The sequence below is a fragment of the Anabrus simplex genome, chromosome 1, assembly GCF_040414725.1.
Source record: "Anabrus simplex isolate iqAnaSimp1 chromosome 1, ASM4041472v1, whole genome shotgun sequence".
NCBI lineage: Eukaryota > Metazoa > Arthropoda > Insecta > Orthoptera > Tettigoniidae > Anabrus > Anabrus simplex.
This window is the reverse complement of record NC_090265.1, coordinates 812,799,128-812,871,216: the sequence shown is the minus strand read 5'-3', so window position 1 is coordinate 812,871,216 and position 72,089 is coordinate 812,799,128. Positions and strand designations below refer to the sequence as shown.

Below are 72,089 nucleotides of genomic sequence, written 5' to 3'. Positions count from 1 at the left end.
CTTGTTTCACAAATAGTAAAATCCTCCCAGTATTAATTACTGCATTAATGGGGTGAAAGTTCCTTATGAGGATCACTGTAAGTACCTAGGTATTAATATAAGGAAAGATCTTCATTGGGGTAATCACATGAATAGGATTGTAAATAAAGGATACAGATCTCTGCACATGTTTATGAGGGTGTTTAGGGGTTGTAGTAAGAATGTAAAGGAGAGAGCATATAAGTCTCTCGAATGACACCAAATAGAGTGTGATTCTAGTGCATGGGACCCTCACCAGGATTATTTGATTCAAGAACTGGAAAAAATCCAAAGAAAAGCAGCTGGATTTGTTCTGGGTGAATTCTGACAAAAGAATATTGTTACAAAATGTTGCAAAGCAGCTGCTCGACTACTCTAAGTGGTATGTTCCGTGCTGTCATTGGAGAGATGGCGTGGGATGACATTAGTGGATGAATGAGTTGGAGTGGTGTCTTTAAAAGTAGGAAAGATCACAATATGAAGTTTAAGTTGGAATTCAAGAGGACCAAACTGGGGAAAATATTCATTTATAAGAAGGGGAGTTTGGGACTGGAATAAGTTACCAAGGGAGATGTTCAATAAATTTCCAAATTCTTTGAAATCTTTCTTGTTTGTTGTCAAACTCTCCACTCAGTAACTTGTTGAAGTATTTCTTCATTTTATCTCTGATTCCATCCTCTGTTATCACCAAATTACCATAATCTGTTTCCAGTTCATGGAGATTTCCATATTCACTCCTTATGCCCCTTACTACTTTATGTAGTAGCTTCATGTTTCTTAGGCAGTTTTCCTCTATACTGGTAGTAAATTCATCCCAACACTTTCTCTTTTCTCCCTGTATGTCATTTTATAGCTAGCTCCTTGTTTTGGCATTCCTGTGCTACATGATCTATTTTAGCTTCATTCTGTACATTGTCCGTTTTCTGATTTTCACCATTTAATTTCCTTCTCAGCATATTTCCTTCTTTTACTGCTCTCTTTACCCTCTCAGTGCACCATGGTGTTTCCTTCTCTCTCTGTACAGCACTTGTCTTCCTGTACATTTTTTCAGCTTATGATAGAAGAGTTAGTGGCTGCCTGGACAAGGCAGTGAAGGTGTACTCGGTTCACCCAGAAGGACATGGGTTTGATTCCCCTTCAGGAAGTCGAGAAATTTAAGAATTAAGATTTCCACTTCCAGAGGTACACATGGCCCTGAGGTTCACTCAGCTTACACCTAAAATGAGAACCAGATTAATTCCTGGGAGAAAAAGTGACCAGGCATAGAGCTAACCAATCTACTCACCAAGTGCCGAAGTTACTGATAGTGGAAGCCTTTGCCTTCCACCCCTCCAGGGGCCTTCATGGCCTGTAGGATATGACTTTGCTTTGATATAAGAATTCCCTCGAATACAGTAGATTCCATTCACCTCTACACTTTCTTTTGTGGGTAATTTCATTGTTATTCTTTCTCGGTACCTCTTCTGTGTGAAAATTTATTTTTTTCCCTTCTAACTGGCTTTATGTGTAATGTAATGAGTCGTCTAAGTGTGAGATTATATTTCCCAAACCAGTGTGATATTGCTAGTAGAGCCGGAAATCGAACACGGAACAACCGGAGGGGAGCTACCATAACAAACCCTGACTCAGGTGGCGATCTTATAGTGGTAAAAAAACTACCGGGCTAGATAGCTGCAGTCGCTTAAGTGCGGTCAGTATCCGGTATTCGGGAGATAGTGGGATCGAACCCCAATGTCGGGAGCCCTGAATATGGTTTTCCGTGGTTTCCCATTTTCACACAGGGCAAATGCTGGGGCTATACATTAATTAAGGCCACGGCCGCTTCCTTTCCACTCCAAGCCCTTTCCTGGCCCATCGTCGCCATAAGACCTATCTGTATCGGTGCGACGTTAAACAACTTGCAAAAAAGGTGGAATCTCTGTATTGCGTCAGTGCGAAAGAATTCAGTTTATTCAATGATATTTTGTTAACGCAAGGTCCGGTTCCTTGGCTGAGTGGTCAGAGTAGTAGCCTTCAGTTCTGAGGTCTCTGGGTTCGATTCCTGACCGAGTCGGGGATTTTAAACTCCTTGTAATAAATTCCTCTAGCTCGGAGAGGGTATTTGTGTTCGTCGTATTACGCATCTTCGTTTAAATACAATACATCATACTGCGTCCGCCTTTGTGGTGTAGTGGTTAGTGTGATTAGCTGCCACCCCCGGAGGCCCGGTTCGATTCCAGGCTCTGTCACGAAATTTGAAAAGTGGTATGAGGGCTGGAACGGGGTCCACTCAGCCTCGGGAGACCAACTGAGTAAAGGTGCGTTCGATTCCCATCTCAGCCATCCCGGAAGTGGTTTTCCGTGGTTTCCCACTTCTCCTCCAGGCAAATGCCGGGATGGTACCTAACTTAAGGCCACGGCCGCTTCCTTCCCTCTTCCTTGTCTATCCCTTCCAATCTTCCCATCCCCCACCAAGGCCCTTGTTCAGCATAGCAGGTGAGGCCGCCTGGGCGAGGTACTGGTCATCCTCCCCATTTGTATCCCCCGACCCAATGTCTCACGCTCCAGAACACTGCCTGTGAGGCGGTAGAGGTGGGATCCCTCGCTGAGTCCGAGGGAAAACCGACCCTGGAGGGTAAGCAGATTACAAACGAACATCATACTGCAAACTACCACAGAAATACGCAGCAGTGAATACATCCATCTATGGCCTACGAAGATATGACAATCGCGTTGTTTTTTCCTTGCTTTTCATTTTACGCATAGATCCATCATTTTCGGGCTTCTTCTTAGCCACCCTTCTGCTGAAATCCTTGGTCATTTTCTGGGAGGATCCACAACCCACTTAAACTCGCTCTGTCGTGAACTTAATACTGTCTAACAGCTGCCTCTGTGGATCGGTTGGTAGAGTGTCGGCCTCCGGCTCCCAAGATAGCAGGTTCAAACCCGGCAGAGGTAGTCGGGTTTTTGAACGTTGAAATTGACGAGCAGACAGCCAGATGGCGTCAAATTGAAATGTCTACACACGGTAGCTGAGGCCATACGATTATTATTATCATTATTCCTATCTAATATTTGCCCGTCTCGTGTACTGGTGCAGCTCCTTAATCCAAACAGCTAAGCCATGTTGAGTATTAATACAAAGTAATTCTGACTACGTCTGATCTTAGAGGATCGAATTAAGAAAGACAAGACCACGTACATGGCGTTCGTAAGTCTAGAAAAGGCATTCGATAATGTTGATTGGACCAAGCTATTTCAGATTTTGAAGGTTATAGGGATCAGGTATCGGGAACGAAGAATTGTCTACAATCTGTATGAAAATCAGTCTTCAGTGAGAAGAATTGAGGGCTTCGAAAGAGAAGCAGCAATCCAGAAAGGAGTAAGGCAAGGTTGCAGTCTGTCCCCACCCTCCTTTTCAATGTTTACATAGAACTGGCAGTAAAGGAAATCAAAGAGGGACTTGGAAAGGGAATCACAATCCAAGGAGAGGAATTGAAAACCTTGAGATTTGCCGATGATATTGTTATTTAATCTGAGAGTGCAGAAGATCTCGAGAAGTTGCTGAATGATATGGACGAAGCCTTGGGTAAGGAGTCATCATCATCATCATCTGCTTACCCTCCAGGTTCGGTTTTTCCCTCGGACTTAGCGAGGGATCCCACCTCTACCGCCTCAAGGGCAGTGTCCTGGAGCTTCAGACTCTTGGTCGGGGGATACAACTGGGGTGTATGACCAGTACCTCGCCCAGGCGGCCTCACCTGCTATGCTGAACAGGGGCCTTGTGGAGGGATGGGAAGATTGGAAGGGATAGGCAAGGAAGAGGAAAGGAAGCGGCCGTGGCCTTAAGTTAGGTACCATCCCGGCATTCGCCTGGAGGAGAAGTGGGAAACCACGGAAAACCACTTCCAGGATGGCTGAGATGGGAATCGAACCCACCTCTACTCATTTGACCTCCCGAGGCTGAGTGGACCCCGTTCCAGCCCTCGTACCACTTTTCAAATTTCGTGGCAGAGCCGGGAATCGAACCCGGGCCTCCGGGGGTGGCAGCTAATCACGCTATGGGTAAGGAGTACAAGATGAAAATAAATAAGTCCAAAACAAAAGTAACGGAGTGCAGTCGGACGAAGGCAGGTGATGCAGGAAATATTAGATTAGGAAATGAAGTCTTAAAGGAAGTAGATGAATATTGTTACTTGGGTAGTAAAATAACTATGGCAGAATTAAGGAGAACATACAATGTAGACTTGCACAATCAAGGAAGAGCTTTCTTAAGAAAAGAAATGTGCCCACTTCAAGCATTGATGTACGAATTAGAAAGATGTTTCTGAAGACTTTCATCTGGAGCGTGACATTGTATGTTAGTGAAACATAGACGATAACCAGCTCAGAAAGAAAGAGAATAGAAGCTTTTGGAATGTGGTGTTACAGAAGAATGCTGAAGGTGAGATGGATAGATCGAATCTCGAATGAAGAGAAATTGAATCGAATTGGTGAGGGAAGGTCGATTAGGTTACATTTGACCATTTTCTTTGCTATTGGCTTTATGTCGCACCGACACAGATATGTCTTATGGAGACGATGGGACAGAAAAGGGCTAGGACTAGGAAGGAAGCGGCCATGGCCTTAATTAAGGTACAGCCTCGGCATTTGCCTGGTGTGAAAATGGGAAACCACGGAAAACCATCTTCAGGGCTGCCGACAGTGGGGTTCAAACCTACTATCTCCCGAATACTGGATACTGGCCGCACTTAAGCGACTGCAGCTATCGAGCTCGGTCAGTTGGTTTTTGAAGGAAGTGCAGGTGGTAAGAACGGTAGGGGTAGACCAAGGTATGAATACAAAAAGCAGATTAGAGCAGATGTAGGATGCGATAGTTACGTAGAAATGACAAGGTTAGCACAGGATAGGTTGGCATTGAGAGCTGCATCAAACCAGTCTCTGGAATGACGACTCTAACAACAACAGGTAATACAACAATAAAACCTTCCTTTTTTCATACTAACAGAAATCCCTCCGATTGTTCATTTTTCCTCTTCCTCACAAATTTTCATTCTGCTTAAAAGTTTCTGTTGCATAGAGCACTCGAGCTTCACTACCGTGCTATAGTGACTGTACTTTTCCTAATAGGAGAGATTTTAACTTGAAGGTGAGACAGAGCCTGAATGCTGTCTACGCTTTCCTTGCTTTTGCCTCAGTGGCAGATTTCTCGTCAAACTTTCACTTAATTACTTGAATTTGTCAGTCCTAAAAATCAATCGCATATTGAGGGTTCATTTACTGAACTGGATTTGATCTGTTCAGGTTCATTAATTCTACTTCCTCAAATGAGATTTGCATATCTGCTCTCTCAGCTATCGTTTTGAGTAGGCTTGTCTCTACATGCCTGGTTGCAATTATTATAATTATTATTTGTTACAATGGCTTTTGCCGGTGCGATAATGGGAGCAAAACAGTCAACGAACTTCACTGCTGCTATGGTGGGGTTTAAACCCACTACTCTCGAATGCAAGCTTTACTAGTATACGTCCTGTAACGCATTCCTTTTTCGCTTGTCTGGTTATATATATTGGTATCGATTTGAACCTCTATGGACTGTGTGTGTTAAGTACCTATTTCATTTCCTTGTCGAGACATTGTTATTCTCCCGGCTTTGATATCCTCCCCTCCATCATTCGGATTTTGATTCCATCTTAATGCCTTGGTACCTCTCTAACAACCGTGTCTAAATTCGACCCTGCCATTAATTTTACGTTCAGGGATACCGATCTGTCTCAGATCCTTTTCACATTCCTGGAACCACCTCGGCCTTGCTGACGTTGCTTTCATGAAATTCCATATCATTCTTCTTCTTCTTTTTTCCGATGAGGCCTGCTAAGGACCACGTGCCAATTTCAATTCAGTTCTTCTTACTTTGTTGTTTTCTCTTCCGCTCCTTCCAATATTCTTTCATCCTTTCACTATGCTGTTTCCTTCTGTCCTCGGATCACTTCGCACCAGGCTTCTTGTTCAATCTTCCTTGGAATCCTTCCATACTTCCTACGCTCTTTCTAAAAATGTCTCTATCCATATTTTCTTTTTCTTATATTATTTCTTTCTAAATCTTTCTTTACTTCTTGAATCCAGCTAGTTGTTGCCTTTTTGTCCCAAAGGTAGTTGATAATCCTTTTTGTTAATCTGGAATCATCCATTCTGTAAATATGTCCGAAAAATTGCAATCTCCTTTCTCTTATGGTTTCTGTTATGTTTTCTATGTTCCTGTATATTTAATCATTAGATCTTAATTTCCATACTTCTGTTGTTTTCACAGGGCCTAAGACTTTTCTCATGATTCTCCTTTCTAGTACCTCAAGTGTATCTAATCTATAGTTTAGTACCAGGCATTCACTTGCATATAAACATTCCGGTTTCACCACTGTAGTGCAGTGCCTTATTTTAATATTTTTAGACACCTTTTCTTATAAAAATTCTTTGTGATACCATATGCTCTTTCCATCTTGTGTACCCTTTCTTCTACTGCAGATTTTTCTAAACCATTTTCTTGAATTATTTCTCCCAGATATTTGAGTTTCGTTACTCTTTCCACTGGACCAATATCTGTTGCCAAAAATTTTGGAGCATTCTTGATGTTTGTAATACATTTGTAATAAATTATTATTATTATTATTATTATTATTATTATTATTATTATTATTATTATTATTATTATTATTATTATTATTATTATTATTATTATTATGGGGAGGAGGAAAGTTGTGTTATGGAAACTACGCTTGAGGAAGTGGAAAAGGTGGTAAATAAACTTCATTGTCATAAAGCAGCAGGAATAGACGAAATTAGGCCTGAAATGGTGAAGTATAGTAGAAAGGCAGGGATGAAATGGCTTCATAGAGTAGTGAGATTAGCATGGAGTGGTGGTAAGGTACCTTCAGATTGAACAAAAGCAGAAATCCCACCTATCTAGAACCAAGGGAACAGGAAGGATTGCAACAACTATCGAGGTATCTCATTGATTAGTACACCCGGCAAAGTGTTCACTGGCATCTTGGAAGGGAAGGTGCGATCAGTGTAGAGAGGAAGTTGGATGAAAACCAGTGTGGTTTGAGACCACAGAGAGGTTGTCAGGATCAGATTTTCAGTATGAGCCAGGTAAATGAAAAATGCTACGAGAGGAATAGACAGTTCTGTTTATGCTTCGTAGATCTAGAGAAAGCATATGACATGGTACCGAAGGAAAAGATGTTCGCCATACTGGGGGACTATGGGATTAAGGGTAGATTATTAAAATAGATCAAAGTCATGTATGTTGACAATTGGGCTGCATTGAGAATTGATGGTAGAATGAGTTCTTGGTTCAGGGTACCGTACTTACAGGGGATATAATTTCTTGATGGATGCAGTACTTTTGTATCCGTCTCTTGGCACAGGCCAGAGCAAAGTGTTAGTTTCCACTGAAGTCCCAGTCTCATCCATGGCTGTGACAATTTGGAAGCTGCTGGGGTATGGGTGGTACTGAGTAATGACATTCTGAGCACAACCAGTGCATCTGAGTGTCATGAAAGGTGTTGCTTATAGGGTCAGTCGTGCTGCAGTGGCACATTCTGGTTCAGTGAGGAAAGCAATGACAAACTACCTCACTCCTCATCTTGCCTAGTACGCCTCATTTGGGCTCTGCCATTGGTTTTTGCGGTTTCCCTATAACTACATAGCCTTTGGTGGTGCTATTTGAGGATCCAACCAGCCTCTGGGCTGATGACCTAACAGACAGACAGGGGTTAGACAAAGCTGTAATATTTCACCTTTGTTGTTCGTAGTTTACATGGATCATCTGCTGAAAGGTATAAAGCGACAAGGAGGGATTCAGTTAGGTGGAAATGTAGTAAGCAGTCTGGCCTATGCTGACGACTTGGTCTTAATGGCCGATTGTGCTGAAAGCCTGCAGTCTAATATCTTGGGACTTGAAAATAGGCGCAATGAGTATGGTATGAAAATTAGCCTTTCGAAGACTAAATTGATGTCAGTAGGTATGAAATCCAAGATAATTTAACGTCAGATTTGTGATACAAAGTTGGAACAGGTCGATAATTTCAAGTATTTAGGATGTGTGTTCTCCCAGGATGGTAATATAGTAAGTGATATTGAATCAAGGTGTAGTAAAGCTAATGCCGTGAGCTCGCAGTTGCGATCAGCAGTATTCTGTAAGAAGCAAGTCAGGTCCCGGACGAAGCTATCTTTACATCGGTCTATTTTCAGACCAACTTTGCTTTACGGGAGCGAAAGCTGGATGGACTCAGGATATCTTATTCATAAGTTAGAAGTAACAGACTTGAAAGTAGCGAGAATGAGTGTTGGTACACATATGTGGAAATAATAGCAGGAGAGTGCTCGGAATGATGAGATAAAGGCTAAGTTAGGAATGAACTCGATGGATGAAGCTGTACGCATAAACCAGCCTCGGTGTTGGGGGCTTATGAGGCGATTGTAGGAGGATAGGTTACCTAGGAGAATAATGGACTCTGTTGTGGAGGGTAAGAGACGTAGGGGGGGGGGGACCAAGACGACGATGGCTAGACTCAGTTTCTGACGATATAAAGATAAGATTTATAGAAGTAAATGAGGCCACAACACTAGTTGCAAATAGAGAATTGTGGCGACGTTTAGCAAATTTACAGAGGCTTGCTGAACGCTGAAAGGCATAACGGTCTATAATGATGTATGTATGTATGTATGCATGTATGTATGTTATTATTATTATTATTATTATTATTATTATTATTATTATCATCATCATTATCTGTTTACCCTCCAGGTTCGGTTTTTCCCTCGGACTCAGCGAGAGATCCCACCTCTACCGCCTCAAGGGCAGTGTCCTGGAGCTTCAGACTCTTGGTCGGGGGATACAACTGGGGAGAATGACCAGTACCTCGCCCAGGCGGCCTCACCTGCTATGCTGAACAGGGGCCTTGTGGAGGGATGGGAAGATTGGAAGGGATAGGCAAGGAAGAGGGAAGGAAGCGGCCGTGGCCTTAAGTTAGGTACCATCCCGGCATTCGCCTGGAGGAGAAGTGGGAAACCACGGAAAACCACTTCCAGGATGGCTGAGGTGGGAATCGAACCCACCTCTACTCAGTTGACCTCCCGAGGCTGAGTGGACCCCATTCCAGCCCTCGTACCACTTTTCAAAAATTTCGTGGCAGAGCCGGGAATCGAACCCGGGCCTCCAGGGGTGGCAGCTAATCACGCTAACCACTACACCACAGAGGCGGACATTATTATTATTATTATTATTATTATTATTATTATTATTATTATTATTATTATTATTATTATTATTATTATTATTATTATTATTATTATTAAGCTAGCTTGTAGAATTAAATGATTTCTTGATATCGTGATCGTACTTACGGGACTTCAAGTTTTACGCGTAATATAAATTACAGGATGACTTTGATAAGAAACCAATTATAGTGTAACTAGATTACCATGCCATCCACAATCTCTCTTTTCCTCAAATCGAGAAGGAAGTTGCGTCTATGTTTAGGTGCCCCTCCCGGTACTTACATAGACTTGAAGCGGAGATACATGGAAAGCTACTTCTAGAACAGTCGAAAATGGAATGTAATCACTAATCACCCATCTGTTATGAATGTGTCGCTTGAGGTATCCCGTTACGGTCTCCTCAAATCAGTGTTGAAATCACGGGAAAGCTATGGACTGAACAAGCGTACGTCACAAGAAACTTCTACCTTATCCCCTTGGCCACATTGGCGGTTCATTGTTAGATTGTTTAAATAATTTTGATGCGTTTAATTGCTCTCTCTCTAAGGAATGGATTTTTCTATACTGTAGAGATGGCATTCTTCGAACTTAGAACTGCAGTAGATATTCAGGTCACTGAAGCACTCAGAACTAGGATTTAAGATTTGAAGGTAAGGTTTTTTGTGTCGTGGTTTAACGTCCCACTAACACAGCGACGTTTGTCGGGTGACCCATGGATAGGAAAGGGCTAGAATTGGGAATGTAATGGCCGTGGCCTTACTTAAATTACACTTCCAGCATTTGCCTACAGTTACCTCAAAAACCAATTGCACGAGTCCTGTGTGTCTTAAGATGTGTCCTATCATTCTATCTCTTCTTCTGCTCAAATTTAGCCAAATAAATCTCCTCTCACAAATTTGATTCAGTGTCCCTTCATTCGTGATTCGATCTATCCATCTCACCATCAATATTCTTCTGTAACACCACATTTCGAAAGCTTCTATTTTCTTTCTTTCTGAGCTGGTTATCGTCCCTGTTTCACTACCATACAATGTCACGCTCCAGATGAAAGTCTTCAGAAACATCTTTCTAATTCCTACATCAATGCTTGAAGTGAGAACATTTCTTTTCTTAAGAAAGGCCTTCTTAGCTTGTTCTTCTTTTTCTTTTCTTCTTCCCCTTCTTCAACTATTTACCCTCCATGTTCGGTTTTTCCCTCGGACTCAGCGTGGGATCCCACCTCTACCGCCTCAAGGGCAGTGTCCTGGATCTTTAGATTCTGGGTCGGGGATACAACTGGGGAGAATGACCAGTACCTCGCCTAGGCAGCCTCACCTGCTATGCTGAACAGGGGCCTTGTGGGGGGATGGGAAAATTGGAAGGGGAAGACAAGGAAGAGGGAATGAAGCGGCCGTGGCCTTAAGTTAGGTACCATCCCGGCATTTGCCTGGAGGAAAAGTGGGAAACCACGGAAAACCATTTCGAGGAAGGTTGAGGTGGGAATCGAATCAACCTCTACTCAGTTGACCTCCCGAGGCTGAGTGGACCCAGTTCCAGCCCTCGTACCACCTTCCAGATTTCGTGGCAGAGCCGGGAATCGAATCCGAGCCTCAGGGGATGGCAGCTAATCACACTAACCACAACACCACAGAGGCGGACCTTTGCTTGATCTAGTCTGCATTTTGTGTCGTCTTTACTTCTGCCATCGTAAGTTATGTTACTACTCAAGTAACAATATTCATCTACTTCCTTTAAGACTTCATTTCTTAACCTAATATTTCCTGCATCACCTGACTTCGTTAGACTGCACTCCATTACTTTTGTTTTGGACTCTTTTTTTTGCTAGTGGCATTACGTCGCACCGACACAGATAGGTCTTATGGCGACGGTGGGATAGGAAAGGCTTAGGAGTTCGAAGAAAGCGGCCGTGGCCTTACTTAAGGTACAGCCCCAGAATTTGCCTGGTGTGAAAATGGGAAACCACGGAAAACCATCTTCAAGGGTGCCGACAGTGGGATTCGAATCCACTATTTCCCTGACGCAAGCTCACAGCTGCGCGCTCCTAACCGCACGGCCAACTCGCCCGGTCTTACTTATTTTCATCTTGTACTCCTTACTCAGACTCTGTCCATACCATTCAGCAATTTCTTCAGATCTTTTGCAGTCTCAGATAAAATAACATACTGGGCAAGTTGGCCGTGCTGTTAGAGGCGCGCGGCTGTGAGCTTGCATCCGGGAGATAGTGGATTCGAATCCCACTTTCGGCAGCCCTGAAGATGGTTTTCCGTTGTTTCCTATTTTTACACCAGGCAAATTCTGGGGCTGTACCTTAATTAAGGCCACGGCCGCTTCCATCCCACTCCCGTGGCTTTCCTATCCCATCGTCGTCATAAGACCTATCTGTGTCGGTGCGACGTAAAGCCACTAGCAAAAAAAAAAAAAGATAAAATAACAGTATCATCAGCTACCCGCCTCTGTGGTGTAGTGGTTAGCGTGATTAGCTGGCACCCCCGGAGGTCCGGGTTCGATTCCCGGCTCTGCCACGAAAACTTGAAAAGTGGTACGAGGGCTGGAACGGGGTCCACTCAGCCTCGGGAGGTCAACTGAGTAGAGGTGGGTTCGATTCCCACCTCAGCCATCCTGGAAGTGGTTTTCCGTGGTTTCCCACTTCTCCTCCAGGCGAATGCCGGGATGGTACCTAACTTAAGGCCACGGCCGCTTCCTTCCCTCTTCCTTGCCTATCCCATCCGATCTTCCCATCCCTCCACAAGACCCCTGTTCAGCATAGCAGGTGAGACCACCTGGCCGAGGTACTGGTCATGCTCCCCAGTTGTATCCCACGACCAAGAGTCTGAAGCTCCAGGACACTGCCCTTGAGGCGGTAGAGGTGGGATCCCTCGCTGAGTCCGAGGGAAAAACCTAACCTGGAGGGTAAACAGATGATGATGATGATGATGATAATCATCATCAGCTACAAGATGAAAATAAATAAGTCCAAAACAGAAGTAATGGAGTGCAGTCAAACGAAGGCAGGTAATGCAGGAAATATTAGGTTAGGAAATGAAGTCTTAAAGAAGGAAGTAGATGTATTGTCACTTGGGTAGTAAAATTACTAATGTTGGCAGAAGTAAGGAGGACATAGAATACAGGCTAGCGAAAGCAAGGAAGGCCTTTCTTAAGAAAAGGAATTTGCTCACCTCGAACATTGATATGGTATTAGAAAGATGTTTTTGAAGACTTGAGCGTGGCTTTGTATGGAAATGAAACATGGACGAAAACTAGATCAGAAAGAATAGAAGCATTTGAAATGTGATGTTTCAGAAGAATGCTGAAGGTGAGATGGATAGATCGAATCACGAATGAAGTGATAATCGAATTGGTGTTAGGAGATCGATTTCGATAAATTTGAGCAGAAGTAGAATGATAGGACACATCTTAAGACACACAGGGCTCGTGCAGTTGGTTTTTGAGGGAACTGTAGGGAACGGTAGAAACGGTAGGGGTAGACCAAGGTATGAACATGACAAGCAGATTAGAGCAGATGTAGGATGCGACAGTTACGCAGAAATGAAAAATTCACACAGGATAGGATGGCATAGAGAGCTCCATCAATCCAGTCTGTGGACTGATTACTTAAACAACAACACGTATAACAACATTCTGCCAAAAATCGAATGGCACTTATCCTGTCTCATACATCTTACACACTAAATGGAATAATCTTGCCATGCTGGTTTCACCTAAGGCAGTCGGTAATTCAGAGGGACTGTCATTAATTCCAGCTGCCTTGTTCCTATTTAGGTCACTCACAGCTCTGTCAAATTCTGATCTCAAAACTGGGTCTCCCACTTCATCAGCATCCACAGCCTTTTCTTGTTCTAGAAACTTATCATCGTACGTCTTTACCTTGATAAAACTGTTGGATATGCTCCTGTGATCTTTGTGCCTTATCTTCTCTACCTAGAAGGCGTTTTCCATTTGGGCTCTTAATATTCATACACCTACTGTAGCTTTCCTTTCTCCGAAAGTTTCCTTGATTTTCCGCTATGCAGCATTTACCTTTCCTAGGACTGTATATACAACACTGTATGTACTACACTGCATATACAACAGTGCATATACAACATTGTATATACAACACTGTATATATAATACACAGGGAGTAACAATAACGTACGGCCAAACTTTCAGGGCACATTCCTCACACTTAGAAGAAGATAGAGACTTTTCCCAGGCCAAGGAAGTTGACCAGGAAAAGAAGAGCATTCATGAAGGATGCATCGCATATCTGAGTGATAGAGACAACAATCGCCCAGAAAACTGCTCCGTGGTGGGTCTTTTTTGGAAGCAGAGGCAGTGTACCTAAGAATACATGGGAAATCTTGCAAAAGCTTAGAATCCGATACTGGAAAAAAATTGTAGTGGACATTTTAAAAGATTCAGTGACTATTTTAAGTCATCACTTATACTACTCCAAAATGATGAATCGTTTAGTGATTATCATCGTCTAAATTGTAAAAATTCAGGACTTTTGGGGCCATTCACGGTTTGTGAACAGATATATTTTGAAAATATTACTACTATATGGACATGGATCTGGAAATGCTTTATTTCCACGATAGAACTTATTTTCTACAACCCTACATAGTCATGGGATACACACAAGAAAAGAATGTAACAGTATAACACCTGAAACGCTTTCTTATATGAAATGTTCAAAAAGCCCTCTGTTGTACTTGGGGACAAGGCATGACGGCCTCAGTTCCTGGAAGCGAGCTGGAAGCCAGCAGTCAATCACACTCTGCACCCGGCTGAGTTACCGAGTTCTATACTGCTAATAATAAGTGTTGGTGTCTGACAGGTAAGGTTGGAGGGAGGAGCACTGCACGTGCCATTTCACGATGTTGCCACATTCCAGCATTCCTTTCTACATACTCTTACCCCTCGCTTCCGGCTCACTTGTTCCCTCCTTCATTCTGGCCGCTGTGATCTGTTGTAGACTACCTGGCCAGGCGGTGTCGTCCCATTTGCGATCACTCCTATACAAACAATCAGGTTCTTATCAGTTTCAGTGACAAGTTTGGCAACTCCCAGCAAGACGAGCTGCCCTGAAGTTATATCTCCATGGCAACCGCAGTCACCCCACCCTCGTTTCCATGGCAACCACACAGCCACTCCCTTTATCCCGCCTCGGCAGGCAGTAAACGGACCTCCCTCTAAGAAACGTCAGACGCCAACTCTTATTATTAGCAGTATAAGTGATCCATGATTGGTGTGGAGAGTTTGCCAAACCACTTTCTTCCACACTCCCTTTCAATCTTTATCTTTTCTTCGTATCGAGTGCAGTAGACGATTTGGCAACTCCCAAGTATAGCACTGTTACATGCGTACGCAATACTCCAGGGATACATCAGCACGTGCGGGACAGGTTGAAAGTGTGTATTGGGCAAGCAGGAGCAGGCGGACAAAACTTACTTGTTGTATGGGTCATCAGTCCATAGAACGGTCTGATGCAGCTCTCCATGCCAACCTATTCTATGTTAAACTTTTCATTTCTATTTAACTTCTACATCCTACATTTTCTCTAATTTCTTTGCCGCATTTATACTTTGGTCTACGCCTACCGTTTTCATCTCCTACGCTTTCCTCAAAAACTAACTGAACTAGTCCTGGGTGTCTTAAGATGTGCCCTATCATTCTGTCCCTTCTTCTGGTCAAATTACACCAAATCGTTTTCCTCTCACCAATTCGATTCAGTATCTCCTCATTTGTATTTCGATCTACCCATCTTACCGTCAGCATTCTTCTGTAACACCATATTTCAAAATCTTCTAGTCTCTTTCTTTCTGATCTAGTTTCAATCCATGTTTCATTTCCATACAATGCCAAGCTCCAGACGAAAGTCTTAAAAAACGTCTTTCTAATTCGTATATCAATGTTCGAAGTGAATACATTTGTTTTCTTAAGAAAGCTCTTCCTTGCTTGTTCTAGTCTGCATTGTATGTCCTTCTTACTTCTGCCATCGTCAGTTATTTTACTACCCAAGTGCTATTCATCTACTTAGATTTACTTTCCTAATATAATATTTTCTGCATCACCTGATTTCGTTCGACCGCACTCCATTATTTTTGTTTTGGGCTTACTTATTTCCATCTTGTCCTTCTCCAAGAATGTGTCCAAATCATTCACCATTTTCTCGCGATCTTCTGCCGTCTCAGATAAATAATAACAATAGCATCGGCGAATCTTAGGGTTTTGATTTCTTCTACTTGGATTGTGATTCCCTTTTCAGATTCCTCTTTGATATCCTTTATCGTCTATTCTATAGAAACAATGAAAATGAGGGGTGGGGGTGGGGGAGACAAACTTGACCCTTGCCTCACTCCTTTGTGTGGATTGCTGCTTCTTTTCCAAAGCTCTCGATTCTTAGCTAATTCTTCGTTCTCGGCATCTGATCGCGACCATCTTCAACATAATACATGCATAAATTAAAAAAAAAGAATGGAAAGACTTAACATTCTAAAAAATGCTGTATATTGACCTTAAACCTTCTTGAAAGTTGAAATAATGACTGAACACCCCAAATCTGTAAAAAAGTAAAAGAATCAAAATAAAAACGTGTTATCATCGTTTGTGTCCATCTCTGTTGTGTAGTGGTTAGCGTGATTAGCTGCCACCCCCCGGAGGCCAGGGTTCGATTCCCGGCTCTGCCACAAAATTTGAATAGTGGTACGAGGGCTGGAACGGGGTCCACTCAGCCTCGGGATGTCAACTGAGTAGAGGGGGTTCGGTTCCCACATCAGTCATCCTTGAAGTCGTTCCCTCCTGCCATTGTTCCCACCTGTTTCTACCAACGATCATTCTCACTACTTTCAGGTATGTTACTTCAAATTTATGAAGAAGATATCCTGAGTCCAGCCACATTTCACTCCTGTAAAGCAAATTTGGCCTGAAAACTGACCGGTATAGAGATACAGTAGTTTCGTCAGAGAGACGACATCTTCAAGATGGAAAAGAGAAGGGATTAGAAAGAACAGTTATTTTCCGCTTCAGCACATTATTATTTTTTAATCTGTTTAGCCTCCAGGGTTGGTTTTTCCTTCGGACTCAGCAAGGGATACCATCTCTACCGCCTCAAGGACACTGTCCTGGAGAGTGGAACTTTGGGTCGGGGAAATACAACTGGGGAGGAAGACTAGTACTTCGCCCAGGCGGCTTCACCTGCCATGCTGAACAATGCCCTTGCGGGGGGATGGGAAGATTGGAAGGGATAGAGAAGGAAGAGAGAAGGAAGAGGGAAGGAAGCGGCCGTGGCCTTAAGTACCACCGGGCGAGTTGGTCGTGCGGTTAAGGGCGCGCAGCTGTGAACCTGCATTCGGGAGATAGTGTGTTCGAACCCCGCTGTAGGCAGCCCTGAAGATGGTTTTCCGTGGTTTCCCATTTTCACACCAGGCAACTGCTGGGGCTTTACCTTAGTTAAGTCCACGGCCGCTTTCTTCCCATTCAAAGGCTTTCCTATCATATCGGCGCTATAAGACCTATCTGTGTCGGTGCGACGTAAAACAAATAGCAAAACAAAGTTAGGTACCATCTCGGCATTTTCCTGGAGGAGAAGTGGGAAACCACGGAAAACCACTTCAAGAATGGATGAGGCGGGAATCGAACCTCTCTGTAGTCAGCGGCCTCCAGGGTGGCAGTTGATCACACTCACCACTAAACCACAGGAGAGGGTATTATTATTATTATTATTATTATTATTATTATTATTATTATTATTATTATTATTATTATTATTATTATTATTATTCACACCGCCGCCAGGCACCTGCACAAGCCACAGAACATTGGGCATTTGTTGATATCATGATAACGCCTTCCAAACTTCTTGTTTTTGGTATGCTAATGATCCTAGAAAGTGTGTCGTGGAGGTGGAGTCATTATCGAGGCCATTACGAAACGAAACGTTCACATCAGTTGAATACTATACAGCATGGGTGACGGCTGGGGAAGTCAAGTTTCGCTCGTGCTGTTCTTTATCGGGTGCGTGTTCCTCTTGAAGCTATGGTGGTCCCGCAGGCGTCTGCGACAACTAGCTAATGGAATACCCGGAGCACCTACACTGCCTCTCCTGGGCAATATTCATCAGGTTGTAGGTGGATCGGAGCAGATGTTTACGTACCTTCGCAAGCTGAAAGCACAGAACGAAGGCCAGCCTCTTCGATTATGGCTAGGCCCTATGCTTTACGTGTTCATTACCACAGCAGAAGATATTGAACTCTTGTTTCTTAGCGAGCGGCTATTATATATGGAAAAATACATGACAGATAACGCTAAACGGCTTATGGGTAACGGGCTAACAGCTTCCGGGAATACAATTAGTAAAATGCAGAAAAAGATCATTGAACCTTCATACGGTCCGAAGATAATAGAGACTTATCTAGCAGTGTTCAACAAGCAAGCTGAAATATTAGTCAAGAAACTTGTACAATTTGCGAACGGGGACAAATTTGATATACTTGAGTTGATGGAATTGTGTCCTGATAAAAATGTTACAGGATTAAATTCAAAGTCTAAGAAAGAGACTGAAAATTATTTCGTAAGTTTGTTGCGCGTTGGTTATCAGCGTTTTGTAAGACCGTGGTTGATGTTGGACACCCTTTACTATTTGACCGCCACTGGCAGAGAGCAGAAGAATTATGAGAATGATTTGCACGATGTGAGTGACACAGTGATTCACAACAGGCTTCAGAGAAATCTTGAAAACAATTCTTCTTCTGAGGACTCGGAGAAGAGGAAGACATTCCTTGATCTCCTGGTCGATTTTTCAAGCGGTGACGCTGCACTGACCTCGGAGATGAACGATGAGGTGCGTTCTGTTATGGGAATGGGTCTGGATACCACAGCCAGCACAATGTCATTCACCCTCATAATGCTGGCGCTGCATCCCAAAATACAAGAGGAGGTCTTCCAGGAGCTCAAAGAGGTTTTCAGCGACGACTGGAAGCGGGCAGTGACGCCAGATGATGTGGAGAAGTTGCAGCGTCTCGACCGGGCCATCAAAGTAAGTGATAATTTTCTTGTTAACTTAAGAAACATTGAGACTGAAATTGCTATAAGGTACGCATTTTTAGATTTACATGATGAATGAATGTAATTGTGACACGCTAAGCACATTTTCCTTTGTAATAATAATAATAATAATAATAATAATAATAATAATAATAATAATAATAATAATAATAATAATAATAATAATAATAATAATAATACAAAATATTAATCAATACTTATTATTATTATTATTATTATTATTATTATTATTATTATTATTATTATTATTATTATTATTATTATTATTATTATAACAGACTTGTCAACTCTCCCAATTTGAGCGGGACCCTGCCTATTTTTAGTCCTTCCTCCCCTCTCCTGATCGCATATACTTATCCTCCGATTTTGAGAAAAGATTTAGTATTCCTGTATTTTTTAATAATCCCAGGTTTTTCCTTGCTCTTTAAGTAGCCGAAGAGAATTGATGTTCAGTGGGCATTGGCAAGACAGATTCAATCAGCTGGTAGTGTTCTTAAATATGACAGAATCTTTAACGTAATGCTTTTTAAAATTTTAGTTTACCATTTCCACATAGCAATGTCGACCATGAGACTATTTTTTTTACTATATTTACAAGGACAAAAACTCTTTTCATATCAAAGCTCCCTGAAAAGAATTCTGGATAAAATTAAACCTTAAAACCCGTTCAACAAGGCCAGTGCTTTGAGCATTAATCTAGTTCAGAAATTTATGAAGAAGCTTAAAGCAGTTACAATGCAGAGTCATGTGTTTTAAAGCTCAAATACGTATAGTAACTCTGTATTTATAACATTCATGCAGTATTTCAGTATTTATAAAATAGCCTACATGCAATATATTCCAATATTTATAAACTAATTAATTAATAGGAGAAATTACATAACTGAGGACCGCTTTTGTGGTGTTGTGGTTAGTGTGATTAGCTGCCACTTCTGGAGGCCCGGGTTCGATTCCCGTCTCTGTCACAAAATTTTAAAAGTGGTACGAGGGCGTAACGGGGTTCACTCAGCCTCGGGTGGTCAAATGAGTAGAGAAGGGTTCGATTCCCTCCTCAGCCATCCTCGAAGTGGTTTTCCGTGGTTCCCCACTTTCCCTCCAGGAAAATGACGGGATGGTACCTAACTTAAGGCCACGGCTGCTTCCTTCTCTATCCCTTTTAATTTTCCTGGACGAGGTACTGGTTTTCCTCCACAGTTGTCTTCCCCCGATCCAAATTGTAACGCTTCAGGACACTGCCCTTGAGGCGGGAGAGGTGGGATCCCTCGCTGAGTCAGAGGGAAAAGCCAACCCTGGAGGGTAAACGGATTAAGAAAGAAAGAAAGAAAGAAAGAAAGAAAGAAAGAAAGAAAGAAAGAAAGAAAGAAAGACATAATTTTCTTCAAAGTTACGCCATCAAGGATGTGTCGTAACATCTTGGGATGTTCCGCAAAAAATCTTTTTTGACTTTTGAAAGTCGGTACGTCTGTAATAATAATAATAATAATAATAATAATAATAATAATAATAATAATAATAATAATAATAATAATAATAATAATAATAATATTAACTTTACGTCTCACTGACTACTTTTACGGATTTCGGAGACACTAAATGGTTAGCGTGCTGGCCCCCGGATTCGATTCCCAGCAGGGTAGGGAATTTTAACCATTATTGGTTAATTCCTCTGGCACGGGGGCTGGGTGTATGTGTCTTCACCATCATTTCATTCTAATCACGACGCGCAAGTCGCCTACGGGATTCAGTTCTAAAGACCGGTACCTCGCAAGACGAACATGTCCTCGGACACTCCCGGCACTGACAGCCATACGCCAATGTTTTGCCTGGACTTAGTCCCGCAGGAGTTTTTTCTAACGTGCTGGTACACGAGGCTGACATATTCCAGTACATTCAAACAACACCGGACTGAGCCAGGATGGAACCTGCCAGGTTGGGTTCAGAAGGGCAGCTCCTCAACCGTCTCAGCCGGTCAGCCCAGCTTTCACTATTTGTTTTACGTTGCTCTGACACAGACATGTCTTATAGGGACGATGGGATAGAACAAGACTAGGACTAGGAAGGAAGCGACCATGACCGTAAGTAGGGTACGGCCCCAGCATTTTCCTGGTGTGAAAACGGGAAACTGCGGAAAACCTACTTCAGTGCTGCTGATAGCGGGGTTTTATTTTATTTATTTGCCTTGTTTTGCTTGGCGTAATAAAGGCTATAAAGTATTCTTTTACACTAAATCACCGACCGAGTTAGCCGAGTGGTTAGGGCACGCAGTTGTAAGCTTGAATTCGGGAGATAGTGGATTCGAAACCCACTGTCGGCATCCCTGAAGATGGTATTCCGTGTTTTCCCATTTTCACACCAGGAAAATGCTGGGGCTGTACCTTAATTAAGGCCACGGCCTCTTCCTACGCACTCCTAGCCCTTTCCTATACCAACATCGCAGTAAGACTGATCTGTGTCGGTGCGACGTAATACAACTTGTAAACAAAACCCGGAAAATTTAGAAACGACATTTTTACTTATAGAGAGGTTCGTTCATTCATTCCTCATCAAAAGTGAGTACCACGTTAATTATTGGAGGCAAAGGTAACCACTCCATCTCTCTTAGTGCCGAGGTTACAGATAGTGGAAATCAATACATTCCGCTCCTCCAAGGATCTTCATGGCCTGTACGGAGATGGTTGTGGTTTACTCTGCTTGCTTCGAATTTTAAAATGCTTGCAGACAAACCAGTAATTTCATTTCATAATCCGTTTAACTTCCAGGGTTGGCTTTTCCCCGCACTCAGCGAGGGATCCCACCTCAAGCACCTCAAGGGCAGGGTTTTGGGTCGGGGATACAAATGAACAGTACCTCGCCCAAGCTGAACAGGGGCCTTGTGGGGGGGGGGGATGGGAAGATTGGAAGGGAACGGCCGCGCCCTTAAGTTAGGTACCATCCCGGCATTTTCCTGGAGGAGAAGTGGGAAGCACGAAAAACCACTTGGAGGATAGCTGAAGTGGGACTCGAACCCCTCTCTACTCAGTTGACCTCCCGAGGCTGAGTGGACCCCGTTCCAGTCCTTGTGCCAGTTTTCAAATAATAATGTTTTTTACATCCCACTAATAATTTTTGACTGTTTACGGAGACGGGAGTGTGCCGGAATTTTGTCGCGCAGGATTTGTTTGTGCAGACATAGACAGTATTAGGTCAATATTCAAAATGCACAGTCAAAAAGACGATTTTACATACATAGAATAGGTAACTAGACTAGGCAATCGTTCCCTCTGATCGGGGGATGGATGAGTTCCAGCATTTTTAAGAAAAATTCTATCGGCTAAAGGAATTGAAAGGCCATAGAAAGTGTAAAAACGAAACCCTCCCTAGGTCTCGCAAACCTGAAATCATTGGGATCGGAAGATAATACTAGTTTAATGCTCCACTGGGTACTTTCACTTTTCGAAGAGTCCGAGTTGCCGGAATTACGCCCAATTGGATTTCTTTTATGTGGCAGTTAATCTACCGACACGAGGCTAGCGTATCTGATCACCTTCAAATACCACTAGGCTGAACCGGAGAGGGTTCGGAAGAGAGCAGGTACTGACCAAGAGAGGTCAGATAAGAAGGTAGAAAGCAAGGATGCTAACATATGTCATTGAAAGTCATGAAAACATAAGAAGGGCGCTTGTGGTCGCCAGTCCATGCTTCCAAGTTGAGAACCTCTGGAACAACCTCTTTTAGTCGCCTCTTGTGACAGTCAAGTGAAACCGCGGACGTATTCTTCGCCTCCACCGTCCGTATAGTCTAACGGTTAAATGCAATGACAGATTCCAAGAATTCTTAGTACCCGCAGTTAATTCATAATAATAACAACGCCAGTGTAATAATGATCATTTCGTGTGGCTATTTCTAGCCTGGTCCAGCCTTTATAAGGCAGACTCTCCGATTTGGTTGGGTGATATCATCCGTGTATGGGAAATTGTAGGATAGGGCAGTATTGTGTGTGAGTTGCAGGGATGCTGGGGACAATACAGGTATCCCAGGATGCGAAATCATGGTGGGGGGCGGGGGGAGGATGGGAGGGATTTCCCTCCACCGACAATTTTATCTCAAAGATCTCCCCGCGCTAAAATTTCCCGAGGGGAATTCTTTCATTATAAAATAATGAGGAAAATCTAGAATACATAAAAGTCATTCCTGGAATTAATCATTTTTACTGTACACATTTTCATAAAAACATCAGCAATAATTGCAGTCCGTGTGCGTTCCACTTTTTATCAAGAAACCTTCACCAACCTTAAAAGAGCATAACATCGTCCATTAAATTACATAAGGTGTTCGAGTTACCGAACTGCTTTTAACGTCACGCTGTAGCCCATGCGGTGGTCATGATCGTTAGTGAAAGTCTATCTGGTCTGACACCGTGGCTAGCCGGTTCAAGTCCTGTCGGTAGAAAGAAATGTCACCAGCAGAATGTTGGCCGGCGGTTTCTAATAACTAAATTGCGTGCCAGTAGCCCGGAATCAAGTCCAAAACTCTCTGCAGTGTTCATGTGGAGTAAGCACATACGACGCTGTTGATGACAATTCGTCCGTCGGAGGCGTTATTCGACAGGAGTGGGATACGTGCCCTACCTCATTATCCTCATCCCATATTTAGACGCGCAGGTTGCTCATGGACATCAAATAGGAACACCTGCACTAGGCTAGCCGTCACACTAAGGAGGTGGGCATAATGCCGGTGAAATGAAAAAGCGTATGGCGTTTAGTGCCGGGAGTACCCGAGGACAAGTTCGGCTTGTCAGGTGCAGGTCTTTGGAATTGACACCCGTAGGTGACCCGCACGTCGTAATGAGGATGAAATGATGATGAAGACGACACACAAACCCGGCCCCCGTGCCAGCGGAATTAACGAATTATGGTTAAACATTCCGATCCTCCCGGGAATCGAACCCAGGATCCCTGTAATCAAAGACTAGCACGCTAACCATTTAGATAGGTAGATGGATTTGATAAATTACTTTATTGGCGTATTTAAGGCCATTGGGCCTTACTCTAAACCAATTTTTATACATTATAATCAAAATTAACGACCGCCTCTGTGGTGTTGTGGTTAATGTGATTCGGGTTCGATTCCCGGCTCTGCCACAAAATTTGAAAAGTGGTACGAGGGCTGGAACGGGGTCCACTCAGCCTCGGGAGGTCAAACGAGTAGAGGTTGGTTCGATTCCCATCTCAGCCATCCTGGAAGTGGTTTTCCGTGGTTTCCCACTTCTTTTCCAGGCAAATGCCGGGATGGTACCTAACTTAAGGCCACGGCCGCTTCCTTCACTCTTCCTTATCTGTTACTTCCAATCTTCCCATCCCCCTCACAACGCCCCTGTTCAGCATAGCAAGTGAGGCCGCCTGGGTGAGGTACTGATCATTCTCTCCAGTTCTATCCCCGGTCCAATGTCTCACACTCCAGGATACTGCCATTGAGGCGGTAGAAGTGGGATCCCTCGCTGCGTCCGAGGGAAAATCCAACCCTGGAGGGTAAGGAGATTAAGAAAGAAAGAAAGAAAAGAATCAACATTAACACTAACATAATTACCGTAATACTAAATAAAGCACAGTTAAACACAATCAAAATATTTGATAACAGAAAAAAGTTCCATCCGAGTGAGATAAATATACAACTTACAACACTGATGATAATAATAATAGTCCGACTCGTTGGCTGAATGGTCAGCGTACTAGCTTTCGGTTCAGAGGGACCCTGGTTCGATTCCCTGTCGGATCGGGGATTTAAACAGCTTCTGATTAATTCTTCTGGCTTGGGGATTGGATGTATGTGTCCGTCACAACACTCTCCTCATCATATTCAGACAACATACCACACTACTAACCACGACAGAAACACACAATATTTTTAAATCCCTCCATATAGGGTTGGCGTTAGGAAGGGCAACCGGCTGTAAAACAGGACCAAATCCACATGTGCGACGCAGTTCGCACCCGCTACCCCACAGGTGTGGGAAAAGCGGTAGGAAATGAAGAAGAAGATAATTATACTTACAATAACAATTAATTTAATTTCGTGTGGCTATTTCTAGCCGAGTGCAACCCTTATAAGGCAGACCCTCCGATGAGGGTGGGCGGCATCTGCCATGCGTTGGTAACTGCGTGTTAGTGTGGTGGAGGATAGTGTTATGTTTGGTGTGTGAGTTACAGGGATGTTGGAGACGGCACAAACACCCAGTCCCCGGGCCATTGGAATTAACCAATGAAGGTTAAAATCCCCGACTCGGCCTGGAATCGAACCCGGGACCCTCTGAACCGAAGGCCAGTACGCTGACCGTTCAGCCAACGAGTCGGAGATAATAATAATAATAAATAATTATAATTTCGTGTGGCTATTTCTAGCCGAGTGCAGCCCTTGTAAGGCAGACCCTCCGATGAGGGTGGGTGGCATCTGCCATGTGTAGGTAACTGCGTATTATTGTGGTGGAGGATAGTGTTATGTGTGGTGTGTGAGTTGCAGGGATGTTGGGGACAGTACGGACACCCAGCCCCCGGACCATTGGAATTGACCAATTAAGGTTAAAACCCCCGACCCGGCTGGGAATCGAACCCGGGACCCTCTGAACCGAAGGCCAGTACGCTGACCATTCAGCCAACGAGTCGGACATAATAATAATAATAATAATAATAATAATAATAATAATAATAATAATAATAATAATAATAATAATAATAATAATAATAATAATAATAATAGCTAGTGATGGTAATGTAATAGCACGATAATTGAAAGATCTGAAATGTACAGTTCATTCGTAACCTGCTGTACCTCTTAACACCCTTTTAAATGACCCTGTTTTTGGTATCCTCTCAAGTCATCCGGTAAACGATTCCATTCTCGTGCAACAAACACAGAAAATGAGTTGTTATAATATGCGATAGTTCGATGGTGCAGAATGGAGCGGGTTTGATGTTTGAGCCGTTATATCTCTTATACTAGCAAGATACCCGTGCTTCGCTACGGTATTGTACTGAAATTTATAATAGAATGCTTATTGTTTTAGATATATAATCCGCCGAAATTCGCGATCTGACTCGTTTTCTGCGAGAATCCACCAAAATTCCCGATCTGACTCGTTTTCTATTAGATTACGGCACGTTTTCTCCCATTTTTCAATCTTCCTTTCCAGCAATAGATTTCGTACTTCCCGGGCTAGGCTCAGGTATTCCTCCCGGTCAGTTGGGTCCGTAAATCTTTGCCATATTTTCCTATAATCATTTTAATATGTATAAAAACCTTCAGGAGATCCGGCGTGGTGTCATATTGGGTGCTTTGGCGGCACTGAACCCGCGGCCGGACGGCATTCTTAGTCATTACCCGTCCAGGAGCCGTTTCCAGCGCGATCCGCACATTTGACGACGGTCCGGAACATTATTATTATTATTATTATTATTATGTGTTGCTGGAAAGGCTGATGACAGGGAAAACCGGAGTATCCGGAGAAAAACCTGTCCCACCTCCGTTTTTTCCAGCACGAATGTCACATGGAGTGACCGGGATTTGAACCACGGAACCCAGCTGTGAGAGAGGCCCGCGCGCTGCCGCCTGAGCAACGGAGGATACTTATAAGTACATTAAGAACAGTAAAATCAATTGGTCTCACCTCCTTCTACACCCCACCGCCGTTAAGTTTATTTACCGCCAACCCCCCCCCCCAAAAAAAATATTAAAAGAAGGCTTGTTTCTTTATGTTTAAAGGAGATTAAAAACACCAATGTTCACGTCTATTGCCATCAGTTTTGAGATTTAAGTATCCCCATAAAAATAATTTATTTTTTTCACTTCATCTCACACTACTCCCCCCCCCCCCCAAATGTGAATTTTCCCGCAAAAAAACTTGCTTCTTTAATAGTAAAAGGTCTTCTAAATATCAATTATCACGACTCTAACTTCTTCAGCTTTTGATTTATGTGTCGTCATGAAAGGAATTCAACTCCTTTACACCCCCACCCTCCAAGATGGTTTCCCCACCAAAACGCGTTTTTCTTTTTTTAAAGGAGATCTAAATACGAATTTTCACGTCTGTAACAACTTTAGTTTTTATTAGATGTGTGCATTCTCATACAATTAAGTCAATTAAATTTTCAATACTTTCACCCCCCCCCCCCTCATTGGATTTTCCGAGAATACGTGTTTCTTTACTTTTAAAGCAGATTGCAAATATCAAATTTCACGTCTGTAACATCTTCATTTTTGAGATATCAATAGCCTAATTAAAAGAATTCAACACTATTTTCAGTCACTTTTACCCACCCCCCACCACCCAAGTGGTATTTCCGAAAACTAAAAATACACGATTCGTTATGTTTAATAGAGATAAAAAATACCATTTTTCACTTCTGTAACATGTTAAGTTTTTTAGATATACTGTAAAAATTCTCATTTTAAAATTTCACCCCTTTTGAGTTCCCCTTAGGTGGAGTTTCCAAAAACAAATCACCTATGTTTCTTTACATTTACAGGAGATTCCAAACACCCACTTTTTACGTCTGTAACATTTTACGTTTCCAAGATATTCTGTAGATATAGTCTTTCAAAAAATTAACCCCAATTTGTCACTCCTGTTTAACCGCCATTAATTGGATTTTCCAAAAACTAAAAAATACGTGTTTCTTTATTTTTAAAGGAGGTCCCATATACAAATTTCTAAAAATTCACCCCCCCCCCCTTTCACCCACCAATATTTGGATCTTCAAAAAACGAAAAAAATACGTGTTTCTTTACTTTTAAAGTAGATCCCACCTACCAATTTTCAGGTCTGTAATATCTTCAGGTTCTGAAATATAAGTAGCCTCATTAAAGGCATTCAACCCATTATTCACCCTTTTACACCCTTCCTATTGGGATTTTCCGAAAACAAAAGAATACGCGTTTCTTTATTTTTAAAGGAGATTCTAAATACCAATTTTGACATCCATACACTTCAAACGTTTTGAGATATAGATACACTCATTTTAAAAAATCATCCCCTTTTCACCCCTCCCCATTAATTGGATTTTCCAAAAACAAAAAAATACGGGTTTCCTTATTTTTAAAAGAGATCCCAAACATAAATTTTCAGGTCTGTAATATCTTCAGGTTCTGAGATATAAGTAGCCTCATTTAAGGCATTCAACCCCTTTTTCACCCCTTTTCACGATTCCTATTGCGAATTTCCGAAAACAAAAAAATACGTGTTTCTTTATTTTTAAAGGAGATTCTAAATACCAATTTTTACATCTGCAAACTTTAAAAGTTTGGAGATAGAGATTCACTCATTTTAAAAATTCACCCCCTTTTCACCCTCCCATTAATTGGATTTTCCAAAAACAAAAAATACGTGTTCCTTTATTTTTAAAAGAGATCAAAAGTACCAATTTTCAGGTCTGTAATATCTTCAGTTTCTGAGATATAAGTACCGGTATCCTGATTAAAGGAATTCAACCCATTTTTCCCCATTTTCACCCTTTTTCACCCCTCCTATTGGGATTTTCTGAAAACAAAAAAATACGTGTTTCCTTATTTTTAAAGAAGATTCTAAATACCAATTTTTACATCTGTAAACTTTTAAAGTTTTGAGATAAAGATACACTCATTTTAAAATTTCACCCCCCTTTTCACCCCCTTAGCGAAGGTATATCCAAAAATCCTCTCTTAGCGAGCACCTACATCTTAATATGAATCTATCCCCAAAATTTCATTTCTTTACGTCCAGTAGTTTTGGCTCGGCGATGATGAATCAGTCAGTCAGTCAGTCAGTCAGTCAGTCAGTCAGTCAGTCAGTCAGTCAGGACAAGTTATTTTATATATATAGATGAACATTTGAGAAGTAATGGAAACGCGAAGAAAGATAAGATGGAGAAGATGTAGTAAGAACTCGGTGGAGGAGAGACAATGTATGATGGTTACAACGAGCATGAAGTCGCGATCACTCTAGTTCTAGGAAAGATGATGACACATGGTCATATTTTCTTAGATTGCATCAGTATCTCACACATGCATTTCGAGCGCGTTGTAGCCTTAGGGACAGTTGTAGCCTCACATAATTTAAAACAACGTCCGACTCGTTGGCTGAACGGTCAGCGTACTGGCCTTCGGTTCAGAGGGTCCCGGGTTCGAGTCCCGGCCGGGTCGGAGATTAATTCCAATGGCACGGAGGCTGGGTGTATGTGTTGTCTTCATCATCATTTCATCCTCATCACGACGCGCAGGTCGCCTACTGGAGTCAAATAGAAAGACCTGCACCTGGCGAGCCGAACCCGTCCTGGGATATCCCGGCACTAAAAGCCATACGACATTTCATTTTCATTTAAAACAATATCACTTCTTTTTTTCTTTCTTCCTTTCTTAATCCGTTCACCCTCCAGGGTTGATTTTTCCTTCGGACTCAGCGAGCGATTCCACCTCTACCGCCTCAAGGGCACTGTCCTGGAGCGTGAGACTTTGGGTCAGGGGTAAAACTGGGAAAGAGGACCAGTACCTTGCCCAGGCAGCCTCACCCGCTATGCTTAACAGGGGCCTTGTGGGAAGAGGGAGAATGGAAGGGATCGACAAGGAAGAGGGAAGGAAGCGACCGTGGCCTTCAATTTGTTACCATCCTGGCATTTTCCTAGAGGAGATGTGGGAAACCACTTGGACGGAATCGAACTCCCCTCTACTCATTTGACCTCCCGAGGCTGAGTGGACTCTGTTCCAGCCCTCGCACCAGTTCTCAAATTTCGTGGCAGAGCCGAGAATCGATCCTGGGCCTCCAGGGGTGGCAGTTAATCACACTAACCATTACACCACAGAGGCAGCTTTGAAAACATCACAACAATCAAAATGTGGCATTACAAGAGCTTCGATTAATTTCTGCTTGAGTTTTATTGGAAATATGATTATATTTATACAAGGTATGTAGAGATGAGAAACCTTTTTGGCAGATATGTAAGATATGTCCAGACCATGATAACACCGAGATTCTTCACTTGTGATACAGAAGGAATTGAAACATTCTGAAGGATTACTCTGGGCATCGGACGTTCACTTATCATTTGATTTTGATGGCCACGAAGAATTACTTGTGACATTGTAGGGTTCAGTTTCAGGCCCTGCGCAGCAGATCAGTCACTAACAGTCTGTAAGTCAATGTTAAGTAAGTCTACATTTACCTGAAGGTCTCGTGCTGTAGAGTCTGTGTAGAGTTGTAGGTCGTCAACGTACATATGGTATTTGCAATGTCTTAAATTCGATGATACATCAGTCACAAAGAGTGCGAAAAGAAGAGGACCAAGTACAGAGCCTTGAGAAACTCCTCTGTTCACGTGGCGCTACGAGGAAACTATTCCATTATTACCTTTTACACTTTGTCGACGTCCGTGAAGATAGGAAGGAATCCAAGCAATCGTACTCTGAAAAAATGCAGAGCCTTCAGTTTTACAAGTAACTTAATATGTCGATATCTACGGTGTCGAAAGCTTTGCTGTAATCTGCTAGTGACTCGTCCTCTGTCTATTGCTTGTCGAACGTCCTCAGTCACTTTGAGTGAGGCTTTAGTTGTACTATGTCCTTGTCGGAAACCGGACTGAAAAGGATTAAGAAGACTGTGCGTTTGAAGGTACTCAGATCTTTGTGTATGGACTATATATTCTAAGATTTTAGTTAAAGCTGATAAATACAGACTGGACGATAGTCTCCCTCGTCCGAAGGCGTTTGACCTTTTCGATGAGGTAGCACAATTACCTTCTTCCAGAGAGATGGATGTGTGGAGTATAAATGGGAGAAATTGATAATGGAGACCGGTGCTATCGGGTAGATGCGGCAACACTCGACCGCTTTCCTTGGACACTAAAGGCTCCTTTTAAAAAGTAATCGGTGAGCACATCGATGGATCTCTCAAGGAATCCACCAGTCATTTATGTATTTATTTAGTGCCGGGAGTATCCAAGGACTTGTTCGGTTCGTCTGCTGCAGGTTCTACTTGACGCCCATGGCTGACATGCGCGTCTGAATGAGGGATGATGATGATGATGATGAGATAGGGAGAGGGTGAAACCCAGTGCCCACACTCTTTTCGAATAGAGCCAAGAGGTCTGCTCAAGACTTAACGTCCCAATTCGATGGACGAATCACCATCAATAGCATCATCTTCCCTCACTTCAGAGGAACACTGCGGAGAGGTTTGGAATTTAATCTTGCCAGGCAATCCTGTGTATACCACCACCTCTCCTACTCTGCCAGCCAGCTTTCTGATGGTGAAAATATTTTCGCCCAACGGGATTCGAACCGGCTAACCAATGTGTGAGACCTTATAGACTTGACGCCTTAACGATCATGGCCACAAGGCGGGATAATAATAATAATAATAATAATAATAATAATAATAATAATAATAATAATAATAATAATAATAATAATAAAAATTTCTTGGTCGGGCTGAGTGGCTCAGACGTTTGCGGCGCTGGCCTTTTGACCCCAACTTGGCAGGTTCGATCCTGGCTCAATCCGGTGGTATTTGAAGGTGCTCAAATACGTCAGTTTCGTGTCGGTATATTTACTAGCACGTAAAAGAACTCCTGCGGGACAAAATTTCAGCACTTCGGCGTCTCCCAAAACCGAAAAAGTAGTTAGTGAGACGTAAAGCCAATAACATTATTATTATTTAATAATTTCGTGTGGCTATTTGTAGCCTGATACAGCCGTTGTAAGGTTGACCTCTCTCAAAAGGATGAGTGACATCTGCCGTGTATAGGCAACGGTGTGTTGGTATTGTGGAGGATAGTGTTGTGTGTGGTGTGTGAGTTGTAGGGATGTTGGGGACAGCACAAACAACCAGTCCCCAAGCCAAGGGAATTAACCGTCTCGGCCAGGAATCGAACATGGTGCCCTCTGAACTGAAGCCGACTAAGCTGGCAATTCAGCCAAGTAGCTGGACAGTATATAGTAATATTTAACCACCTCAGTAGAGTGAAGCTCTACATTCAGGAGACGAGTACGTTCGAACTTGAAGTCGACTTTCCTGAGAATTGTTGTCTATGGTTTCTATTTTTTCACTTCCAGGCAAATACCGTCCTATTCATAGGCCACAGTCGATTATTTCCACTTCCTTACCCAATGCCATTCGCTATCATTCACTTCATATTCATTAGTTCCTCGAATGAGAACTGGCGCCCGGTCGTATAACACGCCATAAATTTCATCTCACCTCATTCCCGACCCCGTATCAGGAAACGAGACTAAGATCTATGTATACAATATGACCCAAAAGTCCGTTAAAATTTGACGAGGCATTCCTTCATGGAATATTGAAGGTAGAGAGGTAATAATTGACACACTTGATTGGCATGACATGGGGTTTTATTGACATCAAAGTAAAGTACACAATATGACCAACAGACGGCGCTGCGCAGCAACAACTTCAGCTGCATATAACCACACATGCTTGACATGACATGGGGTTTTACTGACGCCAACAACGAGTGCACAAAGAGGTGAACAGATGGCGCTGGACTGCAACATGTCAGTAAAAAGGAAATGGCGTATGGCTTTTAGTGCCTGGAGTGTCCGAGGACATGTTCGGCTCGCCAGATGCAGGTCTTTCGATTTGACACCCGTAAGTGACCTGCGCGTCGTGATGAGGATGAAATGATGATGAAGACGACACATACACCCAGCCCCCGTGCCACCGAAATTAACCAATTAAGGTTAAAATTCCCGACCCTGCCGGGAATCGAACCCGGAACCCCTGTGACCAAAGGCCAGCACACTAACTATCTAGCCATTGAGCCGGACAACATGTCAGTGATGCCGCATGATACCCGTGTGCGGTATAAAGGATCTGCCGTGAGAAAGGGCGTCAGACGTGCCTTTAATCGCGGCATGTCATGCTTGGCCTCCCCGATCCCCCAAATCCGTCTGATTATTGGTTGTGGGGTTACCTGAAATCGCAAGTCCACCGCGGTCGTCCGACCTCATTAGGGATGCTGAAAGACAATATCCGACGCCAATTTCTCATCATACCTATAGATATGCTGTACAGTTTTGTTCACAACATCCCTCGGCTACAGGTACTATTGATAAATGACGGCCGACATGCTGAGCGTGTGCTTATGTATCGTATGCAGCGCCATCTGTTGATCATTTTTTGTACTCTGTCGGCAATGAAACGGTTCAAAGGGAACTGGCGCTTATGAAGACGAAGTTCCAAATTATACCAGAATCAATCAACAAGTTAGAAACACGTGGGCTGCGTCTTGGTGATTCACTGGACATTATCGAGAACGTGAATCGTGAACTGGAAGGTTTCCCAGGAAACCTCGGACATATCCTTAAACGAAATCCAGGCCACGACATCATGGTAGCTATAAGCAAATATTTGGCTGCTACTGATAATGCGGATCTACCATAATGTTTAACACCTACACTCGCTCCCAAATTCAAGTACTATCCTGTCACATCCGTAGACGTAGAGTGATCATTCTCCGCATTGAATTTAGTTTTAACAGACAAACGCCACAGATTTTTACCAGAAAATTTGGAGAAGAATGTTGTAGTGTACTGAAAACCAATTATGGATGGGGAAAGTAGGGTGTGCAGTGTAAAATGAAAGAGGAATGCATATTTTAGTGTGTTTCTTCACGTTCGTTTTCATGGTTTTCTTACAAACTTACTAATTTATTTACCATGTGTATTAATTAATACATTGTGTCTTATCTAGGAGGCGTGTGCACATTGTTTTAAAAGCGAACACTCATAGGTTGATACGTTTCACAAACTTTTAGCTAGTGGCTTTACGTCGCACCGACACAGATAGGTCTTATGGCGACGGTGGGATAGGAAAGTGCTAGGAGTTGGAAGGAAGCGGCCGGGGCCTTGATTAAGGTACAGCCCCAGCATTTGCCTGGTGTGAAAATAGGAAATCACGGAAAACCATCTTCGCAGTGACCTTGGTACCATGACGCCTAGCATCACATCTACTATTTGAACTTCCATTTAGTTAGCATACTAGCTAGTACCTCAGTCTGTTGAGTGCTTGACAACTGCCTCATTAAAGTATTGTATAACATTGAAGATAAATTAATTTATGTTGTCTAGGATATTATCATACGAAAAGTGCAGGAGGATTGGAGCTACGGAATCTCAGTAAGACAGAGAACCATCAGTAGCCTCAAGCCCGCCGACCATAACCTCGGCATAGCTGCGAATGCACCTATTTAGGAAAATCATCCGATTACAAGAGATTACAGAAAATACGAAATTAGTGGAAATCTTCCGAATTATCCTCTGTCTTCAATTCAGATAAAAACAACACGGTAGGGTACTTATATGAAATATACAAAGCGTAACCGAGATGATGTTACACATTTTCAGGGATGATAGAGGACGGCATATGGAACAATTTGAGATAAGGACCCGTAGTCCGGAAACGATCGAGTCAAAAGTTATTAATATTCCAACTGGTTTAACGTCCGTCCGTTCTTAACAGACGCCGGGGTGTCGGAATTTCGACCCTCAGTAGTTTTTTAACGTGCCGGAAGCCAACGAGATGGGGTTGTCACCTTTAAAGACCCTTAAAGGCCACCGACCTCAGTCGGGTTTAAACCCGTTAACTTGGGATTAGTAGACCGTATCCACTACCCCTTTGCGGCCGGCAGTCAAAAATTAAAGCAAAAATAGGTCTGATACCTCCGACTGTACTGTACGCTACATGTGCTAAGAGTACAATAGGGGAGACAATCCGACGAGTAGAAGAGGCTAGGATAATAACTCAACGATTCCAATGCGGATGGCGTACTGTGTACTGACGTCATGGGTGTGCGATGTCTGTAGGCTTCAGTCTGTGTTTACGGGTTGAAGTGGTGCGTTGATCAGCCCTATCCAAATGTAGTTGGCCCGGTTACGGAACGTTTCCGGACTACGGTTCCTTATCTCAAATTAATCCATTTAGCGGCCTCCGTCATTCCTGAAAGTTTGTAACATCATAACGGGCACACTCTGCATATCGCGCGTGGGTTGCAATAGTGGCACAACAAAAAAAAAAAATTACGAAATCGGTGTTATTGCAGACTCTAGCAAGGTCCGTAATTTTTTTTCATTATTATAAGCCTCAGACTCCCAAGACAGTCCAACATAATCTATAAAAAATATTGCAGCAATAGTGACACATCTCAAAACATGAAGGTGCAACTGAACTCCTATTGAGCCATTTAGTTCCATTTGCTTTTTATTCCACAGATTAATCGTATGATCTCTGCGTTTCACTACTAAGGGAAACTTTGAACTCATTTATCTCAGAACTTGATTTTTTTAGTTCTATTGCAGCCCATGGGCGATATGTTTAATTTTCCTTCAGCTGTTATCGGTAATTTGGATATAGATAATTTAGTGCTTTAGAAACGGGTCACTGGGCGAGTTGGCCGTGCGGTTAGGATCGCACAGCTATGAGCTGGCATCCGGGAGATAGTGGGTTCGAACTCCACTGTCGACAGACCTGAGGTTTTCCATGGTTTCCCATTTTCACACCAGGCAAATGCTGGGTCTGTACCTTAACTAAGCCACGACCGCTTCCTTCCCATTCCTAGGCCTTTTCTGTACCATCACCGCCATAAGACCTATCTGTGTCGGTGCGACGGAAAGCAAATAGCCAAAAAAAAAAGGGAAAAAAGAAAAGAAAAAAAGAGTCATTAATGTGTCAGTGGTAGAATTGCCAGCTGCTTGCACTAGGATATCGATACAAGACCAAACAGATCACCCTAGCAAGATTCTCGAAGACCTAGGTTTTCAAACTTGGAGCTGAGTTTCTATGCCTGATGAAGACCGACATCTATAAAGACGCGGAGGACAAGGAAGAATTTCGATTAATGAGTGAAAATTATGATATTACATCTTTCAATGTTGGGCCGATGACATAGAGGTTAGACCCCTTTAAATAACAAGGAAGCATCTTTCAATGTTGATTGTTTGATTATATTGTTTAAAAATAACCTTCCAGTTTTTCAGGCTGTCTGTCGAAGGGAAATACAAATTTGTGAAACGCTAGAAGAAAAAAGTCTAGTACTTTATAAGTTTGTATCTTGCGTTTATCAGATTGAAGTACTTGAAGCTTATTCTGACTATGTCAATAATAATAATAATAATAATAATAATAATAATAATAATAATAATAATAATAATAATAATAATAATAATAATAATAATAAATGAAATGGCGTATGGCTTTTAGTGCCGGGAGTGTCCGAGGACATGTTCGGCTCGTCAGGTGCAGATCTTTTGAATTGACACCCGTAGGCGACCTGCGCATCGTGATGAGGATGAAATGATGATGAAGACGACACATACACCCAGCCCCATGCCAGAGAAATTAACCAATGACGATTAAAATTCCCGACCCTGCCGGGAATCGAACCCGGGACCCCTGTGACCAAAGGCCAGCACGCTAACCATTTAGCCATGGAGCCGGACATAATAATAATAATAATAATAATAATAATAATAATAATAATAATAATAATAATAATAATAATAATAATAATAATAATAATAATAATAATATATGTTGTATGTTGGGTATTCAGCCCGAAGGCTGGTTTGATCCTCCTCAGTTTCACCAACAGCTGTCAAAGATAGCCTAGGCATCACTGTAGAGGCGTACTAGGGAAATGAGGAGTGAGGTAGTTTCCTATTGCTTTCCTCACCGATCCAGAAGTTGCTAGTACATATCAATCTGCCAAGCCCACTGAAATGCATGTATCAACCGACCCTATGAGTGATATATTCATACCATTCATAACAGGGACTGACTGCATAAGGAATGGTATTGCTAGCATCATCATACCTCGGTCACTTTCACATTGTCAAAGCCAAGTATAAGACTGAGACAGGTCAATTTTTTTTTTTTGCTAGGGGCTTTACGTCGCGCCGACACAGATAGGTCTTATGGCGACGATGGGATAGGAAAGGCCTAGGAGTTGGAAGGAAGCGGCCGTGGCCTTAATTAAGGTACAGCCCCAGCATTCGCCTGGTGTGAAAATGGGAAACCACGGAAAACCATTTTCAGGGCTGCCGATAGTGGGATTCGAACCTACTATCTCCCGGATGCAAGCTCACAGCCGCGCGCCTCTACGCGCACGGCCATCTCGCCCAGTGAGACAGGTCAATTAAAGTAACAAATCTATTCTAGCCCATACCAGAAGACATAGTGTATTGCAAACACTACATCTCACCAGCAAAGGCAAATAATAATAATAATAATAATAATAATAATAATAATAATAATAATAATAATTGTTATTGGCTTTACGTTCCAGTAACCATTTTTACGGTTTTCGGAGACGCCGAGGTGCTGGAATTTAGTTCTTTTACGTGTCATTAAATCTACCGACACGAGGCTGACGTATTTGAGCACCTTCAAATACCAGCAGACTGAACCAGGATCAAACCTGCCAACTTGGGGTCAGAAGGCCAGGGCCTCAACCGTCTGAGCCACTGAGCCCGGCTATATCAACACTGTAACGCACAGCATCCATCTAAGAAATAAATTATCTTTTTTTTAAGAATCTGCTTTACGTCACACCGACAAGGATAGGTCTTACGGAGTCCATGGGGTAGGAGTGGCAAGGAAGCGGCCGTGGCATTAATTAAGGCACAACCCCTGGATTTTGCTTGGTGTGAAAATGGGAAACTACGGAAAACCATTTTCAGGGCTACCGACAGTGGGGTTCCAACCCACTATCTCCCGAATGCAAGCTCACAGCTGCGCGACACTAACTGCACGGTCACCTGCTCGGTTAGCTTTACATCGTACCGACAGAGATAGGTCTGTTGGCGACGGTCGGATAGGAAAGGGCTACGAGAGGGAACGAAGCGGCCGTGGCCTTCATTAAGGTACAGCATCGTACCTTACCAGGTATGGAAATGGGAAACTACGGAAAACCATCTTCAGGGCTGCCGACAGTGGGGTTTGAACCCACTATCATCCGAATGCAAGCTGATAGCTACGTGACCCAAACCTCACAACCTTTTGCTTCGTTAAATAATAATCAATGTTATGGTATAATTATAAAATGTCCGAAATTTTGACATTATCTTCCGAAATACTTCAGTCCTATTTTCCGAAATATGATTTTAGGATCTGGCAATAATGTGTGAGTTTCAGAGAGATGGAAGTCATAAGGGAGCGGTTGATGTCAGCCAGACATTGTGGACAGAGCAACACCTCAACATGGGGAGTTGGAAAACACAGGCATTGCTTCCATTTACTTGTGTCAGACTCCGCACCTTCATCTTTCCTATCCGACCTCCCTTGGTCAACTCTTGTTCTTTTCCGAGCTCTACATTGAACCCTTGACTTACCATTCCATCGTTGGTCGGCCACAGCTGCTGCAGTAGAGCAATATTGAACTCTTAAATCTTGGGGTCGTTGCGGAAATAATTCGGTCACGATCTTAACCAAACGATGGGGTTCAGAAGAGAGCCTAACTACTTGAAATGAGGAGCAAATATGTGCTTACTAACTTTTATTGAACCAATTAACTGCACAAAAAACTTATTTATATAAATCCTTGATCAAAAAAATTCATTAAATGTTTCAAACGCAGTCACATTGCATGGCGTTATTTTTATTGATTACAATATCGAAGAATTTTCTTCGGAGGAAAGTAGAAATCTCACAGATTAGTGGACAGCGAAACTGAAAAAGTGAAAAGAAAACCTGAAAATCGGGCACCTATTGATTCAAACGATAACTGAGAATTAATCCACACGATTCGTGGAAAATCTGACCTTCAACAAGTAGAACGCCTGATTTCCTCTTAATTAAGGTTATCCACCAGTCGAATACCCTTTAGGATACGGAACACCCACCGAATGGACCCTTAATCGAACCAAATTGACTATCAGTTGCTTTGGATAGGTTGCGAGATATTATTAGAAAGCATGGTGTTCACTACAAATTAACTGCAGCATTCACAATTGAAAACCAAATTCCACCATGTATTGTCATTTCATGACACCCTTAAGTTATAAAATAATCCCGATGCTGAAACGTGCATCACCCAAACAGCTGTTCAGAGGAACCAACAACAACACGATCCGAGAGGATCTTACGTTACGTCGTTCTGAAGGAACAAAACTACGAAATGCAGGAAACACTTATTCATCACGCATTTAGAAGAAATGTCAAACACTGAAGTTGCATGAAAAGTGGTAAATCACTTGAAAAATATTATTATAAAACCAACTTTCAGTTTATAAATGGTTACGTTACGCTTAATAAATTACAAGTCCACATGGTAAAATAAAACAAAAACACAGAATTCTTTCCTTTATAACAATGACTACCATCACAGATCCATTTACTTATTGTTTGTCCCAACACACTACCTACAAAGTTATCAATTGACCACACTCAACTACGTATACAAATGAAAGAACGACAAAAATTTGAAATAAAATATATTACCGGCTGACGAATCGAACCGGCATTCGTAACTCAAGTCTCACCTTTTACTAAGTGTCAACACGCACACCAGCAAAGCACTCGGACGCCAGAACGACAAAACAATTAAGTCCGTAAAATAAAATACTGAAGTTCATTGAACTCAAACATGCGTGGCGCACTGCAATAATATTTCAATCACCGTTAGCTCAGTACCCAATATTGGACAACCCTCACGTTAGTGGTTCCATAACCTTAGTTAAACACCTTCCAGCTGGTAAAGGGCTGTGTGCAAACATGGCATCAATATTACTTAGCTAACACTCTTCGCATTGCATACACTACTGCAGACACTACCATCGCTCAAGTCACTTCGCAAAAACATCTAATCTAAGACTTGAGTATCTACAGCTGACATCCCAGACCTATCGTCGGGCATACCTAATGTCTGTACACCCTAACATTAACCTCTATGTACACACACACACCTTCCTAAACCTATCGTTGAGCGTGAACTAGGACGTCTCATCATCAATATACTCCTAGGATAACATGTGACGTCCTAAATCTATTGTCGAGCGGAAATTGGGTTGTCTACGCTTCCTCCAGCATATCAGGCGAAATCGTAACTTCAAACACACTCTTAGATAGTTCGGCTGTAAACCTGGTCGAAACTAATAGCACACAATGAAACGAATCTTGCCGCAGAATGAACGCAAGTCGGGAAATGCAACTAAGTCCCTATCTTGTTACTAAAACGTGAAATTGAAATTAATAACGCGTGGCAAGCAGTCCACGACTCAAACACGATCTCGGCATGCGCAATGAAGTTTGGAAAAATGATAGTGACTTCCAACACATATTACGTGAATATCGCCAAAAACAGTAATCATCACCACCGCAAAAATCCACGCTGTAATTTTAGGGTGAAGCCCTCAAATCGCCTACCATCTTACTATTCCAAATCCATATCTATGACTATCCAGTGAAGCGAAATCCAATGAATCTACACAGCCAAACTATCGCTTTAAAAACGTCCAATATCTCATCCCAGAATGTTTCCGATTTAATGATATATTATCGTCTCGTAATTTTTGAAATTTACTGATTGGAAACTTGTCATTACAGTCAAATAACATCAACCGTGTATTCAGAATGCTCTTCTACCCTTGAGGTCATATTACTAATATTCATTATACTGACTTTACGTAACTAGTCATTTGGTCTTTAACTAAGACGAGCTACAATCTTCACCAGAAATTGTTTTTCACTTGGGATCTTAACTTGAAATCTTACTATGCATCACACAAAACTCATCTCGAACCAACCTTCTCCTGGCCAGCTGTTCTGGATTGTTAGCGGGATATACTACAGCCTGCCACATAAATATCACATTTAATATACAGCCTCTCTCAAAAATTCTTCGCCATCAGCAAATATAGCCTGTCTCAAAAATTCATTCTCATCGCCTTCTCACGGCGGCATCGCATGAAATACAGGCTTCCTCTGTCTTCAAAATCTATACAACTCTTATCTCAACATATATAAATTCTTCGCCATCAATCTCTTTTCTTATATTTCAAGACTTTTCAAACCTCAATCCTCTCGTGACAAACAACTTTTATAAAAATTCTTTTTCATTTTATTTTTACTACAACTTTCGGACCTCAGGAATACAACAACACACCGTGATTTCCCATATCACCGACATACACGATGACACAAAATTTAACTTCCCATGAATAAAACATAACTTTATCAGATTTTCCTGGATTTCGAGACACACGCAAACCATATTGAACATAACTGTTAAATCCACTTTTAACATAGAAAAATTTTCATACCGCGGTAAATATTATTATTATTATTATTATTATTATTATTATTATTATTATTATTATTATTATTATTATTATTATTATTTCGACAAAATTTTCCGAACTCATACGATATTCGAAATTAAGACATTCATCATGACTACATGATCGTTATCACCTTCCTAATTTTACTCAATATGGGCAATATCTCAAAGAATATTAACACAATATTTAAACTTCGCATTGTATAGTTTCTCGACGTGAATTTTACAGCCCTGAAGAGTTTCACACGACGACCAGAAATGGAATACCTTCGCCAGATCAATACTAAATATCAACCCGACACACGCAATGAAAATTGGTTGGGACAAACAATATTCTAACTACAACATTGATACAAAGATATTTCTTTTTGCTAGGGGCTTTACGTCGCACCGACACATATAGGTCTTATGGCGACGATGGGATGGGAAAGGCCTAGGAATTAGAAGGAAGCGGCCGTGGCCTTAATTAAGGTACAGCCCCAGCATTTGCCTGGTGTGAAAATGGGAAACCACGGAAAACCATTTTCAGGGCTGCCGATAGTGGGATTAGAACCTACTATCTCCCGGATGCAAGCTCACAGCCGCGCGCCTCTACGCGCACGGCCAACTCGCCCGGTACAAAGATATTTACAGACCTGCAATCGTAGACATCATCCTGGATTATGGCTGATTTCAGCCGGCAGGCTTTGTGCCTAGTCTTTCATGGTTATATTTGACATCTTCTTATATATATGTAACTTAAATTACACAAGAATTTACACTCGGGGTCGAATGACACCGCAAACAACGCACTTTCAACACGTTTAACAGGCGACGAGCACTCTTCTCAAATGACAACGGCCACTGTTTTCCCAAGATTCTGCTTTTGTTTACCCTACTTAGGGCCAGGTGTTCCAAACGGATAAGAAACCAGACCTCGCAACCAACCTTCAGACTTCTCTTTGACAAATATTAGACACACACACTGAATACAGAGAGAAACTCAACTACTTATTTACGGAACCCTTCAAAGTTTCCATCAGCGGCAGCTCAGAAAATTTCTATCATCTTCTACTTTAATATTATATTTGAACCATAGATACGAATATGTAACGAGTTACTTGGAGAACAAATCTCCGCACTTTCCTGCTGACGAGTGACGTGAGCTTCGCCGTTCCAACAACCAAATAGAGTGTGTAAAATAGACGGAGGGGGATTTCTTTTATACCCTCTGAGAGGACGCTACCCTCACCATGAAGCTTGGTGGTGCAATACCCTAATTCCACATCCCTTTGACCAAATTTCTTGAAATTTGTTCCATAACTTCCTACAGACTCGCGATTCATTACGGTGTTAATTTCATATTTTTCCCATACTCGCAATGGGCGAAATGAATTATTTCTGTCCTGGAGTTTCGCGGCTCTTCTTCACGAAATGACTTTGCCTCGTGTCTCCGATCCGTAAGAAGGAGGCAAACTTTTCTCCAGGCTTAACTGCATTTATATTTACCCTGAGGGTTCTATCTTCACATATGGTTTAAGAATAATTTAGATTCTTTTTTCCTCGATTTACCATGTCGCCAAAATCTCTCGTTATGAAGAATTTCTTGAATTTGATAAATTGTTCAATATTCGAAGTTCACAGAAGTGTCCCGGTATTTCACGAGCTCGCGGCTTGCTCGTCACGGAGAGTTCGTTCCCACGAGACAGCCAGACTCTTGAAATAAAAAACATGGCTGCACTCAAAAAGTGGTTTGTAGCTAAAATAAATATTGGGAATAAAAAATAATTTTCTTGTCGGAGAATTATGGGTTCAACATGGCTCTTATCTTTCTTTTGCCGGTACTATTTCCGTTTGGTTAGTGTTAGTGGGAGATGGCTGCCCAGTTGTACCACCACCACCACCTCTTGCTCTCTTACGGCCTGGATGGTATAACGTTTTCGAGAACTGGGGAACCTCTCATTTTCACGTCCTTCGTGGCCCTTCCCTTTCTTTTTCGATATTTTCATTTTCGAATTGTCGGACTTCTTCCATTTTTCTTTCCATTGATTAATATTGAGCGAGGATGGCTGTCCATTTGTACTTCTTCCTCTTATAAAGTAATCACCACCAGTACCCTATGGTCAACCACCATTGCCACCAGAATTGACCAGGTATTCATTTCTTTTGAAGGCTGTGTGAACCCCAGGACCATGTGCCTCTCTACAAATTCAAGTAGGACGTCGAACACACGTACTTTTTCTTTAAATCCTCTACTTTATCCTCCCCTTTTGTCAACTTCGGTAGAAACTCACAGGACAAGATCCCCCTGCAGGTGGGGGCGGTATATTAACATCCACGGTATCCCTGTCTGTCGTAAGAGGTGACTAAAAGGGGCCCCAGGGGCTCTGAGCTTGGGGAACGTGAGTTGGTAACCACCGGGCTCTTAGCTGAGTCCTTGCACTTACTTGTGCCATGCTCCTCACTTTGACCTATTCTTTCCAACCCCCCTTGGTCAACTCTTGTTCTTTTCCGACCCCGGCGGTATTAAAGCAGATCAGGCCGAGGAAGTCTCATTTTCTCGCTCTTTTTGGCTCTTGTCTTTCTTTGGCCGATATCTTCATTTTGTGAAGTGTCGGATCCCTTCCATTTTTTCTCTCTGATTAGTGTCATATATATGCTGGTTACCCAGTTGTACTTCCTCTTAAAACAATAATCACCACCACCACCGATCACAGGACAAGAGCAATTTTTATTCCACAGATAATTATATTATGTTCAGTAATTCTCTTTTTGTTTTCACAACTTTAGTGTTTATGTACATCTTCAAAATTGTACTGCTTTCCTGTAATATTGTGCTCTTTCCCCTTGACAACTTTTAATGTAACTTAGAAGTGGTTACTGGTAGGTGTAGTTTAGTAGTTCTACATGGTTTAAGTGTATGCTAGCTTACTTTTTTAATGATTTGTAATTAGTACGTTATCAGTCTAATTCTGGTACTCGTTAAGTGTAAGACGGACACAGCTGTCCCTTACTTTGCCAGGATAAATACGAGTAAATTATCTAGCTACTTTGCAGTGAACCGAGCTTGCCTTTATCGCCTCTTCTTCACAGCCACCCTATGACCTACAGTATATGTCGTAGCTTATAAAAGCCCTTATCCGGCTCCATGGCTAAATGGTTATCGTGCTTGCCGTTGATTCAGGAGATCCCGGCCTCGATTCTCGGCTGGGTCTGGGATTTTTAACCTTCATTGGTTAATTCCGATGGTTCGGGGGCTGGATGCGTGTGCCATCTTCATCATTAGAATTCATCATACGTAGGGCCCCATCCTCACAGATTCGCAGGTCGCCTATACGGTGTCAACTCGAAGAACCTGCATCAGACTTCTTCGGAGACCTCACGCCTTTAATATAAAAGGCCTTGGGACAGCCTAGATGACTGCTTGTCAACTGAATGCCAAATGCCTACTGGAATTCTACATAGTCAGCATTACGACTTAACCCCCCCCCCCCCTCACTCTCCGGCCCTTTCAGCGCTCCTTGTTAAATATACAACCGAGCTGGATAGCTGCAGTCGCTTAAGTTAGGCCAGTATCTAGCATTCGGGAGATAGTAGGTTCGAACCCCACTGTCGCCAGCCCTGAAAATGGTTTTCCGTGTTTTTCCATTTTCACACCAGGCAAATGCTGGTGCTGTATTTTAATTAAGGTCAAGGCCGATTCCTTCCCACTCCTAGCCCTTTCCTGTCCCATCGTCGCCATATGACCTATCTGTGTCGGTGCGACTTAAAGCAACTTGTAATAATAATAATAATAATAATAATAATAATAATAATAATAATAATAATAATAATAATAATAATAATAATAATAATAATAATGGCGTGTGGCCACCGGAGAGGCCTGGTGCAGGTCTTTCAGTTTGACGTCGTATAGGCGACCTGCGTGTCTGTGAGAATGGGGCCCTATGTGTGATGAATTCTAATGCTGAAGACGGCACACACACAACCCCAGTCCCCGAGCCATTGGAATAAACCAATTGAGGTTAAAATCTCCGACCCAGCCGGGAATCGAACCCGGGACCAAAGGCCAGCACGCTAACCATTTAGCCATGGAGCCGGACAGCAACTTGTAAAAATGAAATGTTAAATACACAAATTATAGAAGTTTTTCTAAGAGTATAACAACAGCAGAACTTCAGTGTTTACGTAACGCTGAGGCAATAGGATTTGTAGAGCCTGAAATTCAACACCAGCGAAATGAGATACTTTCAACAGCCTACTTCTTCTTGACAAGATCTCCTTGCCCTAATTTTGTTCGTGGTTGTTTCATGATGTCTCTCTTCAACACGTATCTTTGTAGATGTGCGATCATAACAGTGGTACGTATGAACTTTGATCCGTCATCTTGGCTGAGGCGAGAACGAAATCCTTTGGTTACTTCTGCCGTTTGAAACCTTCGTTATCATAAAGTCCGAATAACTCTCATGGCTGCCCTGTGATATCTTGAGTGAGAGATGTACAGGGTGAATCACATGAAATTGCCACCGCGAATATTTCCGAGACGATATGGGCAATTAATGCCCTCAAAATGAAATGAAATGGCGTATGGCTTTTAGTGCCGGGAGTGTCCGAGAACAAGTTCGGCTCGCCAGGTGCAGATATTTTGATTTGACACCCGTAGGCGATCTGCGCGTCGTGATGAGGATGGAAGACGACACATACACTCAGCCCCCATGCCAGTGAAATTAACCAATTTGGTTAAAATTCCCGAACCTGCCGGGAATCGAAACCGGAACCACTGTGAACAAAGACCAGCACGCTAACCATTTAGCCATGGAACCGGACAATTAATGCGCTATTTTCAAAGAGTGAAAGTATACACGAGGCTCATAAACCAGGAGCGGCTGAGTAAACCGATAAATCCAGAAAAGCATTTTTTCGAGAATCTATAAACATTCATAAACTTGTGGTTACTCAAGTATTGAAGAAAAAGACTATACTAAATGGAGTAAGAGAAAACAATATTCCGAGAGTTAAATCAAATGTGAAATATATATTTTAAATGTGCAGGTACTGAACTCTAGAAAATGGACGTATATGGTTTTGATCCGATTGCCTGGAGTCATCGGATTTGATCAGACCACAGCGAATATGTTTACTCAAGTAGGTAATACATGAGAATACCATTTGGTTTAAACCAAACAAATGCAGTTTTATTATATTAAAGATGAAATTTCATAATCCAAACAATCACACTGGTCATCTTCATGTACTTGTCATCTTCTTCATTGTTTTTATTATCTTAAAGCAGGCCCCAAAAATATATCATCATCATTTGGCCCGTCCTTTCAAAATTGCTTGACAATCAAACCTATCACGTCCTAATTCCATTGGTGGAAAAAATATCCAAACACCATGAAATAAGGAATATAGAATACTAACATTTTGGAAATATATTTGTCGAGGTAACATATTTAACTGATTAAAGGTACAATACTACAGGATAATACTCGCGCGAGAAAAGCCATCGCAAATGTGCCATGCTGGACCATTAACAACCGGTGTAATCGCCTGATTATTGAATGCTGACATGAAAACGTGCATGCATTGTGTCGTACCCCGTACAGATGCCGGATGTCAGCTTGCGGGATGGAGTTCTATGCTTGTTGCACTTGGTCGGTCAATACAGGTACAGTTAATGCTGGTTGTGGATGACGCTGGAGTTGTCGTCGTCCAATGATGTCCCATACGTGCTCGATTGGTGACAGATTGGGGGATCGAACAGGTCAAGGCAACATGTCGACGCTCAGTAGAGTACGTTGAGTTACAACAGCGGCATGGGGGCGTGCATTATCCTGTTGGAAAACACACCCCCGGGAATGGTGTTCATGAATAGCAGCACAACAGGTCGAACCGCCAGATGGACGTACAAATCTGCAGTCAGGGTGTGTGGGATAATCACAAGAGTGCTCCTACTATCATAGGAAAGTGCTCAACTCCCGGTGTAGGTCCAGTGTGTCGACACCGCAGACAGGTGGAATGCAGGCACTTACCTAGCCTCTTTCTAACCAACACACGGCCATCACTGGCACCAAGACAGAACTGGCTTTCATCGGAAAACACAATGGACCTCCACTTCATCCTCCAATGAGCTCTCGCTTGACACCACTGAAGTCGCAGGCGGCGGTGGTTTGGTGTAAGTAGAATGCACGCTGCAGGGCGTTTGGCTCGGAGATATCCTTCAAGTAACCGATTTCGAACAGTTCGTTGCGTCAATGCGGTGCCAACTGCCGCTCGAATTGCTGCTCAAGACGCAGTCCGCTGCACCACAGCCATGCGCCGAATACGGCGGGTCTCCCTCTCGATGGTGCCACGGGGACGTCCGAAGCCCGGTCTTCTTGCGAGCGTACCTTCTCGTGACCACTGCTGCAGGCACTCATGCGCAGTGGAGACATTCCTGCCAAGTCGTTCTGCAGTATCCCCAAAGGAAAACCCACCTTCACATACCCCTATTATACGGTCTCCTTCTACCGCAGTGAGCTGTTGATACTGGCCTCTTCGTCGTCGTAAAGGCATTCTTGACCCATTCACAGTTACTCCGTCCAGTCTCACGGGTAACTAACGCTCTCGCACAGTACAGTCCTGAAACCTGATGTGCAACGTCATGGGATTCCACTAGCGTTTCGCTAATGCTATTTGCGGGACATTTGAATAAACGTTGTCTTTTAGATGTATAAACACGCCTACCAATGTTTGTTAATCTAGCACAACCCCTTTCTGGTGTTTGGAAATGTTTTCCGCCACTGTATTTTGAGCTATTACACTATTTAATGTCTTCAAGGATTGTGGATGACTTCCTCCTCTTTCTAGGAAACAAAAACTCTTCATTTCTTAAATAGACTCATTATTACAAAGTATTTTACTTAAATATTTCCGTTTTTCTTCACTGTCCTTTTCCATAATATATTCTGAATTTCTGTAATCATTAAGAGAGGAATCCCCGAAGGCAGTATAATTGGACCGTTATGCTTTCTTCTTTTTATAAATGATATGAGTAAAGAACTGGAATCAGAGATAAGGCTTTTGGCGGATGATGTTATACTGTACAGAGTAATAAATTAGAAGATTGTGTGGAACTGCTAAAAACCTTGACGATGTTGTGAGATGGACAGCAGGCAATGGTGTGATGATAAACGGGGTTAAAACTCAGGTTGTGAGTTTCGCTAATAGGAAAAGTACTCTCAGTTTTAATTACTGCGTTGATGGGGGTGAAAGTTCCTTATGGGGATCACTGTAAGTACCTAGGTGTTAACATAAGATAATATCTTCATTGGGGTAATTACATAAACGGGTTTGTAAATAAAGAGTACAGATCTCTGCACATGGTTATGAGGGTATTTAGGGGTTATAGTAAGGAACGAGTTGCTAGACTAAGTGGTAGGCCTATGTTGCGAGCTGTCAGTGGAGAGATGGGGGAGTATGACATCAGTAGACGGATAAGTTTGAGTGGTGCCTTTGCTGGTGGGACCTAGTGTTTACAGTGCACTATGTCTTCTGGTTTGGGCTAGAGCAATTTTGTTACTTTCATTGATCTGTCTCAGCTTTATTCTTGGCTTTGACAAAATGAAAGTGACTGAGGTATGAGTGATGCTAGTAATGCCATTCCTTCTCAAGCAGTCCCTGCTATGAATGGTGTGAAAATATTGCTTATAGGGTCAGTTGGTGCATGCATTTCAGTGGGCTTGGCAGACTGATATGTAATAGCAACTTCTGGCTCGGTGAGGAAAGCAACGGGAAACTGCCTCACTCCTCATTTCCCTAGTACGCCTCTTCAGTGATGCCCAGGCCATCTATGACAGCTGATGGCGGAACTGTTGAGGATCCAACCAGCCTACGGGATGAGGACTAAACATACATACAGTAATGATGTAAAGGAGAGGGCGTACAAGTCTGTGGTAAGACCCGAACTAGAGTATGGTTCCAGTCTATGGGACCCTTACCATGATTACTTGATTCGAGAACTGGAGAAAAATCCAAAGAAGAGGAGTTCGATTTGTTCTGGGTGATTTTCGACAAAAGAGTAGCGTTACAAAAATGTTGGAAAGTTTGGAATGGGAAGACTTGGGAGAAAGGAAACGAGTTGCTCGACTAAGTGGTAGGTCTATGTTGCGAGCTGTCAGTGGAGAGATGGCGGAGTATGACAACAGTAGACGAATAAGTTTGAGTGGTGTCTTTAGCAGTAGGAAAGATCACAGTATGAAGATAAAGTTGGAATTCAAGAGGACAAATCGGGGCAAATAACCGTTTATAGGAAGAAGAGTTAGGGATTGGAGTAATTTACCAAAGGAGATGTTAAATAAATTTCCAAATTATTTGCAATTTTTTACGTAAAAACTAGGTAAACAACAGATAGGGAATCTGCCACCGGGGCGACTGCCCTAAATGCAGATCAATGGTGACTGATTGGTTGATTGATTGATCAGTGGTATATGGTGGGATCAAGACGTGGGCTACCACTAGAGTTAGGTTACCCCTTCTTAGTAATTGGTTTAGTGAATGTCAAGCCTTAAGCGTTTTGACTGCAGCCAATAGCCAACGGAGAAGCTTACTTTGTTGTCAAGGCTGCTTCACAAGCTACTGTCCTGGCCTCTGCTACTGCCAATGCTCAACCCGTGATCAGTGGAGATGGTCGCCTAAGGTTTAGCATATTGAAGTCCGGCTTTGTGGTTAAATGGATAGAATGCTTGTGCTTGGTCCGATGGCTCCGGTTCAATTTTCAGAATCAGCCCCCACATACTGTTAATTCCCCTGGCTTGGCCGTGCGTGTAGAGGCGCGCGGCTGTGAGCTTGCATCCGGGAGATAGTAGGTTCGAATCCCACTATCGGCAGCCCTGAAAATGGTTTTCCGTGGTTTCCCATTTTCACACCAGGTAAATGCTGGGGCTGTACCTTAATTAAGGCCACGGCCGCTTCCTTCCAAGTCCTAGGCCTTTCCTATCCCATCGTCGCCATAAGACCTATCTGTGTCGGTGCGACGTAAAGCCCCTAGCAAAACAAAAATTCCCCTGGCTTGGGGACTGCGTATTTATGACGAGGTCACCATTCATTTTATCTTCATTAAGTCACCACTAACCCTATACAGATGCCATGCGCTATTATTATTATTATTATTATTATTATTATTATTATTATTATTATTATTATTATTATTATTATTATTATTATTATTAAATTAAAACGTTGAATTTTACAACGGTCGTATCCATCGTTCACTGGTTAATTACCTTCCTCGGGACATCAGTGATGGTATCCGACCCATGATCACGGGTTCGATTTCAACCAACAAAAGAGAACACTAAAGCAGAAAAATTATATTTCATTTTAGCAGATCTACCTATAAAAATAAAACTATATTACTCCTATAACAGCAGCCATGCAGTGTCTTCCTGCAAGGATGAGGAAGTAGCCTAAACGGGAGTGAAGTACCAGCACTCTGTTATCTGTATAATTAAGTCAGATGAGTAAAGCATGGTTGATAGCAGTGGCGATCTGACGGACCGAAACCTAGCACACCTATCCCCGCCGGTCCCCGCGCCTGCCGGGCATACAGCAGCAAGCTGCGTGAGGTGAGTCGAGGGGAGAGGGACGAGAATCTGGGCTGCAATATCAGTCTCCGAAGCCTTATTCACAGAAATATGTACGACGTTTTTTCCTCATTGCTTTCAAGGTGTGTTAATGGAGCAATGTGTCAGATGCTTACACTATAATGTGCTTTAAATTTCCGTCGTTCGCATTTGAGGTTTGGGCTTCACTGGTAGCCTTGTTTTTTTTTTTTTTTTGCTAGGGGCTTTACGTCGCACCGACACAGATAGGTCTTATGGCGATGATGGGATAGGAAAGGCCTAGGAGTTGGAAGGAAGCGGCCGTGGCCTTAATTAAGGTACAGCCCCAGCATTTGCTTGGTGTGAAAATGGGAAACCACGGAAAACCATTTTCAGGGCTGCCGATAGTGGGATTCGAACCTACTATCTCCCGGATGCAAGCTCACAGCCCTGCGCCTCTACGCGCACGGCCAACTCGCCCGGTGATAGCCTTGGTAGCCCTCAGTGTACGCCACTGTGATTGATTGATTGAAAATTAAAGTAGGGACGATTGGAATCGCAATGACTTTTATTGCAGGGTCCTAATGCAAATAGCTCATGAAATACCGTAATTTCTATCTGGGAGTGCTGCCTGCTCGAGTTGGCCGGCGACGATGATATAGGAAAGGAGGAATCAGCCGTGGACTTCATTAAGTACGGCTCCTTCATTCGCCTGGTGTGATCATAATACTAATAATAATTAAAAAGTGAGGTGTATCAAACAGGAGAGAGATTTCCATCTCTGTAAGAACGTTTAAAAGTCCAAATAATTTTCCCTTCGCTTCAGACTTCGACACTATGAAACCGTGGTAAGACCTTCGGTACTTTATGCCTCAGAATGCTTGAACATGTTCAAGAAGGGACAACTGAGGAATTTGGAACTGAAAGAAATCCTGAGAAAAATCATGGGTCCCATTAAATAGGGATGTGAATACAGAATGGGGCATAACAACTGCTTTACCAACATTTAGAGAGCGTAACATCAGCCATGAGAAAGAGAAGAGACATCTTCTACAATCACACAGTCAGAATGAACAACAGGAGACTGACTTCAAGAATCTTCAACACTATTTTTAGAAGGAAGGGGACAAATGGTAAATGGACGAAACTGGTTAGAAATGATATAGAATTTTTAAAAACTGATCCCAAAGGATGAATGAAAGGATGAATCAAGGATGAATTTAGAATGCTGATCAGAACATCCGACACTCTCCACTCACTTTTTTTTTTTTTTTTTTGCTAGTTGCTTTACGTCGCACCGACACAGATAGGTCTTATGGCGACGATGGGACAGGGAAGGGCTAGGAGTGGGAAGGAAGCGGCCGTGGCCTTAATTAAAGTACAGCCCCAGCATTTGCCTGGTGTGAAAATGGGAAACCACGGAAAACCATTTTCAGGGCTGCCGACAGTGGGGTTCGAACCTACAATCTCCCGAATACTGGATCCTGGCCGTCTCCACTCACTAACGCTAGAATGGGGGTGAAGTGGACTCAGGAATGAAAAGCTACCCACGGTGCAAAGATGAAGGAATACTGGTCTAAGAAGAAAGCTCATCAGAGTTAGGAACCACGTGATCCAAATGGCCTCAACGAAACAAGAAATAATACTAATTCAGCTGGTTACCTCCCTTCTGCGATTTCACACGATGCAATTTCAACTTATGGAGCATTATTAAGAATGCCATCTACTCAAAGAAAAACACACGATTTGTATGCGTTGGAACAATAATATGAAATTGCTTTTGATGAACTAAACTAAAGCGGATGTTTTTTTTTTAATCAAAGAATTGTCACTCTGTGTGTGATCGTTACTTGCAATGTTTCGAAAATGGAGGGATGACAAGTCCAGCAAGTACAGTAGATTATTAGTCTATTCTATGATGTTTTGCTAGAAATACAGATTTCCCTTGCTTTTCTTGTTTTCTTTTTGTTTTTACAATTTGCTTTACGTCGCACTGACACAGGTTTTGTGGCGACGATGAGATAAAAGGGTTAGGAGAGGGAAGGAAGCGACCATGGCCTTAATTACGTTACAGCCATGTGTAAAAATGAGAAAATCACATTCAAGACTGCCGAGAGTGGGGTTCGAACCCGCTATCTCCCGAATGCAAGCTCATAGCTGCGCGTGCCCTAATCGCACGGCCAACTCGCTCGGCATATGCCTGGCTAAAAAAGTACCGTCATGTTAGTTTTCTCCTAGAGGAAACTGGTCTCTGGTCCATCCTGTACACCACGGCATGCGACATCGATTGACACTTCGCAGTCTTCATTTTCATTTCCAAACAAAGAACGGAGTTTTAAACCTTCGAACATTTCCACAGAAAATTGTCTTCTTTCCCAACATAAGAAGGTCAATAAGAGTAATGTAACACGAAAGCTTTGAAGGCATATTTCGAAGTCTGTTTATAACTTGGGAAGTATTCACATAGTTGGAGAGTCATTAATGTTGCCAGCAGCAAATGACATGGTCAGTAAGCTTGCGGAGGGTACAGCGCAACTTACAGAACTGAATTCGTAATCCTAAGCAATATATGAAATATTTCGTTTCTGTTTAGTTACAACTATTATTAGTCTACTGTTAAAATTATTATTACCATTATTGTTATGGCAAATAAATAATAATTATATAATAATAATAATAATAATAATAATAATAATAATAATAATAATAATAATAATAATAATAATAATAATAACACAGTGCATTCAGGAAGAGATTTTGGGAGAATAAGAAGACGAAATCTGTCAAGCTAACGAATAAGTTCAATCGCGCACTTTGAATGAGCATAATGAAGAAAGAAGGATAAAAATAAAATTTTTATCCATTTCATCACTTTTTTATAGGTTAGGTTTAAAAAATATTCCTAAGTTTAAATTATATTAGCTTCATATACTTGTTAACCTTAGCTTAGTATAAGAGAAGACTTCTACTGTAGCCTTGACTACGCGAAACAAGATATGACAAATAAATAAAAATTAAAAACATAATAAAATAATTGGAATCGCCCACCTGTGTTAACGTAATGTTGAACTGGTAGCAGAAAGAAAGAATATGTAAACTTGTCATTTGAACATGGCTTACATAATAATAATAATAATAATAATAATAATAATAATAATAATAATAATAATAATAATAATACCGAGATCGATAGCTGTAGTCGCTTAAGTGCGGCCAGTATCCAGTATTCGGGGATAGTGGGTTCGAACCCTACTGTCGGCAGCCATGAATATGGTTTTCCGTGGTTTCCCATTTTCACGCCAGGCAAATGCTGGGGCTGTACCTTAATTAAGGCCACGGCCGCTTCCTTATTACTCCCAGCCCTTCCCTGTCCCACCGTCGCCATAAGACCTACCTGTGTCACCTATGTCAGTGCGACGTAAGGCAACTAGCAAAAAAATTAATAATAATAACAATAATCACAATATTAATAATCATGTTAGAGTAGCACGCCTCCCTCTTACCTGGAGGCCCCGGGTTCGATTCCCAGCCAGATCAGGGATTATTTGAACCTGAGTGCTGGGTTGAGGTCCAGTGAGCCTACATGATTACAGACTGAGGAGTTATCTGACGATGAGATTGTGGCATCGGTCTAGAAAGCCATGGAAATAGCTGACAGGATTCGTCGCGCTGACCATCCGTCACGTCGTAACCTGCAGGCCTTCGGGCTGAGCAGCGGTCGCTTGGTACGCCAAAGGACCTTTGGGGGCTGGTAGCGCCGGGGGATTATTTGTTTATTAATAATTATCATCTGAAGTATGTTATACTACGATGTGCAGGTATTTTGATGTAATGTCATGTTAATTTCGACGTTTTGGTTTATTCTATTGGATGACAGAGAAAGGTTAGGCGAACTTATAATGGGTTTCAAATAATTTAGTCCGGTAACACTGAATTTGTCATCCGAGATATTTCACATGATTAGTGAAGTTTCCAAGGAATATACAGTCAGAAAGTTGAGAATGTAGAAAGGGAATGTGTGGTACAAGGATGCTGTAGTGGAAATGGCACGGGAATGCCTAGAAACAACTGTGTGCAAAGAAGGAGAGAAAAAGCGAACATTTTGATGGAATGATTATGTCGCATTTTACGATAGGTATTTAAATTCGTAACACGTTCATAAAATTCGAAAATGGCTGTGTATTGTCTCGACAGCAAATACTGACGAAAAATACCTACCATGTGACAGATATTCTCGAAATATACGAAGAGTTATTTTATGCTGCTGGTTTAATATAGCACTGATACATCGGACTTTTTCGGCGATGGAATGATGGGAAAGGTAGCGGCCGTGGCCCCAGCATTTTTCTCGTGTGAAAATGGGAAAAATGTTATTTAGGGCTGCCGACGGTGAGATTCGAACCCACTTTCTCTCGAATGGAAGCTCAGAGTTTCGCGACCCTAGCATGGCCAACTCGGCTCCGTCGAAATAAAGTAACTGATCGTTCAAATATAAACTTGTGTCCGGAGGTTGTGATACTTTTATAAGGCACACCTCCAGTGGATATGAGCTACATGCAGTAAATATTTTAACCACACACGTTACCAGCCGCCCTGCGACATTTATGTTACGTTATACGTACAGCAGTTCATTGAGGAATTTGATTTATTTTAGCCTTATATTTGAATAAGTTTTCCTTTAAGATAGTTGTAGATATATTCTTTAGGTTATAAGATGACATTTTTTGTTATTATCCACTCTCTATTTATCCTATAATTATTCATCGGTAGTAATCTTAATATTGTAATTCCTTATCTGACTTACACATCTCAATAACAGTAATTGATTACAAAGATATTTTAGATTCTTCTATCTTCTTATCTTAATCTGTTTACCCTCCAGGGTTGGCTTTTTCCTCGGACTCAGCGAGGGATCCCACCTCTACCGCCTCAAGGGCAGTGTCCTGGAGCTTCAGACGTTGGGTCGGGGGATACAACTGGGGAGAATGACCAGTAACTCGCCCAGGTGGCTTCACTTGCTATGCTGAACAGGGGCCTTGTGGAGGGATGGGAAGATTGGATGGGACAGGCAAGGAAGAGGGATGGAAGCGGCCGTGGCCTTAAGTGAGGTATCATCTTGGCATTTGCCTGGAGGAGAAGTGGGAAACCACGGAAAACCACTTCGAGGATGGCTGAGGTGGGAATCGAACCTACCTCTACTCAGTTGACCTCCCGAGGCTGAGTGGACCCCGTTCCAGCCCTCGTACCACTTTTCGAATTTCGTGGCAGAGCCGGGAATCGAACCCGGACCTCCGGGGGTGGCAGGTAATCACGCTAATCACTACACCACCGAGGCGGACATATATTTTAGATTAATAGTGTAAAAATAAAAATTTGTATGTGGTTAACTGTAAGAGAGGGCCAAGAGCCCTTACTTCCCCACTTATTCAATAAATAAATAAATAAATAAATAAATAAATAAATAAATAAATAAATACATAAATAAATAAATAAATAAATAAATAAATACCTTCAGCAGCCTGCCTTATGGTCTGTCACCGAGGTTAGCCGGTTCGAGTCCAGTTGGCAGAAAAAATTTTCACCGTCAGAATGTTGGCGGCCAGGGTAGGGGAGGTGGTGGTATACAATTTCTGATCACTAGGTTGTGTGCCAAAAGCCTGGATTAAATTCCAAACCTTTCTGCAGTGCTCGTATTGAGTGAGGGCATATGACGCTGTTGATGGTGATTCGTCTGTCGGACGGTGACGTTAAGCCTTGAGCGGACCCTTTGGTGCTATTTGAGAGGACTAGGCTATGTGCCGACACCGGGTTTCACCCTCTCTCTTCCTACTGTCATATATCACATCATTCATTTCATCTCATCAACTCCTCTGATGAGGTGGACCTCAGGAAGGGCATCCGGTCATAAAAACCCGCCACCACAGATTCATCTCACCTCATACCCGACCCCGTAGAGAAACGGGACAAGGGTTGGACAAACAGAGATACCTTCAGTGTCATTCTGGAATAATTTATGAATTTTGCTTCTTTCTCTAGTTTGTTAGATTTTATGCATTTTGTTAATTATGGCTACCTTCTGAAGGTAGCTGCGCAACAAATAGAATAATACTCCCGTTGGTTGGGGCTTAGAATATCTCCACGGCTTTCCATGCCTATCGTAAAGGGCCATTGAAGGGGGTGGTCCCAGGTTCTAAACTTGAGACCACCGAATCCCTGGCGAAATGTAGCAGTCCTTCCACATTTGGTTCTTCTATCAGCTTCACTGCTTTCATCTTTCTATCGGACCACCCTTGGTCAATGCTATCTGACTTCATTCTACTGAATTCATTGCATACATTTCACCCTGTACGCCTTCTCAAAGATCATACTGCTACACAATAAGTTGTCCAGATCCTGTCCAATGGCAGATTTAGAGGAAATAAGCGTTTGTTTTGTCTTAAAGTGTCAAGGCTGCCAGTAATTCAAGTAGATTCAAAGATGGCCATCAGATTAGCAGGCTTTATCTTTTATGTCGTTGCTGAGAGATGTATAAAAGGCTCTTCTATCAAAGAGGCCTCATCTCGCCATACTCTAGAGAACTAATTATTTCATTCGTCCTGAATCAGTTTCCTACTTTCGATGCACTGAATCCCGCTCCTGTCGACTCTCTCGAAAACGATTCGTTGGATGCAAATAAATTAATCGTTATCACGTTGAGTTTCATTTATTGAAAGGCATGTTTATATTAAGTAGAGGACCCGCGCTGATCCACAGTGTTTATTATAAGTAGGTCAGATAACTCCTCTCGATATGCCTGTCGTAGTCATATTGTTTTGTCTGCCCTTCTCAATGGTTTTATGAACATTTGATAAGAGGCGCGTTATGGTATGGCACAGTTCCTAGTCAGAATTCGTCCATTCTGATGTCAACATGCCGTCTGCTTGGTAAAAATCTATCCATAATTATATTCGCTTTCTTCCTGCAGTTCTTGATGTAAAGCTTGGTAGTGTGTCGTAGAAGGCAATGGTATTTTTAATCGCAGTTCTGTTACATATAGAACGATTGTCATGTGAGTTAATGGGTTATCTCAAAGGAGCTTTTTTTTTTTTTTTTTTTTTTTTTTTGCTAACGGAGAACATTTTAAAGATACATATCCTTCGATAGATGTTCCCAGATAATGTCTAAGGCGCATGTCGTGATGGAGGTGTTTCTGTACGTAGACATATTTCTCTTAGCAGCACGTAAGTTATTACGAACGCTTTGCCATCTGTTGAGTAGATTTGGAAGCTGTGAAACGTTAGAGAATCAAAGAGTATCTAGCAGAGAATAGTATTATTCCGTGATCAGATAAAGTGTATTCTCTCTGGCTTGACAGGTAGTAATCAAACATGGCTGCATGCAATGACATTACTATGGATGAAAATCACTCATATTGGGATATTAATGAAAGTGTTAGTAGTTTATCAATCTGCTAAGTACAGAATGTATTGTGGGTTAGAGTAAGCCTTCGGCTGCAGTTATTGGAGTGATCATTAAATTACCTGATTTTATGATTACTGAAAGTTGGCTGAACTTAGAGACCTATCAATGTCTCCTGATTCACCGGCAGGTAGTTCCGGAGAGAATAAAATGGTAATGAAACAAATCGGTCCTGTAGAATGGACGGACGGATTTGTCAAAGCTGTTTGTAATAAACTCTTTCAATAAATAGATTTTATTTTCCCAAAGGGAAAACTGACACCTTTTCATTTCTCGTCTAATGAACCCATTTATGCCCTCCTTCTTGTTTTCTAGTAACACTGAATTTAAAAAGTGGACTCAGTTTTCAGACATATTATTTGTTGTTTCAGGAGACCATGAGGCTGTTTCCTCCAGTCTTCCACATGTTCCGAGAAGTACCTCAGGAAGTGAAGCTCAGTACATGCACTCTCCCAGCAGGGTGCGTGGTGTCCACAATGGCTTACTTCGTCCACCGAGATCCTCGCTACTTCCCAGACCCTGAGCGCTTCGACCCTGACCGCTTCCTGCCCGAGAAGTCCTACGGACGACATCACTATAGCTACATCCCATTTGGAGCAGGACAACGCAGTCATATCGGCTACGAGTTCGCTGAGATGCAGATGATCACAACACTAGCTACTGTGCTCAGGAAGTACCGAGTTTTGCCTGCAGTCACATACGACAGCCTACAACAGCTGGAAATTTCAACAGTGGCTAGGCCATCATGTGGATATAAACTGAAGATGCTACCACGATGACAATATTTCAGAGAATCTCAGGAAAAACAAACCATCTTTACTATTACCATAAATAAATTATCTAATCATTTTGCAATGAGATAGATACTCACCCATTTTCCCTCTGTATTGACTTCCCAGTTCTTTTATATTACAATATGTCACAATTATTGGTATTGAATACATCTGTGGTACCAGATACAAGAAAGAAGCTTTGCGTATACAGTGGAAACTCGATATCTCGAATCATCTCGCGACCTAAATTTTATTTCGAGTTATCGAAATTTTTGAGCATGTATAACACATAATTAAATCATATGTATCTACGGGCATAAACTGAATACAGTATTTTGAACAGTATTTAAAAATATATAAACAAACTCGTATTTTAAGGCAGCACTTCAGTTATAACCACTATTGTAGTAACTTTTTAGAAAACAGAATACAGTGCATACAGCAGTGAACCAAGAAATATACCTCATTAACACTTTTGAAACAATCCATTAGTATCTTCTGTTTTTCACTGTTATTTTTTTCTTTCCAGCAACATCTATTGCTGTGAAAAACTGTCATTTACATTCGACTGACTCTGTATGTAGGGTAGAAGAATAGCCACTGCACTTAGTCTAACATCTCGCCTGCTGACTGTACAGGAGAAGGCAGCTTCAACTATTCTTGTTGGGAATCTTCTTCTTTTCCTTCTTGCTCACCAGCAGCGTTGACGGTATCCGTTGGAGGCTCGGCCACTATAACCTCAGAATCCTCCTCTTCGTGCTCTGAAACTCCTGAGCCATCTTCAAAAGAATCCTGCTTTACGAAAGCAGTTTGTAACTGTACTTACATCGCGATACTGAAAATTCGAGTAATGGAGGTTCGAGATATCGAGGTTCGACTGTAATTATAAAGCGCGTCTCCTCGATGACGGTACGGGCTTCAAGGATATTCGATAACGGCACATGTATCAATTTGAAACAGGGAACACTGGTTCGGGAACGCCTCACTCACATCTTATGTGCCAACACCGGGTTTCGTTGGTTCCATGTATGTCAGCGCTTGTGAATTAAACTTGATGCCACCCCAGCTCGCTTTTCACATGCTGCTTGAGAATACTTTAATCAGATGTTCCCAGAAAAGTGGATAGGAAGAGGAGATCCTGTTGAGTGGCCACCTTGTTCGCTTGATCTGATCCCCACTTAATTTCTTCTTGTGGAGTTATGGGAAGAGTCTTTGTCTGCGAGGCATGCTTATAGGGACTGAATAAGGAGCTTCTAGTACGAATCCTCACCGCTAGTGACATTGTTAGAACGATACCAGACATGGTCAACCGTACACGCCAGAATTTAGTGCGATGTTGTCGAAGCTGAGGGACGCTATTCTGAACAGCTCCGTTTCGTAACATGTGCATGGAGTGCAGGAAAATACAGGTATTACATATCCACACAAAGATTATTGTTTTTAAAATCCCACAACAAATTTCATTTATACCCACTGTATGAGATGTTTCTGGGACGGGGTTTTCTATCTCAAATTGATACACGTAACCTTCTCCACCGTGCCTGAATTTCTGTGTAATAATCTGGAAACATTTTGTGTATACATATTTACATACCGACTATTTGCTGATCAATTCATGCGGTGGAGTCATGCAATGGTTGTTCGATGTCCAAAATGTTCCGGACTACATGGCAGGTGGCTAATGTGACTGCTTTTTGAGTTCTGTGTAGCTGAGGGGTTGCAGATTGTGAAATCTGAGGCTGCTATGCAATATACTTGACATTTCTTCTTCTTGTTATTATTATTACTATTGATATCATTACTACAGTGTCATATATTCACAAAAAGGTTGGCGATCATCACTGTGTAAGTCTTTTCTCAGAGCTGCCATATCATAGATGTTGAACTATTGTCGGAGGTTCTGAGTCCAGTCATCGCCGTCTACTATGCCTTTAACGCCTCCCCACTTTAAGTAATTGTCTATACAAGTGATAATGCAAACATTCTCCGCTACTCACGTCCCGGCGTTAATAGGTTGACCCTCTTCCAACACGTTATCTATATAAATAAAATCGTAACGACCGTCTGCCTGTACATAGACTATTTTGGCGGAATTTCCATACAGTTACCCGTTTCAGGTGTAATAATGACCATCTGCATATTTTTTATCTTTGGCGTCTGTTTGTCTATAACTTTGAAAACTACTGGACATATTTCTACCAAACTTCATATTTAGAATCCATCTGTCCTTGGGTAGGTTTTAGGGCCAATATTTTTTTCTAAATCCATGAACTGACTAGGGTTTTAAAGGAAACCGAAACAGTGATTTTTCACTACCACAGAATATATACAACCAGACATAATGGAAGTCTACCTGCCTTAATGGAAATAAATTTCTAAACCTTTTTTCTCATATGCATCATTTCGATACGAGGATTAATAAGGGAGATATTATTAACGGACTGCTTTTCGATACAAGTCCCAGCGGACGTAGCACAAGAGCGGGTGCATGTAAAGCGTATTTCCTATAACTTGAAAACTACTGAAGATATTTCAACCAAACTTCATATTTAGAATCCACGTGCCCAAAGGTAAGTTTTAGGTCCATACCATGTCAAATTTCCGGAAGGGACTACGGATTTACAGGGAACTGAATGAGTGATTTAACTCTCCCACAATACATATAAGACCAAACTGACTGTGGAAATCGACCAACCTTGAAGAAAATCCATTTTTAAAACCTTTTCTCATGTGCATTTTTTCGATAAGAGGATTAATAAGGGAGATATCATGAACGGTCGGTTTTGCAGGCAAAGTCCAGCGGATATAGTCCAAAAGGTATTGTACGTAGAGCAGATTCCTTATATATTTATACAAAAATCGTAACGACCGTGTGTCTATGCAATGACTATTTTGGCGAAATTTTCGTACAGCTCTCCGTTTAAGAACTAATATTTGCATATTTTTTAGCTATAGTTTTCTGAATGTCCCAAATTTTACCCCCTCACCTAAAATCAAGATTGCGGCACAATCTTCCAGACGAGCTAGAAAATTGAAATTAGGCAAAATATTATGTCTTACCCTATAATCGACAGAAAGCTTCCAAGATCTTTAAATGATTAATCTTTTTACTCCCGAAAAATATTCGAATATTGAGGCAATTTTAATGTCGGTGCAGACATCCATTTCGAGTTATTTTACGGCTAAACGGTAAGTCGTATCACAAAACGAATGGCACAATCTCGGTTCGATTTGGAGTGCTCTACAACTTTAGTCCTATGATGTTTCGTCGTATTTCTGTTCCTTATAGGTCAGATTTGTCTCTATTTCTCGATTGTACCTACATTTTGCTCTTTGTACACGTATAATTCGTAGTTCAAATCACTTACATGAAAGATCGAATCATCTAATTCTTCACGAACCTTGGCCCACCCAGTACCCATACGTGAGCCAAATTCTTTGTTTGTAGCTGTCATATTAGTACCCATAAGTAATGCACTGTGAGAAATCCTTACCTGAATTTCACACTATTCAACGTTTCTAACTCAACTTTACCCATAAATAGATTAGATAGGAGAAAATATATTAAGACCAACCATTTACACCGCTAAATGAGGCGTCTTATGGTGCAGTTCGTTTGTCGATATGATGTATCGTTTAGCAGCAGTTAATATGTAAATGAAGGTTTGCAATATTGTAAACATGCATATACTTCTTACGTCGATCTATATTCATTGAAGTCGATTTGTAGCGATGTAGAAAGGGTGTTTTTGCCATTATAAATAATATTTTACATCGATAGTGACTCTCAGCAGGAGGGCGTCTGCTATTGTAATCATTACTCTCCACACCGACTTCGACTGGCGGTAGAAATGGGATCCATCTCCAACTCCTTTGTAACTAGCATTAGTAAGGGGGGACTACCATTGTAATTAATAATTCCCTTCTCGATTTGACGTCATCCGTAAATCGAAGCACAGGTTGCACATTAAAAGAAAGTAATTCGTAAACGTGGTCCTGCTCTGACAAGAGATGCAATTGCGATATATGGCAACCAACTTCCTAGAAATTTAAACGTAGCGGGGACCATAATTCTGAGGATGTTCAATTTGTGTTCTAATACAGGGTGTATCATTATTCTTTCTATATGCGTTTGCCCTCCAGGGTTGGTTTTTTCATCGGACTCAGCGAGGGATCCCACCTCTACCGCCTCAAGGACAGTATCTTGGAACGTGAGACTTTGGGGTGGAGGATCGGTACCTCACAAGAAAAGGAAGAGGGAAGGAAGCTGCCGTGGCCTTAAGTTAGATACCATCCTGGCATTTGCCTAGAGGAGAAGTGGGAAACCACGGAAACCACTTCGAGGATGGCTGAGGTGGGAATCGAACCAACCTCTACTCAGTTGACCTTCCGAGGCTGTGTGGACCCGTTCCAGGCCTCGTGTCACTTTTCAAATTTTATGGCAGAGTCGGGAATCGAACCCGGTCCTCCGAGGTTGGCAGCTAATCACGCTAACCACTACACCACAGAGACGGGCGTGTATCATAATTAAATTCCCAAATTGAAACAGTTGTAAGTACACGTTACTAGAAGCAAAACTGTCTTAGTAAACATGGGTCCGCAAACAGGCCGTTCGCGAGATACTTCGTAATTTAGAATTTGTGGTTACCAGTCACCATTGACTTGACTGTGTGTAAACGTCATCCTAGTTAGGATGTTACAGTTACATGTTACAATGACTGCACAGTGTACTGACTCATAGTTAAAGGAAGTGTTCAAAGTGTCGACCTTTAAGTATGTAATAAATGTTCTTAATGTTGTACATATATAGGTACCTTTTCCTAAATAGCATGCCGTTTACACACTGTCAAGTCAGCGGTGGCCGGTAACCGCAAATTTTAAATTTTCTCGCAAATGACTCGTTTGCGGTCCCATGTTTACTGAGACATTTTTGCTTCTAGTATCGTGTACTAACAGCTGTTTCAATTTGTGCTATTAATGAAAATACACTCTGTATAAGGTTCATTCAATATAAGACGAGTCCCGACTCAGAGCAGCTAACAATTGGATAAAAGGTGCGCCTTATATTTGGAAATATGCGAATAAACTCTGTGACGGTCGTCGGATCATTTGGGTGATACGAGCTACACCTGCACTAATTCATTTAAAAAGGAATTTGTTATCGTTTTTGTACAGATGCTTACAAGCCCATTTTGCCATGGTCCATTGGCCATCCACGGGAAGGCTTGTCTCCTATCGAGATGAATCACACTGAGCCAATGAGTGCTACAATATCACCTTTAAATATGGAGTGCGTGCTTGTCCTAGCCGCAATGAGCGTCGCAATCACGTCCAATGACATAATCGCAATGAGAGTTTGAGCAGACCTTTTTTAAAAGACGCGTACGGAGACAATGCGAGGTGTGACTGTCTGGGAAGCTACTGATTTAATGTGAATAAGAAATCGTAATTGTTGACTTTAGAGGGCAATAAGGTTCTTTGACAGTGTGTTCACAGGATACTCAGTGCAGAAGTTGGTGAAAGTTGCAAATGGATTGCATCAACATGACATTCGCAAGGTGCATATCTCCAAGGAAATTTAATATGAGCATATCACAACTTGGTAATGGCCCTCAATTTCCCCAGATCTAATTCCTAATGAATGATCTGTGGAATATAGTAGGTATATGACTAAGAAACACTCTTCAGTCACTAGGATCTGTGCGGCAACTGGCCTTCATGCCCCAGCCATGCCTCAGGGAGTAATGTGTGACTTTACTGCTTCGAAGAATTCAACGATGTACTACAACTGTACCTACTTTTGATCTGACTCTGTCTTATATCCTCTACTCCATCTTGACAGTCTCACACTTTTAAGATGTCACTGTTTTCATATTTAGAAGATTTTTTAAAGTCTATTTACAAAGTCGTGGTGTAGGCTACCTTTCACTTGACAGTTGTCAGTTGTATTGCACTCTGATCTATTACTAGTTTAAGATCCACGCCCAACTCATGTAATATACAGCAAATAGGAAAAAGCACCTGCTTCCCTTTCCTGTTTTGGAAATGCAGTTTGACAGACCTTTCGAGCTGTTCGAATTGTTTTGATGATTTATCTTCAAGACAGTTTTCATCGGCGTCCTAAGACGGGAGGGTGCATGGCAGCAGGTAGTTGGTGTCAGTGATCTGTAAACTTGTTCTTCAAAACTACTGTCATGCAGGTCGTAAAACGCAATGCTAAAGAGAAGGCTAAGTGGAAAGTAAATGAGCTGAGATTACACGAGACACTATTATTTTATCGGCCAGACCGCAACTACATTTTTAATTTTAAGATTTTATGTCCTGAAGGGGAAATGAAATCCTAGTCCACCTTGATTTTTCATCTCATTTTCCGTCTTCCCCTTTTCCTCTCTAATTTTGCAGTCTTCATTCCAGAGCAATCTTCATTCAGTCGTTCTAAGTGTCCAAACCTTCTTCGTCTTCATTCCTTTATCTTCCTCATCATCGGTCTCCCCTTCACTGGCCATCTGATGTATTTATTCAGTGTTCGGTCCACCATTCATCTCAGCACGGCCATTTTCGCAACTTCCATTCTCTTTCCCTGCTCCCTTGTTATCGCCCATTTCTCTAAAGTATACAATATTTTCCGTGTAACCACTGCTTTATATGTATTTTCCCTTTATTCTACAGCTCTCACTCTTGTCACATAGCACCCCGTCTACTTTCGCCCATTTCTTCAGCTTTTCTTCCGTCTTATTCCCAGATTCTTCACACAGGACGATATCATTTGCAAACTTTGTAGTACTCCATGGTGGCGCTTTTCTCGTCACATCTCATACAATCTCATCCATTACCAAGTCAAACGGGTGTGGGCTGAGAGGTGATGCTGGAATATGCTTGTATAATATAAGCACAGAAAAAATTTTAATAAACAAAAACCTGACTTTGTACACTTCTGCGTACTTTAAACTAAACACAGAACGGGTCTTTATTGAAAATGAATATCTGGGCGGCCCACTCATCCCCTCTGTCGTCGGGGCGGTATCCCCTGCCTCTCGTAAGAAGTGACTAAGAGGGGACGAGGACCTTTCAACTTAGGAGTGTGGATTGGCAACCACGGTTTCTCTAACTACTTCCAGACTCCTAATTTTCATTGATCTTACCCGACCTCTCTTGGTTAACTCTTGTTCTCTTCCGGCACAGACGGTATTAGGTTTGCGAAGCATAGTGAGTCTTTCAGTTTTACTCCCTACGTGGCCTTTCTCTTCATCTCGCCAACACCTTTATTCTTCGAAGTGTCGGTCCCCTTCCATTTTCCCCTCCGTTTAGTGCTAATTTGTGGCCGATAAAACGTTCGACTATAGAATTGGCACTATTTAACATAAGATCTCAAGGAATTTAAATTTCTGAACGGACCGGCAGAAACTCCATGAAACCACAAAAATTAATACAGTCAAAACTGTGACACCGTTCTTAACGATGTATTGGATATAACTGAAAAATCTAACAGTCCCGTCAAAATCCTGTATAAAGTAAACTAACCAAAACCTTTTCTAACCCCATGGCACTACAGCCCTTGAAGGGCCTTGGCCTACCAAGCGACCGCTGCTCAGCCCGAAGGCCTACAGATTACGAGGTGTCGTGTGGTCAGCACGACGAATCCTCTCGGCCGTTATTCTTGACTTTCTAGACCGGGAAAAATCTAACAGTCTCGTCTAAATCCTATATAAAGAGTGTTTTTTAAAATGGCTTAGTACGAAATCGCTTATTACGAAATATTGGACATAACTGCGAAATCTAACAGTCCCGTCTAAATCCTATATAAAGAGTGTATTTAAAAAATGGCTTAGTACGACATCGCTTATTATGGGATAGCCTGGAAAATCTAACAGTCCTGTCCAAATCCTATATAAAGTCTGTATTTAAAAAATCGCTCAGTACAACATCGCTTATTACGAGATATTATATATAACCGGGAAATCTAACAGTCTCGTTTAATTCCTATATCATGAGTGTATTTTAAAAACCCGCTTAGTACGACGTCGCTTATTACGAGATGTTGGACATAATTGCGAAATCTAACATTACCGTCTAAATCCTATATTCATTCACATCCTAAAGACAAGGTCTTGTCGCTGCAACCATGCTCGTCTGTCCTCTGCTGAGCGTTTCAGGTGAACATATTTTTTCAAATTCAGCCTGTCCATCACGGAATCCAGATTCATCTTCCTCGGCCTTCCTCTTTCCTTCTTATCCAGAACTTTTCCTTCCAGCATAGTCGTGAGGAATGTGTTATGTCGAAGAGTGTGACCAAGAATTTGGTTTTCCTTTCCTCTTTTCTAGAGTGTTGATCAAAAATCCTACAGAAAGAGTGCATTTAAAATATCGCTTAGTACGAAATCTCTTATTACGACATATTGTATAAGACGGCGTATTTTTTACCACATTTTCGTAAAAATGTATCGGTTATAACGTCCAATGTTAAAATAATTTGTTACGTATTTGGGAATTGCTGACAGCAATGGTGAAACACTTATTCTTTGACTTTTGTTTTAAATAGAGTGTAGTTTTCAAATCACTCTGTCTGTTAAATAGTTAAGGCAAGCATCGCTGTGAAGATGTCGCAAAAGAAGGGAAAAAGTTTAATACTGAATAAAAATCACGCATAATATGGCATTTGAAAAGGGGAAGCAAAGGTCAGCATCGCGAAGGAATTGGGTGTATCACATTCAACGATTTCTACGATTCGGAAGGACAGAGCGAACATCTCATCACTGATCAATTTCCATTGTTGCTACTTCTTTCCTCACTTATATATTATTGCCATTCTATGCTTATTATTGTTTCGTAATTTGCCAGCATGTTATTGCTCTATGTACTGTGTAAATATTCCAAGAAGATAAATAGTTCTCAGCCCCAGTCCACAAATTATTATAAATATAGGATTCATTTCACTTATGTTTTTTGAAGTTTTAAATTTGTTCTGTTAATTAACCGCGTAAGTGTGCAGTCTTGAACTTACAGATACGACATTCTTAGCAACAACAACAACAACAAAAAAGATATGTTTGTACAACTATCACCTATAGCGTCCCTTTGGACACGTTATACTACAATGCAATGTTAGGAACAGCAGCCCCTTGACCTTGAAGAAAAAAAGACAACACTCACTAACAGCGTCTCATCAGTGGACTCTTCACAGACCTAAACATCATTATACACTTTCATGTATTTTTTTCAATATTTTATCATTGCCGATCGAAAACACTTTTTAAACAAATATTTTTACAATATTTAATGTTTTAATTGTTCATGTCAACTTTTGTAATGTATGATTTCCTTACCTGAAGACGTTCGTAAAATCGGTCAAGCATCTATGAAGGTAGCAACGTTTTGCCAGCCAGAGAACTATGCTGTGGCAGAACATGCTATATAATATACTAGCTCTTACTCGCGGCTCCACTTGCGAGGATTTCATAATTTGATAAAATTAATCGTTAATCTCTACTGCACAAAGACATTATCTGAAAATCCCTAAAGTACGTATAAAAACTTACCGAAAAAATGTGTTTCATTTGTCTCAGAACCTCTCTGTAAACCACATTTGTAGTGTTCTCTTTTGGGGCTAAGATGACCAGCCTACTGGCAAAGCTAACTCTGGAACATGCGACGTGGAACTCTGCATGTGAAAAAGAGTCCTCTCTCAAGTAGAAAAAACATGTTTCTTTATTTTAAAAGGAGATTCCAAATACCAATTTTCATGTTTCAAAGGATTCGACCCCATTTTCGGTCCTTGTCAACCCCCTCCTTAAGTGAATTTTCCGAAAACTGAAAAATGTGTGTTTCTTTGTTTTGAAAGGAGATTTCAAACACCAGTTTTTACGTCTGTAACATGTTAAGTTTTTGACATATACTCATTTTAAAAATTCACTGGATTTTCACTTATTTTAACCCGCTTAAGTGGATTTTCCGAAAACAAAAAGGTTTTTCTTCTTTAATTTTAAAGGGGATTCCATATCCAAATTTTTATACCTGTAAGATGTTAAGTTCAACCTCTTTTCACTTCTTTTCACCCCCTTTAAGTGGATTTTCCGAAAACATAAATGCACATTTCTTTATTTTTAAAGGAGATTCCATATACCAATTTTAACGTCTGTAACATCTTCAGTTTTTGAGATATAAGCATCCTCATATAAAGGATTCAACCCACTTTTCACTTATTTTACCCCCCTTAAGTGGAATTTTCGGAAAAAATGTTTCCTTACTTTTAGAGGGGATTCCAAATGCCAATTTTCACGTCGTTAACCTGTTCAGTTTTTGAGATATAGATATACTTATTTTGAAAATGTAACCCCCTTTTCAGCCCCTTAGTGACGGGATATCCAAAACCCCTTTCTTAATGAGCACCTACACTGTAATATAAATGTATCCCCAAAATTTAATTTCTTTATGTCCAGTGGTTTTGGCTCGGCGATGATGAATCAGTCAGTCAGTCAGTCAGTCAGTCAGTCAGTCAGTCAGTCAGTCAGTCAGTCAGTCAGTCAGTCAGTCAGTCAGTCAGTCAGTCAGTCAGTCAGTCAGTCAGTCAGTCAGTCAGTCAGGACATGTTATTTTATATATAGATAATGACAATCAAATCATTGTTGATGCAACTTCTGTCATTTATGAAGAGAAACATTTGCAATTATAGAGAAACGCATTAGACGTTGTAATTTGCAAACTGTGGATGATGCGAAGACTGCTATTTCCGCTGCAAGACCATCGCAAACCTTCAAAGTGATGGACGTTGGTAACAAAAACGTTTTTGATTTCGATCATGTCTCATCGAAGTATATTGACACATCCAAACTAGGAGCTAGCAAAGCTACATGGCTGCGAATCACCAAAGACCATACAGGAGTGGTTTTGTACAAAAGAAACTACCGTACAGTGCAATTGCAACTTGGGAAACATGTAGTGTGATGAAGGCAGGTATCATCGATAAACACATAAAAACTGCTACACTTTCAATCCTGAATAATTAGTGAATTAAAAAACAGAGACTTAGGGAAATTGCTTGATTTTATGAGTGAGGAAACTAAACAATACTTTTCAAGAATTCTGTCAGTCTAGGTGCCTGCTGATGATAATGGTAAACAAGGACTTAGATCTGTTTCATAATATTTCTACTGGACTTAGATCTTTTCCAAGTGTCTCATTTTTTTCCAAACAAGGTTAATTCTTTTTCAGAAAGTTTCTTGTGTAGCATATGTTATTTATGTTTCCCTAGTTTCTTCTATGTTTATCTTTCACTCCTCCATAAAAATGTGTTTTGGCACTTAGACCACATTGCCCCGCCACTCTACAACTACATTTCTAACAGGGTCTCACTGTCTTGAGTCTGGTTACTATGGAGTGACAGTTGCCAATACGTTTATGTCATTGCTCTGAAGACGATCTTAGTCGCAGGATAGAAACTAGGAAGCAGATTATAAACATTTCACGACCTAATATCCCCAAATTAATATTATAATGCCGTTTAGTGGTCGTATTAAAACATGTACTGTTATAATTAGACTTTTCATAATTAGACGATAAGGTATTAGCCTTAATTTATGTGAGTATATAGATCTGTATGAATAAAGCTGCAGGGAGTCCGCTGCCTGTAATTTCGTTTAATTTGTCAATTTTTCAGATATTTATCCGTTTTAGGTCAACTCAAGAGCGTATCAATGGATTTTAGCTTTCGTCTGTTTGTTTGTTTATTTGTCTGTCAGTCTGTTTGTCCGGTTGTTCCGTCATGGCGACGAAAAGAGTAAGTTATACTCATCCAAGGGCAGGTTTAGATATGCATATCATTTAAAAATCGTTGAATACACTGTGGTTTTATACGAAAAAGAGAAGAGGTTTATTCAATTTTCTCTTATACTACTGATTTTCTGTGAAATCCGAGGACCGTATGTGAAACTTCTCTTCATTTTCAACAACTTTTGTTATGCACATAACTTCGTTAACTCTTCAAACGACGGAGACAATTACTATTTTCTGAGGGTTTCATTCTTTGCATTGAATGACCGACGACGAAGCTACGGGTTACCATGGCAACGTCTCCGGCTACTTGCCAGCAGGAAAGTAACTTAATGCCATTTTCGTCATTATTCCTGTAAACTCGTGGTTCTTAGTTGGGCAGCAGGCGAGATAGACGTCAAGCTGCCATTTTTCGGGATGTTTGCGAAATACCATTGGAGGTTACAATCGCCTTCGAATAGCTCTAAGTGTGGTTGTTAATATTTCAACAGTACTTGGAGTGTAGCTCATTATTTCACACCGTAAGGTGTTGTCTGGGGTTTGCTGTTAATTTTTACTGTATTTCTCTTCTATTTCCGTTTTCTGCTTTCATTTCTTGCCTCTGCCTTGTTTTTTTTAGGCTTAAGTAATAACACCATAAGTTATCTTCTTATCTAAGAATTCCTGGCCCTAAATTTGTCCTCTGTTACCGCTTTCTTAAATCCGTAACTCATATCACCACAATGTAGCGAGGGACATTTTTAATTCTTGCAATACATCCACTTCTTTTAAAGCTTTAGACAGAGCTGTATTTCTCGATTATAATCAAAACACCTCAGCTCGATTCTGACCAGCATTAGAAAAAGGGGCCTGTCCTTATAATGAAAACCCCACATATCGATTGTGAATGGCAGTAGGCAAGTGAGTATAGTATATAGTCATATATATAGCAGAATTTCCTGAACTCGATCGTGAATATTGCGGTACGAAACGTTGCCTGCCATTTTCATCAAAACTTCACAACGCGCACCTTACATCGTGAACAACGTATGGGGTCCTCCCGGTGGTGTTTCTCGGACAACGCTAAGAGATATGCAATTCAATATAATTTTACTCACTGCGTGTACAGAAATTTACGTAGAAATCCGTATACAATGTGGAATACCGTAGGGAAGCACGGGTACATTTCTTAGTTAGGTAATTAATTAAGCATTGGATGGTGGAATCTTCTTTTAAACCAAAGTTATTAGGAATTATACAATGATATTCATGAATTGGGGAGAGATAGTTAATATTTACACGTTGTATTTCAGCACGTGGGATATGGAAAACATCGACTGTAATGGTAGGATGATCAATTATGACATCAGAATATGAGTTGAATAAGATTTCATACTGTAAACGATTTTAACTTGCAGCCTGCCTGCTGGCCATAATCGTTAATGCATCGAATCTATATGGCTATATGGTCTGATAACGTGGTTGGCTGACAGGTTAGGGGAGGTATTGGTATATAATCATTTAGGGATATCTCGACACGCTAAGCAAAAACCTGTAATTTTGATCATGCTTTATTTGCAAAATAGTTCAATTTTTACCTGGTGAATTTGTACACAGTTAGTGTATGTTTTCTATTACTTATGGCAAAAAATAACACTTCATATCATTGTAAATTAGAAAATAAATGAACGATGCAAAAATGTCCACTTTTCCCGCACTTAGGGAGAACCTGACACTAGGTAGGACCTCGGAAGAGTTACACAACTATTGTACACAGTGGGCACATATAAACTGTTCGTCGTTTCCATTTTCCACACACATCTCGTGGAACCATTTCCTGCATTCCCCACTACACTGGACCCATGCCTCATTTCGGTTGTCGTCATAGAAATAGCCATCACATACTGCGCTGT

The 72,089-nt window shown here is 41.6% G+C and overlaps 1 protein-coding gene across 1 annotated transcript; it reads left to right on the top strand.

The window, feature by feature from the left end:
• Positions 1 to 18,186: 18,186 nt before the first annotated feature.
• LOC136857091 (cytochrome P450 4c3) lies at positions 18,187 to 58,452 on the top strand. Its single transcript, XM_067135483.2, has 2 exons — positions 18,187 to 18,319; positions 58,030 to 58,452. Exons 1-2 carry the CDS (start codon positions 18,188 to 18,190, stop codon positions 58,435 to 58,437), a joined length of 540 nt encoding a protein of 179 aa, XP_066991584.2. The 5' UTR covers position 18,187; the 3' UTR covers positions 58,438 to 58,452.
• The last annotated feature ends 13,637 nt before the right edge of the window (positions 58,453 to 72,089 follow it).

Coding starts and splice junctions, on each gene's coding strand:
- LOC136857091 (XM_067135483.2), top strand. CDS start 18,188: ATGCTGGCGCTGCATCCCAAAATACAAGAGGAGGTCTTCCAGGAGCTC. Junction 18,320..58,029: donor GTCTCGACCGGGCCATCAAA/GTAAGTGATAAT, acceptor TTGTTGTTTCAG/GAGACCATGAGGCTGTTTCC.